Genomic DNA, 72089 nt, shown 5'->3' on the forward strand with positions numbered 1-72089 from the left:
ATTATACATTACTATTTATGTATCTTGTTTAAATTAATAAATATTGTATTTCTACTAGATACATTAAAAAAGTAATTGTCCATAAGATGTTAGATTTGAGATCGATACATAACTGTGTGGTAATCGCTATGTATCAAATATATTTAGTACAAATTCGGATTTATGTATCTAGCCCAAAAAATTAGTGCATCATACATTATTATTTATATATATTATTTTATTTGAGAAATTCTGTATTTTATAAAAGATACATTATATCTGTAATTGTTTCCAATAGCATTTTTTGTGTGTGATACATGACACAGTGGTGAGTTGATATGTATATGATACATATAATAAAATTTGAAAACTGTTGATTTTGATATATATTATGTATCGTATACATATCAATTAAGTTGATACACAATGTTTAGCTATAGAACATTAAGGTTTATGTATCAAGTGTAATTATAAGGTAATGTGCACAGACACATAACCTTCTAATTTGAATAAATCTGAACAAAATTAAAGACTGCAGATACATAACAACAATTGATACATGTTAGATTATATAATTTGTAATAATTATGTATCAGATAAATAACTCACCTAACCACCTCAAAAAGCGTGCCATCCATTCCAACACCACACAAGAGCTATAATGAAGCTACAGAAAAGAATAAAATAGTAAGAATCACGCAAAAATACAAAAATGACCTTGGAGGTCATTGCACTTTATTAATGCAACCTTTTCAACATAGTATACTTCCAACTTAAGATTACTACTATCTTGGTTTATAAATCATAATCAACAAATGAGTTCTAGAAAAAATTAAAACTTGAACTATCAAAATTTCTCAATTTATCTATAAGAAGAGAAAAGGGAGCAATCGTCATTAGTATTCCATTTGTATAAGTACTCCCACCATCTCAATTTATATGCATAGTTCAAATTTTGAGAGTCAAACATACGATTTTGAAGAATAATTTACAGATATAGATACTTTTAGAATTATGTACTATTAAAATATTTTAAGGGCATACGAATATCACAATTAAGAATTTTCTTATTTTACTCTCAAAACACAAAAAATATTACATAAATTGGAAATGAATGGTAGCAAACAATACAAGTACACACAAAATACACATCCAATAATCTTTCACATATAGTAATATTAAGGCATAATGTCACGACCCAAAAATAGGCGTGATGGCACATGTCCTATTCTACTAAGGCAGGTTAGCCTAAAATCCAAATTTAAGAAAAAGTAAAAGTAAAGTAGAATAAAAGGGCTAATATTTCATAAAACATAGTAAATAAAATAACATAACTTCCCAACACCTAGTGTCAAGTGTACAAGCCTCTAAGAATTACATCAAATTCAAAAAAAAATACATATCTGAATGTTGTGTCTAAAACAGAACAAAAACATAATAAAGAGTAAGTTGTGTCTGCAAAAGTGACAAGCACCTCATGAAATCCAAAGTGAGCCTCTCATGAAGATGGGAAGGGGTAGTCAAGACTGTCACGACCCGATCTCTCAGGTCATGATGATACCTAATATAATCCACCGGTAGATAAACCTAATTCTTAGCCTAGAACCAGAGGCAATGAGCTATCAAATGGAAGATAACCAAAAAGAGGCAAGAGATAATGGCAATAAGAAAAAAGACAAAACCAACATGAATATATATACAAAGAACCATTCCCAAGACTTGGCATTAGAGGTATTCACGGGTCGGTTTGGGTCGGTTATTGGTCAAAACCAAAATCAAACAAATTTAATCAGTTTTAAAATTATTAAAAGCAAACCAAATCAAATTAAACATACATCCATCGGTTTGGTTATTTCGATTTGGTTTGGTTTGGTTATTAACCATACACAAAAATAAAATTAAAGAAACAATTCATCAAAAGAGAAAAAATAAATTATTTTCGTGCCATTTTTATCTTATAATTTTTATACCAGAACTTTAATTATGTTTAACTTTCTGCTTATATTGTTAGCTAATTCAATATATTAAACAACATAAATTATTGATTTAGGTATAATCTAATGATATGGTTGTATAAATAAAAGACGGATCATATCTTACTATTTTAAATTATTGTGTTGCATTTCTTTACATAAAAAAGTATTCATAAAAAATAATATATTATGTATATATAATTGTTGTCTCTTCGGTTCGGTTATTTGTTCGGTTCTTTTGAACGAAACCAAAACCAAATCACATATTATCGATTTTTAAAAATGTAAAACCAAACCAAATAAAAAATCAATTTATTTGATCGATTTGATTTGATTTTTTGGTTTGGATTGGTTTTTATCCAAACCATGAATACCCCTACCTGGTATTACTTAGTAATCGAGCATCTAATCAAAAGGAGAGTAGAAGGCTTTTACAAATACAATTTTAGATATAGATAGTCTTTGAAAATAAAGTAAAGACTAGTCCTAGCCTAAAATAGATGGAAATTGGCACCTCCGAATGCCAAGAGATCACCCAATCTCTGAATCCATAAGATGCTCTATACGAAAAGCCAAATCACTGGCGATAACCCATACTATGATCCTGTAGGGTGCATAAGTGTAGTATGAGTATCAAACAAGTGATATTTAGTAGTCATAGGTCAACTGAGCTCCACAAATAAAGCAAGTCTAAACAACATATAAATAAGGTAAGTACAACATAAGTAACTACACATGAGATATAACATGATAAAATAGGTAGTGAAAATGAAAGAACATGATACACAGATTAAAGGAAATGAGTCAAAGAACGTATCCAAAAGTGCAAGTCCAACAACCTATTCGCAACAAGAAGTACTACAGGAGTCAACTAAACAAGTGCACAATGCTGACGATAACAACCTAAAGACTAATCCAAATCAACCTAACAAAGAGTACCAAAAACAAGTCCAAAATAAGCCACACAATTAACCAACTACCAATGCACCAAAAGATAAACACAATTATAATCAAACAATAACCAACTGAACCCCCATACTCCTAAAAGGTACAAATAACAAATATAACCCACTGTCCCCATAAAACTAGGGTGCCAAACGACAAACAACTATACTAGTGATGGGCGATACATATGAATGCATGTTTGTAGTAAAAATATATGGTACCATCAGTGGCTCTCAGTAACCATCAATAACCAAGTGTATAAACCCACCTCGGCCCTCAGTCTATCAAGTAGGACCCATGTAGCTCCCTTATTTGATACAATGGTACTCATGGTTAGAGGGGCCCGTAGGGGAAATGGGTAGTTCGTATACACCACCTTGGCACAAACCATGTCTTAGACATATAACATCCCCGTTGTAGTACCAGAGGGATGAGTAGCCTAGACGGTGTATAAAAAGGATATGACGTGCCGACTAGTCAAGTAAACGATTAGTGCATCCCAGATGCATCTAATGTTTTAGATAGAAAAGGAGCACATCCTTGACGCCTCAAATATCTCAAAAATTAGTGCATTTAAGTGATACAGGTGGTACGACTACTGTTAAAACCAACTAAAAATAGTAAACGTGTGAGAATGTGCCTTCTCAAAAACAATATTGAAGATCTAATGAATGAACCAAGATCATACCATAAAACATGTGAAACTGGTCAATCAATTTAAAGCATGCCATCACCAACATCCAAACAAGGTACACGTAACCAGAAATGTAATACCAATCCTACCACGCTACCAAGGTGGAGAAAACTAACCTGGGATCCAATTTTTCCTTAAACATGACCTTGGGCCCTACAATACAATAGTCAATAAGGCATCACTAGCCTACCTCTTACCATAAGACGAAGGAAACAAAAAGCAGCTTAGAATAAGGTAGGGGTAGAAAACTCAAAGGACGATGCCTTGACCCAAACATACCACTACAACTCACAATCGAGCACAACTAAGTCAAAACTACAGATACGATGAGCCACTGATGTCACAGTCACTAGAACAATGAACATCATCTGAAACAAGCCATACTGGAAGTCACACCTAGGTACAAGGGAAATAAGACACATATAAATGCATCTAAGGCTCAAACCTAGCCTAAGAGATCGTGTATCGATCCTAATATGAATAATATCACTAAACCATACAAAAGCAAGGTCCATAGCCTAAGCTAAGAATTTTACGAGACTAATCTAGTCTAAGGCTCAATCAGAATCAAGAAAGTAGAATAGAAGGAATCAAACCTAATACTTGGACATTACCATCCTATATCATATGTAATTCATACTTGAACAATATCTAATAAAGATCTATCAAAATAAGAGACTGTAGGGCAAGCAACCCTTAGCCTAGTAAGGGCTGGTTGTCTGAGGACGAGACAGAGTTCGAAAAGGCCAAATCTTAGTTCTTAGTACAATGGATTCCATACATTTTTCCTGTTCTCTTTTAAAATAAGCATCTGGAAATGAGGACCCCTAAAGAAAAATAGGGGGCCCATATTAAAATCTACTTGTGTGAGTCCTTGTAGTCAGGAAGAACCATAAAATTGGAGGGTTAAATTATAACATCGGTGGAAAGGTCGAGAGGGCATGAAAAATTGCTTGATGAATCATTCGCTAAGTAGGTTAGGGGGTCGTTAGACCATAGCTTGCTGCTGAGAAATATTGCTAGGCTAGCACAACTTGCTTTGCTCTTCAAGCTCCACCCCCTTACTCAACCTCTAGTTCCAGTGGAAGACTCAGTAAGGTACGGTATAAATTTCCTTTTTGGTTTAACTGCAGTACGATACCTGAACTCAAAGATATGATTAGATCCATTTCCATAAATACCTAATCGATAACGAACTTGAATGGCTCCATGAGATGAGCCTAGTGCATTGGACTGATGGATAAGAGAAATTAGCTGGCCTAAAAAGAGCTTGGGCACTCACAATCAGCTGCCTAATGGACCCCATATGCAGTTGAAGGCGAAGTTCATTCATCCCCCTGGCGTCTGGGTTTCGGTGGTAGGAAGAACCCCCATAATGGGAATAGCCCTCTCTATCCAAAAAATAGAGATAGCTTGGTTGTGGTTGTATTGGCTGCAAGCAAAATGGCCCCATGGCTTATTTTATCTCGATATTTGAAAGATGTTCTATTCACATACTCATTTTCACACATAGGTACAGAGAGCTGAGGGCACCCCCGAAGAGTGGAGGATCTTTTTGTACCTCGAAAAGGGGGGGGTCCTCCTTATGATGCTACGGACGACTGTCCGTTTTCTAGGATTTTAGTTTTTAGAATCTTCTTTCTCTCTGATCCTTCATGTATTCTTTATCCTATTTCGAATCCTTTCTTCTATGTCTGATGGAGCTATTCCCAGATAGTTTGAGAGTTGAGTGAGGACCTTATTTGATATGTTTTGTCCTGGCATGATCCCACTGGTCAGTTGATGGGATAGTAGATGGTGTTTGAAATAACCATTGTTTGCTATTCAATCAAAATCTCATAAGAGAAGAGAGATTTTAATGTGGTTCGGTGTATAATCTACTCTATTCTATCTATGACACATCAGATCAACTGAGAGAAATCCTGAGTAACGGGAGTTTGCTTTACCCAGCTCCTTTTTTGATAACAAGGCAGAAATCCCTGACCTGACACTTGTTAGTTTCGAATGAAGAATGAGTCTGTGGTGTGGCATTCGATTGTTGAAAATGAAAGAGACTTGTCCTCACTAATGAACATGATGGAGAGTGAAATAGTAGTAAATACTCCTCCATTCTTAATTAGAGGCCTCGGTGTAGCTACATATTTGGTCTTCCTCTTTACTTTGACCTATGTTTCAAAGCTAGAAAAAAGTTTAAGCCTTCGATATCTCTCTTGAACAGTGGCTGGTCAATCCTTTTAAGCTACATAATAAGAGCGGTAAGTCTTTATGGAGTCAACCTATCTTTTCTGGGCTTGAATATTAAGCTCAATATGTGGTGAGTTAATACCGCAGTGAGGAATAATGGTTCCTCTATTTGTTTGGTCTAATAAAAAATTTATTCATCATTGCAAGAACTCTGACAGAAACATACTCAAGGAATGCAAAGCTAACCCTTTAGGCATTTTCTGTTGCTCCGATCTCCCCTACGCCTAGGATGTTCGAATAAAAGAGAAAAAGATTGACCTTCTTTTCCATGGAAACCTTTCTTCGACAAACTTAGCATCCTCTTTGAAATCGGTGCTCTAGAAGCTTTAGACCAAATATACGAAAGACCTCTATGCTGATCTTGCTCATGTTCTCATGCTTCACACAAACCCTAGCTAGGAAGCTAGATGGTAGAGGGCTGCGTGCGACCAAAAGTGGCCCCCTATTTTGTTATCCAATATTGACTGGGGATGAGCCCCATATTCCATAGATCCTTGGTTTGACCTCCCTTTTGTAGTCCTTGCTTTTAAGAAAGTGGAGCGAGGCCAATGTCCCTTTTTTTCTAGTCGTGAATAGTGAGTGGTACCTCCAATCAATTCGACTAAAGGTACGGCGCTAATAGAAGTTGCTTACAATAGTTCTCGAGGTTCTAGAAAATAATAAACAGGAGCATGGGCAGTTGGCGGAGACCATCCATTATCGGTCCATATTGGGCCTCTACAATAAGCAAGTGAATGTGGCCAATGTGTGGCGGCTCTTTGCAATAAGGGCTTTTTTCAGGACAAATGACATGCATTCTTCTTCCTCTCCGACTTTACGATATTATCCTTTCTAGTTTGATCTCTCGAATTAAGGTTTTGAACAAGAAAAGTATACAATACGAGCGACGTACTATGCCTACTCCCCTTTTCTCTTTCAAGTGGGTTGAACTCTTTCTAAGGGAAAGGGCCAACTGTGTACCACGTTCATGGAAAGGTAGCTTACATACCTTTCCAAGCCTGATTCTTTAGCCCTCGTACATTTATCATAAATCGTTGAAAACTCAAAAGTCTGTCCACTTTGAGTGATCTTTCCTTCCCCCTTCTTTCTTCATAGACTAAGAGGTGCTCTTTCGCATAATCCCTTTGTTAAAGTTTCTAACAGTGGTTTGACAATAGAGAACAAAACATCTCTGAGAAACGAAAAAGAAATACCAAAAGATCACAAAAAGAACAATAAAGGCTCCCCCTCAGGACTACCAGTAGCTGCCGTTGTTAAATTTCATACAAGTTAGGTTGTGGTTATCGGCCAATCACACTATCCTTACCTTTCAACCAACCCTTTCGATTCCGTTTCTGTAGTAGTATAGTTTCTTCGTTTGTACCTTCTTGGCTTAGGCTTCCAACTAAATAAATGGCCTTTATACCCAGCCATTCTTCATACAGATGTGCAAGGGCTTCACATCAAATGAGTTAAATAAGAATTCAAAATAGACATGACTAATGCAATAAGTAGAAAAATAGCGCACCATGTAGATGGCTATTTTCTTTTCGAAAGCATGAACACATAGTCATGATTTCAGTCACCTTGATATGGATACAGTAGCTTTCTCCATGGTCGGACAGTGAGGCAAAGAAAGAAAATTCCAAAATTCTAACTTCCCTCTTTTCTTTATTTATTGATTTTTTCTCACTCTAGTTTATACTTGTTTCTACCAGGTGAAGTCGAAGAGAAATTCATAAATAAGTTTAAGAATCTGAAACAAGGTTTTTATAAAATTTCTATGAGAAAGTACATGAAGAAGTTCAACCTTTTGTCTCTACGATGTAGAGTGAAAGAGGAAGAATTTTCCATGTTGCACTATGTTACTTACGGATGTATGCATGCGGTCGGGGAACACTTTGGGCTTTGAGATTCCTTATGATGGTGGGCACCACCACCTCACCTGCTTTAGTCTCAAATAAGGCACAAATCGAGGTGAATAGACTGGAACTCCATTCAATTAGCTGGGCATAAGCTTTGCTCATTTTCTCTTATCTTCCGGGCTTAGCTCTTTTTCGGTGCAGATGAGTAAAGAAGAGAGGCATTCTGGGATGACTACTACGACTACATGCCCATCTAGTGCAGTGTCTTGGAAGGGCCTCATCAAGTAATATGGGAGCCAATACAAAGCTAACAAGCTTTCTTAAACTTTTCAGGATTGGTCATTGTGTGACACTACCTCCCGTGGAACGGACTTTCGAAGCATAAAATAATCCCTACCTATACATTCCATGGCAATAGATAAAAAGGCACTTTTCTTGTTGTTGTTTACCTCAGGCAAGACGTCTCGCAGAGTGACTCACAATGAGGACGTTGAGACTATTCGAAAAATAATGCACTGTACTCAATTGGAGAATCTCCGTTTGAGCTTTCTTTCCTTCGTTAACCCCCATAGTTGAATAAGAAAGTTCCATCTTCATCTCTATTGCAATGTTTTTTGGTGGGTCGCTTTCTTTTGAAAAGAGAGGTTTTGCCCTTTTTGGCTCTTCTCCTCTATGCTTCAATTGCCGAGTATGATTTGATATAGTTTCAAAGTTTTAAGCTAGAGCCTCGAATCACGGAACAAATATTTTGTTTTCAAATTAGCTTTGAATAATGGTCAGGAATTGTCTTACTAAAACGGAAAAGAAGAGTCTCTAAAAAATAGAGTTTTCAATTGGCTCGACTTCCATCAAAGATTGAAGATGATTTTCGAGAAGTGAAGGTTTTGCCTCACAGAAAGAGTGGGAAATTAGGAGAAAAAAATGAAGAATTTACGCAATTTAGAGAAAGTGAGTCTATTCTTTTATGGCACTTGCAACCCGCTGAAATGGAAGGCTTTGCACTGTATCCAACTGGAGAATCTCCTTTTGAGCTTTCTTTCCTTTGCTAACCCCCCATAGTTGAATAAGAATGTTCCGTCTCCATCTCTATTGCAATGTTTTTTGGCGGGTCACTTTCTTTTGAAAAGAGAGGTTTCGCCCTATTTGGCTCTTCTACTCCATGCTTCAATTTCCGAGTATGATTTGGTATAGTTTCAAAGTTTTAAGCTGGAGCCTTGCGTCACGGACTGAATGTTTTGTTATCAAATAAGCTTTGAAGAATGGCCGAGAATTGTCTTCCTAAAAAGAAAAGAAGAGTCTTCAAAATATAGAATTTTCAATTGGCTCGGCTTCCATTGATGATTGAAGATGATTTTCGACAAGCGCACACTCATAGGCTATTAGCAGGATAAGAAGAGAAAGACATTGAATGAGTTTAAAGAGAATTTATCTAAGCTAAGCCCGATTAATCCTGCTATCTTTAGGAGTGGCACAGTTCAACTAGTAGAAGGAAGGTGGCATAGTTAATCAACTGAAATCCCCATTCATTCCATCATTTCCGTCACTATAGACTTATTTTTAGGAGTCTGTCTACTTAGACTTAGACTGATGAACTCTGTCGTGGGTGGAAATGTCATACTTTTTGCAATCCTTGTTTTGAGCCTGATTTTCCTCGTTTGTAGAAATTATTTTCGTTTGAATCAAAAATATGGTTTTCGACTTAGCAGAAGGCCATCCTAACTATAAGGTCCTCCCTTTATCGGATGAGGGTCCTATCCTCTTCTTCCAACCCAACTAAGGTCTCACAAATGTACACTTCCCTTATGCATCCAACCACTTCACTACTGTGAATAGGTTATATAGAAGGGTAGGTTGGTTATATACTCTTATACTGGGGAGGGATTGACCTTTATAACGCATATTCAGTCTACCCCTTCTTCATTATTGGACCTTGTTTCTTAATATTGTTCTGCGAGAGAAATGACATTAAAACACTGAGGTAACAGAAATGAAGGTAACTCAACAGGAGGAATAAACTTAGACTTCAACCACAAATGGGGTCCTTTAGGCAGCCGATTGCCCATTTGCTTAGGAGGCCCTCCCTACTTCAATGGAAAGGAGGGAATCGAGAAAAGTAAGGATAACGAGCTCTTCGCCCGCCAAGAAGGAGGCAGGAGCAGCGGGCAAGTGCTTGGTATGTGAAAACTGAATCAGATCAGTTTGGTGTTTAGTTGACCCTCTTGGCTATAGCAAAGCGCTTACCAAGCGCGAAGGATTATTTCGGCTCGGAAGAGAAACTCTCAATCAATGACGTGTTCGTTACCAAGGTAGATCTTTTGTAAGTTTGGGGGACCAAAGACAGTTCTCCGTACATCGGACACATAGCTTACCGAATCAGTTGTGACACGGATGAGAAGGCATGCATCAACCACTTACCTTCACTGATTTAAAATCCTATTCCCTTCTGTCTATCTTCTCGCCACTAGAAAAGATGGTCCGAAAGCTTCCTCTCTCCAACAAGCAAGACGAGATCAATGGATCTCAAATCATCCATTTTTGAGCTTCAAGCCTTGCAAGCTTTTGAAGTCTTGCATTCCTTTCTGTCTCATTTACCCAAAAGAGTTTTCCTTCCCCCATCGCACCTCCCTCCCTTCGCTCGACCACATGATGAACATGTTTTAAGCTAAATACATGCCGAGCACTTAAGCAGAGCTTGTTTTCACTCTTTTCTTAGAAAACTCACTCGCTTTGCACATATATCGGGGCTTTGGCAAGCCAGTACCCACTACCTATTTTAGACACCCATTTTCTCAATTTCTGGTCCGCCATCTCTTTCCCAATTTAGGATACACATCGATGAGCTTAAGTAAGCCAAAAGAAGCAAGGGACTGAGCGATGAAGTAAGGTTTGGAATGCTTCAATTCCAAAGTGGAAGATGCTTCCTGCTTCCTTATTTATACTTATCACGACCCTACCTAGGGCCTAGTCATAACACGATGATTGGGATGCAAGGGACCCCAACCGTAACCCATCTTAGCATATATCGCATACATAAGGTAAATAATAACATAAAGATGAGAGGAAGTAATCATTAAGTGGGAAATAGGACTAAGGGAAGTCAACTCTATAAATGTCCCATACGGACTACACCAATGAATATCATCTAAATATGCCTCTAGTCTAGTCTTTGATGGGGGTTGAGGATAAGCTCCTAGCTCACCCTAACAATAGAAGAAAGTGTAAACAATAGTAACATGAATAAAAGTATTGTCATTGGTAGAATGAGGTCTCACCAACTTCTTTGAAATCTAAAGCAAATCTCTAGCCTCGAGTGGGGTGATCCTGAGTGTCATCCGTCCCTACATTATGTGACAATGTAGGCAAAATATACGTTAGTAAGTTTGAATGTACTAAGTATGTGAGGTATGCATGAAAAACTAAAGAACATAATCAATATGCCATAGCGTGCATGACCAATCATAAAGAACATGAGTATAGTTTAAAAGCAACTTAAAACATATGGAACTCATGGTCAATGCATATCATAAGAACTTCAACTTCCAGCTCATAACTTGACATCTTATAGCTTTAACTTGAAGTTGCGTGGGATAGGACCTTTAAGCGACAACTAAGACCATACGAGCTATTACATGAAATCCGATGACTCCTGCATCAAGACAGGCCGATGACTCCTCTATCAAAACAGGGGAGGCTACTATGCTAGGGCATATTCCAAAAGGTAACTCAACTCAACTCAACTGGGCCATATGGATCCATTATCTAGGCCATGAAGGCAACCTACATGGGAAACGTAGTTTGTGAATTAGGTTTCTACTCGTATTCCCTTAGATAACCAAATACGTTATCCGACCGAACCCCACGTAGAAGTCATCTTGGTACTTAGTCAATATCCCAACAAAAACTCATTTAAACATAATCATAACATAGCAGGGAAAGATAGTAATTGCCTATCAATCCATCTTTAAAACATATTAGGAATAACTAATCTACTTAGTAATTCATAAAAATCTATAACGTCGGTGAGAATTGTCATTATCACCATCTTTAAACATCTTTTGACCTTAACTATGATCATCATCATAACTTTAACTTTAGAATCATAAATCTCAACTTTAACTCATATAAAACTTTTATTGAAAATTATTTAACTCATGATGAACTCATAAACTTATCTTAAATTTATAATCATAAATTGAAAATATAGATTTATGCATGGGCATATATAATTCAACTTGAAATCATGCAATTCATACGAGAACATGCATATAAAGACCATTGATAACATTTAAAAATGAAATCAAATCAGCCCAATGCAATTCATCAAAACTAGGATTTATAATCAATTGAAAATTGAATGAAAACTTGAGGAATATTTAGGACTTCATGAGTGGAAAGAGCCCATGAATCACTCCCCACATACCTTGCTTGAATTCACTAAGAATTGAAGAAGAAACCTTGTAGAAATCTGGAAACCCTAGCTTTTTGCATGAAGAAGAAACCTTGAGAGATTTTATTTTTGCCTTAAGAATTTTGAGAGAATGAATTAAATAGGAGGGAAATTTGAAGAACTGAATATTTATAAACTTTGAATTGTCCATAAGAGTATCTAGGTTCATTGAACCAAACTTTGGAAAAAAAAATAATTGCCCTTCATTTAATCCCGAATTTCAAATCTATGAGACCATTCCTACAGTTCGTCTAAAAAATGACGAGTCGTCAAAACAACTCATCCTGCAGGTCTGAGAAAAAAGCCTAAAAATTGAGTCTCTGGAGTTTGCAAACAACAGTTTCTATGAACCTAATCTTCATCACGGCTCTTCAACTTTGTCCACTTGCAGGTCCTAAAACCTGCAAAAATTAAAGTCTCTGAAGTTTTATGACGGGTGGTTTTTACGACCTGTCATAGGTTATATGACCTGTCTTGTAAGTCATATACTTGGCCCTCAAGAATTCCTTGAACGAGGCCTCAGAAGTCATCCTACGAAAACTTTCAATGGGTCGTCTACTGGAGAACGAACCATAATAGTGAGTCATAGGACCTCCCTTTAAGGTTGGTCCTAACTACCCATAACGACTCCCTCAATGACTCATTTCTATGGGTCATGTAAACTTTCACGACTCATAGAGACAGTTGTGAACTTGGGTCCAGTTCAATATTTGAGATTTTTTTCTCCTTGGTTCCAACCTTCTGACTTACGGGGTATTACAACGCTCATCAAGCTAACTTTTCTCTTTGGGAGGTGAAAGAGCGGTTGAGGCGAACCTTTTGAAATGACAGCGTGTCCATAGCCTTGACTTGAGTCTCCACCACATCTATTTCCTGCCCGCTTGTAACGGTTGGTTAGTCGCACCTCTGTCTTACATTGGGTTAATTGGAGCTTAGGAGGGTAATTGCATCCGCTAATAGAGCTTCCTACGATCGCACTTGGTGAAGCCCTATTCACTACCATTTCTTCAGCCTTGACAGATTCTACAAAGCCATGCTTTTCTTGTAGTCGGCCCGTAATGCCTTCTTTAATTTACTTGTCTCCTTTCATAAATTTATGCATGGTCTTTGAAAGGTGAAGAAAATCGAATCCAATTTATTTGGATCAATAGGGAGAGTAGATTGTGATGGTGTTTTAAGATGATAGCATTAAAGAAAATTACGACACTATACTCCTATATGAAAGGGATTCTAAAGCGAGCGAGTTCCCTATTCTGTGTCTCGTCCATCTTATCCCTTGCCCAACTAAAAAAAAGGGTTTTCCGGTAAAATGGGGGGTAGATAATTAGGATTGAGATATTCATTTCACTAACGCACACCTTTCAGTGCTTGTTCACTCATATATTCTGATCGTTCAGGAATTCTCAAGAAATAGTCTACTTCAAGGCTGCAGAGGAGGGCTACACTCTGCAAGTGGTGTTTTTCTCTTTATTTCTATCTCCTATTGACTATTGACATAGCAAAGTCTCTTGATACCATACTGTTGCAGCATCAGCAGAAGTAACCATTGATTAGTTGATGGAGTCAAGCAATCGAGGTAAGGGTTGAAAGCACAGTTCTTAGAAAGTAGTAATGCCAGTCGTAAGCCAGGGATGGAACTGCTAAAGATGAAAAAAATGCAAGGAACGAAGTTGTGATTGCTTTCAGGGGAAATTCTTGAACAAATATAGTACAAAGAGGAAGCGAAAGGCTAGCACTTCTTCTGGGACCGGAATATGGAGACCAAAAAGCCCTGTCAGGAGGTGTTACGCACAAATCACTCAATCTTTTAGAAACTGGGTTTGCTGGGGCGGGTTCACTTATTGGTTTCCCTTCTTTTCTATTTGCTACAGTAAATGAGACTAGGAGTTGGATTTCATTTATGTCTTTCATTTCTTGATCGATCAACAATTCACTTCCTTAGGAAGGAACTGAGAGGGTTTAGACTGGGGTGATTTCCCGAGTAGTCCTATGTATTCGATCTAGAGCTCTCACTTTCCCCCAAGGAGCCAAAAGAAGACACCGATCATCCAGCTCAAAGCTAGATTCAAACACCACCTTTCTCTAATTCTCTTTCCGTGGTGACTCATCAGATTCTAGGGTGAAATGTTTAGCGAAGAAAATTCTTATATTATAGACTCGGAAAGAGAAATTGTCATCCTAGTCAATCCAATTGGGATGCCCTGGACCTGACATATCACGGGGTGTGGAAAACACTTTAAGTTAGTTTACTTCTTGACCAAAGGTGGCCTATCTCAACCTCCAAGTAGGAATATATTCTATGAGTTGTAGTCCTACCGAGCATTCACTGCCAGTCACTCCTAAATCTACCTGGTATGGAATGCTAAATCGATTTCTCTTGGCTTGATTAGAAAGTCCTCTCAGAAGCCGCTTAAATGTCTTTTGATCCTGCTTAGGACCGGGTGCGTCATATGGGGTGATAAAAAACAACCATACGCTATTGACAGTGTCCCTGTCCCTTAATCATTAGGCTACCCTCGGATTCTTTCGTCCAGATATGTTTGAGGTGGGGGGGGGGGGGGGAAGGATAGAGCCCAACTTATTATATACGGATATGGATATTACTTTTCATCCTAATCTTGATATAGTTCCAACAGAGCATTCAATGTGTATTCCTGAATAATCTCATTTTTAATTATTCAACCATTTCATTTTACCAAGTTCAATGTTAGCCAGATTGGTCAACATTTCTCTGACTCCTTGCTTCCAGTATATGCTTGCTGTCATGCTGGAAAAAGTAGGGGTTTCAGTTGATTTTATCTACTATTGGATTAAAATCAATGACTTTCACCATATGAAAGTTCATTACACACTTTGTTCATCCAAGATGGGAAGAGCTAGGTTCAAGATAGAGAGGGAGATCCCTTCCATTTCTTTGATACAGCTAATCCTTGTTTGGTCATAAGGATAATAGTTCTTCTTAAGTCAGGGGCGGCTGGACCGGGGGTAAGGTATTCGAACCCCCGGTATTTCTAAAATTACTTCGGTTTTCAAGACCGACTCTTTCAACTGCTCAGATATCAATCCCCTTCGAAGTTTACTTGTTCAATCTAAGCTAAGGCATGTGAGACTAATCAGTAAAGTCAACCATACTCTTTTTATGTTAGAGGTGCCCAAAGCTAGAAACAGCGAGTCCAGACTAGCCTCCTGGACTGAATCCCCCATTCACTTGAAAATTATTAAACTAATAAGACTAACTGAAAAAGAGGTACTACTCTTCTTTCTCCTTTACTGATATTGACTGACCCGTTTGAGCGAAATTACATCCACCCTTTCACGGTTAAAAAAGTGGTTAAATATCTCCAAAAAATCCATATCATCCATCCAAAAACTAAGCTTACATACGAAATTGACATTCCTGACTCAATGACGCAGTCAAAATTTCCTACCAAGGCCATCTCGCAAAAAGTGGGTCACACACCCAAAGCTCTGTTTTAAGCCAAATTTCACAAGGTGGCTCAGAATGAGAGTGGAAGCCTCAAGACCGGCATGAAAGGTCATTCTAGACCAAACTCAAAGTTTTAGAGCTAACCACGCTTTTGATATTTTCATTCAAGAACATTTACCAATAATGTTGACCGAGGTCAAACATAGGCCAATGCTTCAAAGCTCAAATATCTACTAGTTCAAACTCGGACCGAAAGACTCAAGACCCAAGCCGACCATGCCACTAGCCTAAAATGACCATTTCGGAGCTAATAAAACTGTAAGAATACCATTATGAGCGGTTTTCCCAGACTTTTGATCGAAGTGAGCCATTTAAACTCTAAAACACAAAAAGCGACATAAAACCCAAAAAAATGACCCAATGATCAAACTATCAATCCCAGCATGTCATGAATGATTTTGGGTCACTACATGAAAGCTTTAAATGCTGAAAATATCATAAAATAGAGGAAATAACCTAGAGGGTTATTAGAAAGACGTCCCAGACTCGTAACCTACACAAGTGTAGAAAGCAAGGGAGTGAGTACAAAAAATACGGTACCCAACAAGCAGCTATCTTACCCTAAGTAAATTTATACTGAACACAAGTACTTTATCACACACCATTTGAACCTCCACAAACTATAACGTGCACAAAATAAGGAAGCCCAACCTAACAGTTTTCAATCACAACAACAGAGCACATATAGAACATCACAACTTGCACCTCAACACATACATGTAGATCACCACAAATCTCATAATTCAACAACCTCAACAATGTATCATCACTTATGAATAGAAATAACAAGAATGAAGTGCTATCCTAATGCTACATACCTGCTGAATCTCAGTTCGGGACCTATGGGGGAATTATCAATCCATGTAATTACCATGTTGTATGGCATGTTCTGTAGAGACCCACATGGGAGGATGCTACTTCTTAAAAAAACTTTATATAATACTTGCAAAAGTAATAAGAAGCTTAACGTAAGACATACTAATCATGATCTAGTAGTGAAATTAGACCCATTCAAAAGAGTTAAGGTATAAAATTTTGCCATTTAAAAATTGGAAAAGGGTCAAATATACTCTTGTACTATTGGAAATAGTTTAAATATATCCCTCATTATATTTTCGGTCTAAATATACTCCTCATGTTATACTTTTGGTTCAAATATACCCCTCTCATTATACTTTGGTACAAATTCACCCTTAATTTTAATAGAAGAACACTTCAAAAATTTAAAATTAAATAACTCATTCCCAATTTTAAATTTAACCCTAAATCTTCATTTGCTTTTTCTTTCTCAAAACTTATTTATATTTTAAAAAATAAAAATGTGAGATGTGTCACTTCAGTAAAAAAAATTAAGTTTAACGGGATTTTACATTTTCGATTATCATGACTGTTTGATTACTAGGATGATTATATTATAATTTACGTATGTTGTTTGATTAATATTTTGAATAACATTTGATAAATTTTGACACGCTAGCAGTGTATTCCTTGACTAAAGGAATTCTGCATCAATATTTATATCTCATTAATATAGCTACATTAATAAGAGATGTGAGTAAATTTTTAAAAATTTGACAGTATTTTCTGTCTTATCATTTTATAAGAAAAAAAGGCTCAAATTAGTACTTATAAATTTCATGTATTAGTAATTAAAATTATGCCACACATTCTATATTGTCATTTCTAAGGAAAAAACACTCAAATTAGTACTTGAAAATTTTATTTATTTCTAAAAAAGTAGATATTTAAAATTGGGGACTTGAACCACGAACAAAGACGAATCGGTCATAATTAGGATCAACGACCAATCGAGCATCACAGATAGTACCCCCAATTCGAGTACCATAAATAAATCACTCCAGTCTGAACCATATCCAACCAGAATCGACGAATAGACTTTTGAAACTAAGAACCAAGTGATATGGGACCAATAGAAGATTAGAAAATTATGGAGGTAAGGTTTAAGCTCAGATTATCAGACTCAAGTATGCTATATTAGTCTACAGGGAGCTAAGTTGTCCGAAATGACATTAGAAAAGTTTCAAGGCCCGATGACACCAAAATTATGTAAGTCTATGATAGTCACTAGTATAAGCCTAGACTAAGGCCAAACATGCTTCCAAAGACATAAACCAAAGGCACAAGCAGACCACAAGGTATGGATGATCAACAATAACAAGAGACATGCTTTAGTAGCCCGAATTTCTCGAAAATAGACCCTACAACATGAATTCAGGAAATTTATCATGCTCGACACCTAAACACCCTCAAACTCATACAAATCAGTATACAAATGCCTAAACATGCTCAATCTAAGGATGGGGAAAACCGTAGCCTATTTGTAGGTCAACCGCATGTGTTTCAACTCACAGAATCGAAGCTTTTTCCTTCTGAACTGCCTTCAAATGATGCCACGCTACCAATAATGAAATCACAATGTCAATACGGACGTTATGACTTTAAAATTATCAAATTCGGAGATGGGATAATTTTAGAGTAAAAAATTGGGAATTGTGGGACCCGATCCGTAACTCACGGAATTGACGCCTAAAATAGGACCTAAGTGCTACCTAGGATTGTATTCCAAAAAGAAACACAAGTCACCCATCAGAATCAGCTACAACCAAGCATGCAACACAAACCCACCTAATCACTAAGGTCGCAGGAAAAAAGAGCAATTTACCTCAAACGAAGCCTTAAATCCTAGTTCTGAGCACATCACTGGATTCCCCTCGAAACACCACGCAAAATAGTCTTTGTAATCACTAAAATTGCCTCCAAATTGAAAGATAAATCGCCCTTCAAAGTTGAAGAACATAACTGAAATTGGGACTAAAAATGAGCCTCAGGTGTCGCAAAAGTGAACACTCGCTGGTCGCTAAAGAGACTACCTCAAAGAGGTGGGAATTGCTTAAGTGACCAGTCACTTTAGCGACAGGTCTGTTGCTTAAGCGACACCCTCCCAAGAGGGCTTGGTCGCTTTAGCAAACTCTTGACCACTTTAGCGGCACTCGCTTTAGAGACGACATTAGACTCAGCTGGTGCCAAAATAAACTTTGACATGTCCAATTCTCTAATGGGGTGCTCGGAATTCATTCGGAACCCTATGCATGCTAATGAGATATGTTACCCCACTAAATTCAACGTCCAGACTCAATGACATATTCAAAATTCAATACGAGGTTATTTTAATAAAAAGTGGGTTTCACACCCAAGTGTCATTTTGAGCTTAATTCCACAATGAGCCTCGGGATTAGAGCGGAAGCTTCGAGAAGAGAATAAAGATTTATTCTAGACCAAACTCGACGTTTTGGAACTAATTATGCTATCAGAATTTTCATCCGAGCCTGTTTTCAAAGAATATTGACCAAATCAATCATAAGCCAAATTTCAAAGGCAAAAGCGCCAAATGACTTCAAACTCGTACCGATTACCTCAATACTCGAACCGACCATGCTACTATCCTAATTTGGCCATTTCAGAGCTGATAACTGTCAATATTTTGTTCTGAGATCATTTTCTTGAAGTTATGATCGAAGTCAACTTTTCAAATTTTAAAAGCTTCAAAATAGGAAAACTGTCCTAAAACCTAAATAAACGACCAGACAATCGAACAATCAGTGCCAGCAAGTCATATATGACTTGGGTTGCTACAGGAGCTCTCTAACGACAAACTGAATGCTTTATTTCTAAAATAACCTGGAGGATCATTACAAAATCATAATTTGAAGAAGTTGAATTTCCTATTTGGTCTTTCAATAAGTAATCAACTGCGGTCATAGTCAGACTTAACATTGATTGAAACAGCTGTTGTTTTGTGAATATTTCATGAGAAAATACTAATTTGAAATATGCTCCCAAATTCAATGACTAAACGCCTACTTGGAGTGGATTTGTTTAAAATCATTGGTCCAACATGAGTTGACAACATCTCAATTTCAAATTAATAATGATCAACACTATATAAATTCTAGTGTTCATCAAACTTTATTAGATATTTATATAATTGGTTTAAATTAAAATATCAGCATATATTAATTGATTATCAATTTTTTCAAATCAATAGATTTAATTTTAAATTAGTCACTACTTGACGAATCTTCTATTCTTCAATATTTAATTTTAAATTAGTCACTACTTGACGAATCTTCTATTCATCAATGTGATTCATTATAATGAAATTTTACTTTTTAACATGTTAATGTACAAATTGATTTTTTGCCTTACACAAAAATATCTATTTTTTATTAGACTTCATAAGAAAAGACTAGTCTACATGGGTTTAAAGGGAGTCTAGGTTTTATTTTACCTGGGCCAAAGACTGTCCCCTCTTATCTTCTGAGAAAAGCCACTTCCTTTTTTGCCGACTTTTTCGCAACTTCTTATCATGATTTTGGTTTTTATCACCTGTTATCTTCTGTATTCTCCACAGACATGGTTTTTTCCTTATATCCGAGTAATACTTGCCTTTTTATTTATTATATAGTGATGATGCGCTTATGTTTGCTCTCTATTACCTATTGAATCAAAGCTAAACTTTCGAACTCTCCTTCAAACTACTAGCAATCGTTCTAGCGTACTTTGGACTATCTTCCATTAAGAATGAACTAGGTGAGAAGATAATAGTAGATATTTTGATATATCTATTGCTTCTTCACCTATTAATGAATCATAACTTTTTAAATTGAAGATGAATTATATTTTCATAAATCATACATGGTAGTAGTATTTAATTTCAAAATAAGCAATTGGTAGAAAATAAGTGGTATAATATAATTACAAAATTAGAAAATAGGAAGCAAAAGGTGAAAGAGGACTCATGAGTTGAAAAAGTGAAGAAGGTTTAATGAATATGGTGTGAGTTGGAAGTAGAACAAATTGTGACGAGGCTAAAAAATATTGTGACTTTTGCACAACCTAATTTTTCCTCTTTCAGAACTAGAAGAATTGATTTCTTGGTAAAATTGCATATAGTGATTTTATCTTCTTTACCTCTTTAGATATTTGTTTGTTTAGTTAAAATAATAAAATTCCAATTTTAAAAAAAATAATACTAAAATACTTAGTAAATACCTGTATGGACATCAAAGGAAATTATTAATAAGGGGAAGAATAAATTACTAATAAGGAGAAACTTTAATGTTGAAGTCCAATCAAACTCATCCTACTACTTTTGCAGCCATTGTTGAAGCACCCCTTGAAATTTTTCAGTTTAAAAAAGTGATCCTGAAAATGGTAGAAGAAAGTAAAATTACTCAATATATAGTGAATTCATGAATACAGTCTTCTCCCATGCAAACCCTAAGTGTGTAAATCCTAGCTAACATGGTCATTCGCCATGGATGGTGGTTGCCCTTGCCCTTGTTTGTCACGCCCTAGGCTAGGCCCTTGGGTGACACAACAATTAGAATCCCAAAGAACTCCAACCAAGCCTCTTAGCATATCTTTCATTAGAATACATAAGGTAATCACTACAACAAATTCAATTATTAAGGACAAATAATTTCATCACTTATAAATCATATTTCTTCACAAAAGATCTTGTGTGACGAAAATAATTCATCAATTAGTCGTCCCTAAACGTGGGTCACTAAAAGTATACAAAGATGATTTAGTGCTTCATCGCTAAAAGGGTTATATCAACTACAAAAAGAAAAATCGTCCCCAAATGCATAAACATTTGTGACGAATTTATTTGTAATAAATATATAATTTTTTGTAATTAATAGTATGATTTTCTCAATAAAAAAGTTTTCATCACCGAAAAAACTATATCCTCACTAATTATTTTGCTCAATCAGTGATGACACCAATTGTCTCTAAAGTTATATATATATATATATATATATATATATATATATATATATATATATCGTGGTTGACCAATATAATTTTTTCACTAATGACTGCCTTTTATATACAAAATAATTTTTCGTCATTAAATGTATAAATTAGGGACAAATTTATTACTATAAAAAAGTTTAACAATTTTGTAGTTAAATATATTATCTTATCACTAATTATTTTTTACCGACGACATAAATTGTCTCTATAAATTATCATGATTAGTGAATGTCACGACCCAATTTCTCAGGTCATGATGGCGCTTACTATGACCCACCAGTAGGCAAGCTAACCCATATCCCAAAACTGTGAGTAATGGGATGTCAGGGCAGAAAACCAATAATACAACTAAAATCAATAATGAAGTAACGAGAATACAACTAAACGATAGAAGCACAACGAAATCTATACAAATAAAAAGATTCCTTCAAAAACCTGGAAGTCACATGTACAGAGCTACTACAAAAAGGAGTTCAAGCCCCAAAAGTGGCCACAAAAACAAAGCTGTCTCAAAAAGCAAAAGACATGCAAAATATATGTACAGAGGCAGACGAATAAATCCAGAACGCTATGTTCTCACCCTCGCCTCCGATCAAGACAGCAGCTGGCTCGAATTAACAACGATAGCTAGTACTTGGACCTGCATCGCAAAAATAAATGCAGAGTGTAGTATGAGTACAAAAACAACAGGTAACCAGTAGGCATCATAGGCCAACTAAGTAAGATAAGCAAAAGTAAACTGAACTGCAAGAAACTAATCATAACCAAAGATAGAACAAGAAGTAAAGGTAGGTATGTACACGAGCGTACAGAACACACAAAGAGAGAGAAACTAGCTAAATCCGATGAGCTTCCATAAATCCGACAGGTACGCTCGTACACAAGTCTTAAGACACCACCTGAACGGACTCCCATAAGCCCGATAGGAGCAAGGATATTTGAATTAAAGTGAGAGAATCTGATGAAGTTCCAACAGTACCACAACTTTTTGCAGACTTGAACCGAACCATTCTGTAAGCTTGAAACTTTAACTAATAGCTGAACATAGTTAAGGACTTGAACCTAGATAAGAGTATCAGGGACTTAAACCGAGGTTTGATAATAACCACGGACTTGAACCAAGGTGATAGATGATCGTGCACTCGAAACACATGTAAAATAGATTAAGTACTCGAACCCTGGTAATAGGTAATCGTAGACTTGAACCACATGAAAGAAAGACCATGAACTTGAGTCGGGTAATAGTAGCTAAGGACTCGAACCAAAGTAAGTAAGGAGCGATGGACTTGAACCAAGGATTATAAGGTGGTGGACTTGAACCACTGCTAAGTAAGCCAGGTACCCGCTCGGTGGAGTGAATTAGGGACTTAAAGCACGAACAAAGGTGAGTCGGTCAGAATTAGGATCAACGGCCAACCAAGTGTCATGGGGAGTACCCCTAATCTGAGTGCCATCAATAAATCACTCCAACCACATCAAATCAGAATCAACGAATAGACTTCCAAAACTAAGAACCAAGTGATACGGGACCGATAGAGAATAGGATATTATCGAGATAAGGTTTCAAAGCTGTGTTACTTCTTAGCTAAAGCTCAAACTATCATACTCAAGTCTGCTATATCAGTCTACATGGAGCTAAGCTGTCTGAAACTAAGTCGGAGAAGTTCTAAGGCCTAATGACACCAAAATCGCATAAGTCTAAGGCAACACTAGGCTAAGCCTAGACTAAGGCCAAACATATTTCTAATGACACAACCAAAGGCACACCACACACCACAAAGTATGGATGATCAACAATAACGTGAGACATGCTTCAACGTTCAAAAATTCCTCGAAAATAACACCTAGGATATGAATTCTAGAAGTTTAGCATGCTCGACATTCAAATCCCTCCAAGCTTATATAATTCAGTATACAATGCCTAAACATGCTCAATCTAAAGAGGGGAAAACAGTAGCCTACCTGTAGGCTGACCGCGCGCGCTCCAACTCAAGGAACTAGAGCTTTTCCCTTCCGAACGGCCTCCAAACACTGCCATGCTATCAACAATAGAATCACAACGTAAGTACGGTCATTTTGATACTAAAATTATCGAATTTAGAGATGGGTCAATTTTGGAGGTAAAATCGAGAATTGTAGGACTCGCTCCGTAACTCACGAAATTGACTCTGAAAATAGGTTATAATTACTACCCCCAGCTCATGTTCCAAAAAAGAACACAATTCACACACAACATCAACTACAATCCAAACATGCATCAAAATTTTTACTTATCTCAAAAACACCAAACTGGCAAGGAAAAAAGGAAATTTACCTCAAGAGAAGCCTCAAATCCTAGTTCTGATCACACCACTGGAATCCCCTCGAGAAATTACATAAAATTGCCCTTTGCATCGCCCAAATCGCCTCTATATTAGTGGAGAATTCGTGTCTCAGAGTTGGACACTTTAACTGAAAATGGGAGTTGAAATCTCAGGTGTCACTAAAGCTATGCCCGCCTCCTTGAGGGGGTCGCTTAAGCGACTAGCGGGTGTTTGCCTTTGTGACACCAGGTCGCTTAAGCGACCAGTTGCTTTAGCGACATGTCTTTTTCTTAAGCGACACCCGCCCAAGAGGGCATGGTGACTTTAGCGACCTCTTGGCCGCTTTAGCGGCACTCGCTTTAGAGACCAGTAGTCGATTTAGAGACGATAACAGACCCGGCTAGTGCAAAAATGATCTTGGCATGTCCAATTCTCCAACGGGATCCTCGGGATTCGTTCGAATCCCCATGCCTGCAAATGAGATATGCTACCCTACCAAATTCGACGTTCTGGACTCAATGGCGTATTTAGAATTTCCATACGGGGTCATTCTAATAAAAAGTGGGTCCTATACCCAAGTGTCATTTTGAACCTAGTTCCACAACCTCGAGATTTGATCGGAAACCCTGGAAAATAAACGAAGGGTCATTCTAGACCAAAATCGATATTTCAAAGCTAACTGCGCTGCCAAAATTTCCATCCGAGCGTGTTTTTCAAGAATGTTGCCCGAAGTTAACCATAGGCTAAATTTCTAAGGCAAAAGTGCCAAATGGCTCCAAACTCGTACCGATTGCCTCGATACTCATGCCGACCATGCTACTAGCCTAATTTGGCCATTCCGGAGCTGATGAAACCATCAAAATTCTCTTCTGAGGTCGTTTTCCTGAAGTTATGACCGAAGTCATCTTTTCAAGTTACAATAGCTCCAAAATAGGGAAACAGGCCTAAATCCCAAATGAAAAAATAGGAGACCGAACAACCGATGCCCGCAAGTCATAAATGACTTGGAGTCGCTACAGAAACATTCTAAATGAGGAAATGAATGCTTTATTTCTAAAATGACATGGAGGGTCATTACAGTGACAATTATAATTGTCACAAAATAAAAAAATATTGTATGCAATAAAAAGGAGGGTATGACGAAACTAATTTATTTCATGATGAAAAAAATTGTCTTGAAAAGTTTAATATAGTCGTTGCTAAAGGTTTCGTTTGATGATAAATTTTTTTGTCACTAATTATAAACATTTGATGACATTTAATTATTTCATATTGGTATTATTTTTAAAATTAGAGTTGCATAAATGAAAGATTCAATAATAAAATATGCTAGGTAATAATAAAATTCACCATGATCATATAATTAAAAACTAAAATTATATAAGGTAGTATCTCATTACAAGCTCTTTAAATAAAAGTAAAATGTCCAATAACAACAAAATCTAACTAAAATATACTAAATATTATTCCTAAACTAAGAGAGATAAGTGGAAGTTTCTTCCAACGTATCAATAGTGTGGTGACGCTTAGCTTGTAATTAGTCTTGATTCAATTCTCACTTTTTATACCTGGCAAAAGAGAAAAAGGAAAATTAAAATTTAATTTCAAGTGTTCATACCAGGGTCAAAAAGTAGAATCTGTAACAAAGTTTATATCTTTCATATATTGTATTCCAATTTAATAAGCAATACAAAAACAAATCATACATAATATGGTCATAGAGATCAAGGAATAACAAAGGTGTTTTTATCAATAAGAGCTCAAACTAACAAATTCATCAAATCAATTCAAGTTGCTTCTAATTCTATTTTTTAAAACCTCAGAGAATGATAAAGTAAATCTAGAATTCCTACAAAAAAATTCTTTCCTTTGTAAGTAGTGGTAGTGGTAGTGGCATGACAATATTCTAGACTTATTACTTATAGGAGTAAAATTAAAGCATTGTAGTTTAAGATAAATACATCACTTATAGAATAAATAATGCAATTAACACGACTAAAAGTTCAAAGAAATGAAGAGACTGATAAAAACTACTTTGAAGTATCATGCATTGTAGAAGCAGGGAATGGCACAGAGACGAGAAATTGTGTTACCTATACCCACTTTTTTGTTGGGAAAAAGCCCCCAACTAATTTTCCTCCCTTCCGAACCGCCTTCAATCAGAAAATTATAACAAAAACATTAAAGAGAATAAAAACAACACAAGATTTAACGTGGAAATCCAATGCGATTTTACCCAACCATCACTAGTCCTGGTCATAGGCATCCACTACTACTACGACAGTTATTCGTGAACACCTCAATGATAAACTGTCTGTGAAAAAGCAACTTCCACCTCTCAACCTATGAATATAGAATACTTCATATAACACATATGTCACACCAAGCCTAATACGACCCATCCTCTTGCCACAATAAGTTTATACATACTCCCATCTCTTTATAACTAACACATCTTAATTCAAGGGTTCCTTCATAGGTCCTTCCTCCATGGTTCATTTACCCCTAACATTATTATTACATGAAAATACAGCTATAATTAGGTGCTCTCATGGGACTGTCCACACACACATACTTGACACTCAAATACGTGCATAAGACAATTCTAGGAAACAAACCATCACCTACACTACCAAACCCTTAAGGTTTATCTTCAATACCCACTTGCTTTATATCTCTATACACAACACTATGTCCATTATAAAATAACCGTCTATATGCAACAATATCATCACAAATACATTTCTCCAATCATTACAACCCTTTTTACCCAGGTCACATTCGAATTAGACCCTAACACAATCGAATTTCTCCCTGTGACCCATGACCACTACCTAGTTATACAATTTCTCATTAAATTTCCTTCCATACTACACAATAGGTATAGATTTACTATTTAGAAAAAGGAAGGCTGGCCTACCTAGGTGCCAAAAAACTGTGGAGTGACAATACTACTGAAATCCTTGGTTCCATATGTTCTACGGGCAAGGCAGGATTGGATTTCACCGGTTGAAAGTCTTCTGGTGCTAAGATTCCTTCCTCTCTTCTTTCCAAGTTAGGAGCAACTTTTGGAGGATTTTTGCAGCAATTCTCACCTTTAACTAACACTTGGAAAAAGTGGGAAAAATAAAAAATTTGCGACTTAAGTTCTCATCCACGTCCTCCTGCTCTGGTGGCCACATTCCTGCTCTGGCGGGACCACCCCGCTCTAGCAGGATGGTGGGACCAGTCAAGCAAAATTCTTGCGTTTCTTCCAATCATATCTAACAACCGTTCGGATTGTTACACCGTAAAGAAAATTTGTGAGATGAGTTGTAACTGGAAAATGATTATAGCAGAGAAAAATTGGGAGAAAAAGTGTTGCTAAAGAATGAGAGGGAAAGAAGACCCGCCCACAGAATTTGAGAAAAGTAGAGATTTTGGGAAATAAGACGTGCAAACCGTAGTATAGGGCTTATAAAAACTAGTTAGCACGGGTAACATTATTTTTTAAAAATAATTGGTTATAACTTATACTTTTTATAATATGTGGAATAATATTTATATTTGAATTGAATGTACTTCTATTTTAAGTATGAGTAATAAATAAACTGTTATTTTTCAAATTTGAAACATAACTACAAACACTGATTTTCAATAAAGTAAGATTTATTTTTAGAAAATATGAATCATAATTTTTATAAGGAATAGAAAATTTAGAAGTGAAAAGAAATGAGTGACCACACAAACATTCTCTTTTTTTTTCATAACAAAAATGACACGCGGTTGCTACACCAAAATTTCCTTTGTCCATTGAATTTTTGGATAAATCTTTCCATTGAAAAATAATAGAAAACTGTCAAAGACTCCCTCCGTTCACTTTTATTTATTTACTATATTAAAAATATATTTTTATTTTTATCTCTCACTTTTAGCATATCAAAAGGTTTTATCCTCATATTTTACCCTCAATATTGATTTCTTATTTTAAATCATTTCTCAAGACCTAAAGTTATATAATTAATATGAATAATTTGATAAAATACTCATATTAATTATTAATTTAAAAAATGTGCAAAATTTAAAGTGGAAATAAAAAATTAATTTTAGTGACTACAAAATATAGGCGAAACCCATAAAATATTTCCATGGCTCCATGCAATGTATCGATATTGTATTACAATATATATATATATATATATATATATATATATATATATATATATATATACACACACACACACACTATTATATAATATTTATATATTGCAACAATCTTTTTTTTTTTTGAATTCCGATCAGATCAAATCTCCTCTAAAAAATCTCAAATTTTTAATACGAGAAAGGGTAAAAAAAAGCATTTAAACTATGTGAAATGAACAAAATTGCCCTTAGTTGATAGTTTGTTCCAAAAATATCATTGCCTTCAATAGGTAAGACGGGATCATTAGAATACGAAACTGCCTAAAAAAAAGGAAAGTGTATCAACAAGAGCAATCACAACTTATTCATAAAGATTTGGTACAAATATGCTCTTATTGTTACTTAATCGGTCAAAACTATCTTTTTCTAAACAAATATATTATTTGTTTTTTTTTAAACACATTTTTTTCTAATGAAAATATTTTTAGTTAGAAAATATTTATCCTATTTCAATTCTTACTTCTTCATTAAATTCCGTTTAGATAATGTTAAAGATTTCTAATAAAATAGAATATTTTTTTTATTTTTTATGAATTGAAGTAGGATAATATTTTTGAATTAAAAAATCACAATTAGGAAAAGAATGTGTTTAAAAATAAAATAAAATAATATATTTATTTGGAAAATGACATTTTTGACCCATTAATTAACAATAAGGACATTTTTGGACCAAACTATTGAAGGTACAGGCATTTTGGACCAAATTATCAACTGAAAACATTTTTATTCATTTCATATAATTTAAGGGCATTTTGTCCCTTTTCCATTTTTAATATGATCTCTTGTCAATGTTTTGAGTCTTTAAATTTATTATTCGCTAAAAAATATTCAAATTTGCGACAAATAAAATTTAAAAATTTGTGCTTCAAAACTCTTCAATGACAAATTGTTTTATTTTTCTTTGTCGAGAGATAATTTTAGGTTTGAAAATAATATTAGGAACAAATTCAATTTAATAAATAAAAATTGAGTGTTATAAATAAATTGTATTAGTGGATTGTCCAAATTCTTATACGTGAAGTACTTACATTCATATACATATTTCTAGCTTCTATGAACTATTTTGGATAAGAATGTAACTATTAATTAGGGAATTTAACATAATAATTTTTAAATTTATAAATAGGGTTATCATTCACCATTATAAGGAACACTTGAAAATATTTGAATAAGATGATCTCTATATTCCACTCTCGATATCTTTGGTCTATATTACTCATATTTTACAACATTGAGGCATTTTTAAACCATCTTTGCACTGAAACAATTATAATTCATAAAGACGTCTCACTAGTCATAATTGCAGAAAATGTAGGAAAAAAAATATATTTGTGCAAAAAAGAGTTGTTATTACAAGCACAGTAGTAGAATCTTATCAAAATCTTGAAATGAGGTAAAAAAATAATATTTTTCTTCAAACACAGAATTAATATTTTTCCTTGACATTCAGTCCATAAACTTTTCTTAGATTTTTTTCTTCCTCAATTTTGAACTTTTTTTATTTTTCATTCTAGAAAAGGAACTATAAGTTTATTCCTTCAAACAAGGAAGCAAAATTTTCCCATGATATTCATTCCATAAATTTCCCCTAGCTTTTTATCTTTCCATATTCTCTCATTTGAATAATAAAAGGAGAGTTTTCGCATATAGCCACTCAAAAATATCTTATTTATGCTCCATAGCTATAGTTTGCAAATTACAATTCGTAGCTATAGTCATAGCAGCATTTGTATAATTCGCTCAACATTTGTATAATTTGCTATACAATTTGTAGTTTTTGTATAACGTTTGTATAGTTCACTATACAATTCATGAACAACGTTTGTATATTTCGCTATACAATTTGTAGTGTTTGTATATTTCGCTATACAATTCGATTCGTGCACAATGCTTGTATAAATCGCGCGAATTATACAAAATTCAAACTGAAATTACAGCTAGATATTTGTCGCAAGCCATAATTAATTCAAACTATATCTATGTTAGCTAATTAACTAGTATATATTTGCTTATCCACGTAATTTCCCCATAATAAAAAGACATCTTAATTTTTCTTCGGATAAAGCGATAATATTTTTCATGAGATTCTTTTCATAAATCTCTCCTAGATTATTGTCTTTCTCTATTCTTTCTTTTGAATAAAAATAAAATGTATGCTAAAAATATCATACTAATCAATATTTAGCATGATATTTCTCCTACATTTTTGCTTTTCCATATTCACTCCTTTAAAAATTCGGAAATGCTATCATATATACCCTTATTCTCTATATTATTTTATCAAAACTCTATTACTTAATTGAATCATTCCATTAAGTAGATCAATTTGTATCTACCTTATTTTATACACAAATCATATATTAAAACATGTTTGTATAAAATTTGGGGATAATGCATATGTACCCCCTAGATTATGACTGAAATTCCAGCGATACACCTTAACGTAACTAGGGTCCTATAATACCCCCTGAGCTCATTTTTTTGATTTTCGTGCACCTTTTTGCTGATATGGCACCTTCAACCAAGTAAGTTGATTGTGTTTGTACACATTTGCCGCCACGTCAGTAATTATTTTTTTTTAAAAAATGAAGTTTTAAAATCTTTTAAAATCTTTTTATTTTCTTTATCTTGTATTTAAATTAAGTTAATACACACCATTTTTATTTTTATAAACATTCTTGTATTTAAATTTGTTTAACTTTCATTCATTGTCTTTTCTCTTTTATTTTTCTATTGATTTTATTTACTCTTTTTATTTTTTTTTGTCTTTCCTTTTTGATATGATTTCAAATTTTATTTCATATTCTTGTATTTAAAATTATTTAATTTCGAATGGATATCAAAATAATTGAAAAAAATCAAATAAAATATATAAAAAATTAAAACGTTAAAATTAAAGAAAACTTTTTTTTAAGAATCCACATAATTTTTAAAAATAATTAAAATTGAAAAGATAAGAAATTAAAGTGAAAAGATAAGAAATTGATGAAAGGAAAAAAATAAAAAAAATTAAATTAAGCAAGAAATTAAAACAAATAATTTACAAAGAAAGAAATGATAATAATTAAATATATATGTAAGTTTTAATATCAATAATTATATGTACTAACTAATTATAAAGTTACCAATTAAAAAAGGACACATGTCCAATTTTTTCGCCATCACTTGCCTTCAAGAGAGTGTGCACAGTCTATGTACCACGTCTGGTTTTATGGTATATTTATTCCATTTTAAAATAGTTCAGGTGGATAATAGGACTCTAATAAAGTTAAGGTGTCGCTGTGATTTCGGTCATATCTTTCATAAATCATACATGAAAATTCATAGGCTTCATGATCATAAATCATAAATCATACTTGAAATTTATAGCATAATGCATGGGTCATTATAAAATACCTTAAAAACATGTAATTCAATTGAAATCATGCATGAATAGACTATTTTCAATGAATAAGAACATAATTGAGTTGAGCTATATGCAATTTGATCAAACCCTAGAATTTAGAGAATTTGATTTGATAAAAGAAAAGAGAAATTCTCGAGACTCCATGGATGGAAAGGATCCCTGGATGAATTCTCACATACTTTGATGAAGATCAAACTAGAATCTTGAAGGAGAAGCTTGTACCTTAGAACCCTGGCTTGATGGAGAAGAAGAACCTTTTGGGAGAGAAGTCCTTTATGTCTTAGAGTGATTTTGAGAAAATAAGAGTGAATGGTAGGAATTTGAAGGATATAGGTAGTTATAGGCTTATAATACCCTAAAAGCGTCAAGGTACATTGATAAAAGAATGAGAAAAAATAAAAATGCCCTTTGTTAAGTCTGGCCGGAGGGACCTATGGACAAGGACCTACGGGTCATAGGTGTGTTGATGGGTCATAGGAACGGGTCCGTAGAACACTTCAATACTTAGTCAAGAAATCCAAAACTCAGGAATCCATCTTACGGGTAGAGTCTAAGGCCCATCCTTCTTGTTTGTAAGAAGAGTTCTGAAACATTAAAATTCCCTAATTTTAGGAACCTTTCTACGGGTCTGTCCTACGGCCTGTCAATGGGTCTACAGGTCATAGGGACCCTTTTTCATAGAAATCTCCAAAGTCCTAAGTACCCGAGCCTGTGAACCTCTCTGAGTCCTTTCTATGGATCGTAGGAACTCCTAGTAAGTTAGGTTCAAACCTTGTGAAATTTTCCTTCTTCAAGACCCTGTCTACAGGTCATTTCCATGGCTCGTCAATACGTCTACATCCTGTCAATGGGCTCGTCTCAGAAGACTCAATTTTTTCAAGCTGTCCAGGCTTCCTAAGATTGCCTTCCTATGACTCCTAGGACTTCCCCACTGTCCATAGGTTGACTCGTAAGAACCCGCACTAGCAATTTTCTGCAATATTTCTCCTTGCTTTTGCTTTTTAAATTCCGAGGTCTTACATTGCTACTTCATCACCAGGTCAGTTCCCACCTTTGAACTCCTTGAATTTAGACCCTATTACAAATCTAAATACAATTCAATACCCTTCCACTAATTGTGATAACCCAATTAAGCATGCAAACTTGAATGCAACAATTCATGTTAAGACTAAGATCAGGCGTATCCCAGTGAAATGTATAACATTCATGAGTAGCGAAAAATTAATTAAGTTGAAATAAGCAAAAGTTACTTGCATGGATAAGATAGGGAATCTATAATTAGCAGTGATTAAAAAATTCTCTTATGGCTATGTGTTGTCGCATATTTACGTCACTTTTGATGCTCAAAATTATGAATTAGTGTGCGTTGGAAGCATATTTCTGTAGATATGATATGTATTTTGTTTATGTTGCAAGGAAATTAAGTCACTCACGAGTTTGGATATTGTGGGCCTGAGATGCTGTTTGCTGAAGAAAAAGGACTATGAGCTACACCACGGACCATAGTGCCTTGCACGGGCCATGGTGGATGTCATATTGCTGACTTTGTGAAAAGGCTAATGCTGAAATTTTATCCAAGTGTAACTCCACGGAACCCTTCATGGGTTGTGGAGCCCATTACAGACCGTGGTGACTGATCATAAAAGCTAATGGAAGAAATTGGAGAATTGGCAAAGGCTATCACCAAGGATTCCAGTAAGGATCTTATTCAACACCACGAGGCATGATGATTGCCCGTGAAGATATGAAGGCCACACAACATGGAGCCAAGTTAAACACCATGGAGGAGAACCACATACCGTAAAGTTCAGTACGGTCTGTGGTGAGTGAGAGTGAACTGTGCCGACTTAAGTTTTTCTAGTTCATTTAGAATTAGGTTTTGTATTTCTATAAATACCTAAATTTATTTTATTTTTAGGTTACAAAGTTTATTATATGTTTTTGATTGTTATTGTGAACACATTGAAGATACATTCTACTACTTTTTGAGATTGATTCTTGAAATATAATTCTGGTTTTCATTCTTGATTCATGGTTTGTGTGTGTGATTCAAGGTTTATTTCTTTGTTCGCATGGATATTGATTCATTAATTCTACACAGTATTATTCTTTTACTTACAATTATGAGTACTAAGCCCACAACTAGGGTTGTGGAAACCATGATAAAATAATGAAGAAGGTAAACATGTAAAGTGATTAGCGTGATTTGTCTTGCATGTATTGTGATTTTGTTTGTTTATAATTCTTTCTTGATGAGTGCACGCATTGGAAACCTGCCCGTATTCATTATTTTCCCAAGAGGAAGGAAGTGATTAGGAAAAGATTATCACAATAGAAATTCGGAGGAACAAAACTTCGTCTAAGTTACTTGAGCTCGGGAGGGGATAGTACTCTAAGGTCTAGAGCAAGGGTTAGTAGAGCACACATTTTGAGACCGGGATGAGATGAATGATATGCATCTAAGAAGTACCGAGAGGATAATTAGATGTTACATAAATCGCTAGAGTTTATATGCAACTCATTAAAACATTACCATTAACACGATTAGTCTGCTCAATTAAAAGTCATGGGGAATACAATCCTAGATAAATTCTCACATTGTTCACAACCTAACTACTATTTACTTTGTTGGTGCATTGTTAATTTTTACTAAATCAATCAACAAAATCCCTATTTTACTTTATGCACTTTTGTCTTCGGGAAGTAGGTACTAAAATTGTAAAGTAATTGCTAATAGACTTGTTTCAACCTATTCCCTGTGGGATCGACCATGACTCTTAGTTGGGTAAATATATTGCTACTGATCATCTATATTTCTTTAGAGAGGTATACTTGAAACTTATAAAAAATGGAGCTATTGCTGGGGAATACGACTTTGAAATGTTCTATTAGTTGCTAATTTAGTTTGTAGTTCTATTTCCTAATTTTAGTTTTTGTTTCTTGTTTGTATTTTTGAAGGAAACAAATAGTGTATGACAAACACTCGAAGTAAGGGTGAATTACTACTTCCCTACGATCTTGAACTATAAAGGTCAATTCGAAAGATGAATGCGCAAGAGCCTGAGGTGCTAAGGCTGAGAGAGCTAGCTGAAAATCAAATCAGGGATGATGTGGACAACATGGATGAACTCAATGGAGCATTGCGTGGTAGAGATCAGAGACCTATGAAATTTGCCCTGGTTGATGATGATGTTGATATGGATAGTGCAGGAGTGACTAGAGCTATAGTCCTCCCACCACTACCTTAGGGCGCGGAGTTCACTATCATTAGTTGTAACACCCCCTAAAAATGTTGTATATGATGTTTCAATTCTCGATGAAAATAATAAAACTTCTATATTTTATATATAACTTTTCATACGTTGGTCCAAATTAGGTGATTCAAATTTCTACATAACTCCAACATTATTACCTACAACTTTTATGAAGACAATATTTTAAGTTTTAGAGGTTAAGTAGGTCAAATAAATTAATTGTTGTAAGACATGGTATTGTGATGAAATAGAGTGTTTGTAGAAGAAAAATCATATGTCACTGCAAGATGATCCAAATCAGTTGATTCTTGAAAGACATGAAAGTAGACTTCTAGAGAAACAATTCATATGAAGACACCAAATCCTAATAAGGAAGTTATCTTATTCAAACGCAGCTCCGAAAAAGGGTATTCCATTAAAAGAAGGTTCATCTCACCAACCATGGAAAGATCTAGATCCATTTGACATCTCCCATGACATCAATAGTCCTCTATTTGAAATCACTCATGAAATCACAATCCTCTATTAAATTTTTAGATTTTTCTTTATAATTATTTTAGTTATTGTTAGGTCTCTCTTTCACACCTATAAATACCCACCTTATTTCATTATTTTGTTCATCAAGCTTTATCAAGCAACTCTTCTCTCTATACACTTTTTTACTCATTCTCAAAATATAGTTTTAGTTATTAGTAGTGTATACATACTATTTCGGTAATTCATATACTCCGGGTAGTACACAAAATACTCCGACGAGGAGAAAAGGCTAGGATTCAAGAGTGTTCAGTAAGTCGTTCGATTCTAAGTAAAGCTTCGGATTCTATGTATGTAAGGCTTTAATGAGAGTATTCCTTCCACTCTCATGCCTAAAGTATTTTGATTATATGATAAATTATGTTTATTTTTTTTTAAACTTTACTCTAAGTTATGTGGGTATTTATCTATGAGTTCTTCCACCCATGTAGTCCAAAACTCTTTCAACTAAATCTCTTGATTTCAAGTAATATTTTCTTATGGGTAATTCTTATTTTTACTTAATAGCATGAATAATAGTTAAACAAATGATTATTGCCTATTTTGATGCAACATGATTTCATATGTATGTATTGATGGTTTGTAAGTAATTTATCTATTTATCTCTTTAAAGGTTCTTGAAATTCATGGTGGGTTGTTTAAAGTATGATTTTTAATTAATGAATTTCAATATATTTATGCATATTCATTTACATACATATTTCCAAGTTGAAGTGATTTGAACCCACCTAGTTTTACTATGTTTTCAATGAAGTTTGACATAAAAGCTTTGATTCCAAATGAATGTTCATGAAAGCAATGACTATGATAAAAAGAGAGTCTTATAAAATAAAAGAATGATGAAATTCTATGAATGATCGATTCTTTATGCTATAAGGATAATTTTTGCATATTTGAATCACCAAATATTTTAATGAGCTATTCTACCGAATATGATGTTTTAAATTCTGAAGGTATATGCTATGACTATTTTGAAGTATTAAACTATTCTGTGAGATTGACTTAGAATTGAATGGGTTGTTGAGGTTGGATTTGGTAAGGGAATCCTAGTAGTAACCCCTTGTCTCATTAACTATGTGCCAACATAGGAGCCCTTGTAGGCTTAGACTTATGGATCAATGAAAGCCCTTAAAGTTAAAGTTAAAGAGTGAATATAAAGTTGACAGAGTTCTACCCTACGTAAGTAGACCCCCCGGTCAACGTAGGGTTTATGTTGGATTCCATATAATAGCTCGCATGGTCTTAAATATCGATTATGGTCATCTTCCCACAAATAAATGTTCTAAATAATATCTATATGATTGATTATGCATGCATTACATTATATTTCATATTACATAAATGTTTTAATGTTTTCTCAATATTCATGCATGTCTACATACTTAGTATATTCAAAGTACTAACGCATACTCTTTTGCCTACATGATATCACCATGTAGGGATTAGTTCTCCTCCTCTTTCTTCTCCACGTGGCTAGTTGAGATTTGGTTTGAAGACTACTTTTGGTGAGTTCCCATGTTCCGGGAACAATACTCCTTTATCTTTCTAGCTTATGATATGTTGAGATCTTTAGACACTTACTATGTGATTTCTTTCTATTATGATTGAGGGTGAGCTAGAGACTTGTCTTAGCCCGGTTAAATCTAAAAGTTAGAGGTGTTGTTGGACATATGTAAGTTGAAGATTTACTATTATGATTTTCTCTTGTTTATTTATTGTCATTACCTATGAAAGGCTAAAAGAATGCTAAGAGGCTTGTTTGAGTTACTTTCAGGTTCCTCATTCGCCATGTCACGTCTAGGCTCTAGGCTTAGATCGTGACAAACTTGGTACCAGAACCTGTTGTTTTAAATAGTCCTTGGAGTCCAACATACCACTTCAAATAACATCTTATTCATGGTTGTGAAGCGCCCCATAACTATGAATAGGAGACTATAAGACGTTTAGGAAAGTTTTCACTTTTTTTCAAATTCATGTAGTGTCTTAGAGTGTCATAAGATTTCCTCTAACTAACGTCCCATTTCATTTTATCTAGATAATAACTCGTGGAAGAGCACCTCCAAGAGCAAGGGTTGACGATGATGACCATGCTCCTCTGGTTCCCAATGCCCTACATCATGAGGAAGGGGTAACCCTTACCGAGTTTCACAATATTATTATGTTGTTGGCTTAGGTTGTAGCCAACCAAGGGCATCAGGTGTTCCTCCTCCCAAAATGCAAAATCCAGCCTCTAGGATTTGGGATTTCCAAAGGATGAATCCGCCTGAGTTCGATGGTTCTAAACTAGATGAGGACCCTATGGAGTTCATTGATGAGATATACTAGATTGTGGCTATCATGGGTGTGCCACCAAATGAGAAGGCCGAGCTAGTAGCCTACCAACTCAAAGGTGTGGCTCGAGTATGGTACGAACAATAGGTTATTGAGAGGGATGAAGAAATGGGGCCTATATGATGGGAAGAGTTCAAATGTGCCTTTCTAGACCGCTTCTTTCCATTGGAGCGAAGGGAGGCCAAAATCCAAGAGTTTATCAACCTCCGTCAAGGGAGTATGAGAGTGAGGGAGTAAGCTCTAAAATTCACTAAGTTGTCAAAGTATGCTCCCTTCATGGTCTCCGACCCAAGAGCTAGGATGAGCAACTTTATTTCCAGTATCTCAAGCTTGGTGTCCAAGGAGAGCAAAATGGACATGTTGGTCAAGGAGATGGAGATCTCTTGGATAATAACTTACATAGAACAAATTGAAGAAGAGAAGTTGAGAGAGATATCAAGGGGGTTCAAAAAGGCTAGAGTGGATAGTAGAGGGTTTAACCCTCAAAGGTCTGGTTATGGTAATAATGGCAAAGGACAAGGTGGGAAATGGTTTGTGGGAACAGGTTCCACCAATACTCCTCCTCTAAGGTTCAACAAGGACAAGGGGTCTAACCCAATGGTTCCAAGAGAGAATTTTGGTGCTCAAACTTAGCCGGCTTCAATGCATGCTCCAAGTGTGGCAAGATGGGCCACCATACTGGGGATTGTAGAGGTGGTGGTGGTAGGCCTCAAGGCCAAATTTATCATGGTCAACAATCCCAAGAAGGTGGTTAATGCACCAACTGCTTTTATGCCTTGCATGGGAGACAAGATGTTGAGGACGCACCCAATATCATTATCGGTATGTTAAAGTTCTTTGCTTTTTATGTGTATGCATTATTAGATTTGAGTGTAAATATATCATTTATTACTCCATTCCTTGCTAATAGGTTTGATGTGTCACTCGAAATATTATTAGAGCCTTATTTGGTGTCTACCCCCATTGATGAGTCAGTTGTGGCTAGAAAGGTATATAAGGGTTGTCCCATGTCTATCTTGCATAAAGTTATTCCTTGTGATCTCATTGAGCTTGACATTATAGATTTCGATGTCATTCTTGGGATGGATTGGTTACATGCATCTTATGCTTCCATAGATTGTAGGAATTGTCAAGACAAGTTCTAATTTCCAAATAAGTCCATTATTGAATGGAAGGGTTGTGATTCGATAGTGAAGGGTAAGTTCATTTCCTGTATTAAGGCCTGAAAATTGATTGCTAAGGATTGTATTTACCACATTGTGTGGGTTAGGGATATCGATTCCAAAAGTCCTCCCCTTGAGTCAGTTTCCTTAATTAATGAGTTCCCCAATGACCTTCCTAGTGTCCCTCCCAAAAGATAAGTTGATTTTGGTATCGATCTCCTCCCCGATACCCAACCTATCTCTATTCCTCCTTACTGGATGGCCCTGGCAGAATTGAAAGAGTTGAAGGAATAATTAAAGGATTGTTAGAAAATGGGTTCATAAGGCCAAGTATTTTTCCACTATGGGGTACTTCTGTGTTATTTATGCGAAAAAAGGATGGGTCGCTTTAAATGTGCATATACCACCATCAATTAAATCAGATGACCAGAACAAGTACCCAATCCCTAGAATAGATGACTTATTTGATCAATTACAAGGGGAAAGTCACTTCTCCAAATCGACCTTCGGTCCGTCTATCACCAACTAAGGGTGAGGGAGTGTGACATTCCCAAAACAACTTTCTGAATAAGGTATGGTCACTTCATATTTGTGGTGATGATTTTTGGGTTGACGAATGTGTCGGTGGTGTTCATGGACTTGATGAATAAGGTGTTCAAACCTTACCTTGATACTTTTGTGATGATTTTCATTGATGATACTTTGATTTACTCTCGAGGTGAGGAAAACATAAGAATCACTTAAGAGTTATGCTTCAAACATTGAGGGATAGACAATTGTTTGCAAAAGTTAGTAAGCGTGAATTTTGGTTGAAGAAGGTGGCATTTCTTGGTCACGTATTGTCTGGTGATGGAATTAAGGTTGGTCCTAAGAAAATGGAGGCAGTGAAGAATTGGCCTAGACTATTGTCTCCTTTAGACATTAGGAGTTTCTTAGGTCTATCCAGGTACTATAAAAGGTTCGTCGAAGGGTTTTACTCCGTCTTATATCCTATGATGACATTGACCCTAAATAAAGACAAATTCATATAGATAGATGAGTGTGAGAAGAGTTTCTAGACCTCGAAAGATCGACTTACCTCCGCTCCTATTTTGACTCTACCGGAAGGATTAGAAGGGTTTGTGGTTTATTGTGATGCTTCAAAGATTGGTTTAGGTTGTGTCTTAATGCAAAATGGAAAGGTCATAGCCTATGCTTCTAGGAAATTAAAGGTACATGAGCGTAACTACCCCACTCATGACCTTGAATTGGCGGCCGTTGTTTTTGCTTTGAAGATTTGGAGGCATTACCTCTATGGGGTACATGTAGATGTGTATACCAATCATAAAAGTCTTCAATATGTGTTCACCCAAAATGACATTAATCTAAGGCAAAGGAGGTGTATAGAACTCCTTAAAGACTATAACATGAGTGTGCACTATTATCCGTGTAAAGCCAATATTATTGACGATGCACTTAGTAGAGCGTCTATGAGGAGTATGGTCCATATGGACGAAGGGAAGAGGGAGTTGGTGAAATATGTTCACCGGTTAGCTAGATTAAGGGTGAAGTTGTGTGGTACCGATGATGGTGGTATGGTTGTTCAAAATAGATCCGAATCCTCTTTAGTGATAGATGTTAAATCAAAGTAAGATCCTGACCCGACATTTATTGAGTTAAAGAAGTTGGTAAAGAAAAAGAAGATAAAGGTATTTTACCAAGGGGGAGATGGGGTGCTATACTACTGAGGTCGGCTATGTGTTCCGGATGTTGATGGTCTAAGGAGTTTGATCTTAATGAAGGCTAATAATTCTACATACTCCATTCATCCCAGTTCGACGAAAATGTACTGAGACTTAAAAAAGAGTTCTATTGGTGGGGTGGCATGAAGAAGGACATACCAAGGTTCGTGTTCGAATATTCGAATTGCCAACAAATGAAGGTCGAACATCAAAGGCCGGGTGGCCTAGCCCAAGACATTGAAATCCTTACTTGGAAGTGTGAAGATGTGAATATGGATTTTGTAGTGGGCTTGCCTCATACCAGGAAGTATAATGATTCGATTTGGGTAATTTTTGATAGAATGACTAAGTCGGCTCACTTCCTACCGGTTAAGAATTTCTATAGTTCTGAAGACTATGCCAAGTAGTATATTCGGGAGTTGGTAAGATTGCATGGTGTGCTGTTATCTATTTTTTTGGATCATGGTACCCAATTCACTTATCACTTTTGGAGATCGTTTCAAAAGGTCCTCGGTACTAAGGTAAAGTTGAACACCACATTCCATCCTCAAACGGATAGGCAAGACGAAAGGACGATTCAAACACTAGAGGATATGTTAAGGTCTTGTGTGTTGGAGTTTAAAGGAAATTGGGATGATCATATACCGTTCATTGAGTTTGCCTATAATAATAGTTACCACTCAAGTATTGAGATGACGCCGTTTGAGGCTTTGTATGGCAGACGATGTAGATCTCCGGTTGGTTGGTTCAAAACAGGTGAGATGACCTTGTTGGGCCCCGATTTTGTACTTGATGCTTTAGAGAAGTTGAAGATCATTAGAGAAAGGTTGAAGATGGCTCAAAGTCATCAAAAGTCCTATTCCAACACTAGAAGAAGGGATCTTGAGTTTAATTTAGACGATTGGGTGTATCTGAAGGTTTCACCCATGAAGGGTGAGGTTCGATTTGGTAAGAAAGGAAAATTGAGCCTTAGGTATGTAGGGCCTTATAGAATCGTGAGACGTGTTGTCAATGTTGTATATGAGTTGGAGTTGCCATTGAAAATTGACATGGTTCATTCGGTGTTCCATGTGTCTATGTTGAGAAAATGTGTGGGTGATCCTAGTTACATTGTACCTTTGGGAGTAGTGAATATTGAAGAAAACTTGACCTATGAAGAAGTTCCGTTTGAAATTTTGGACTGCCAAGTTAAGAGATTGAGAAACAAAGAAGTTGCATCTATTAAAGTCTTTTGGAGGAATCAACAAGTTGAAAGTGCTACATAGGAAGTGGAAGCGGATATGATTAAGCGATACCCTCATCTTTTTCCCTCTACCCAAACCTAAGGTATTAAGTTGTCCTTGCTCAATTACTTGAAATCCTTGCATTTCAACTTTTCTTGTCATATGCTTGCAGAATTATGAAATATGTTTCGAAAGATGTTTTAAATTGCACTATTGCATTAATGATGGGGCTGTTGGTTTACACTCTACTCTACTCAAGATAAGTCTTTCCTCATTCGAGGACGAATGTTCCCAAAGGGGAGATAATGTAACACCCCCTAAAAACGTTGTATATGATGTTCCAATTCTCAATGAAAATGATACAACTTCTGTATTTTAGGCATAATCTTTAATAGGATGGTCTAAATTAGGTGATTCAAATTTATGAATAACCCAACATCATTACCTATAATTTTGTGACGACAATATTTTAAGTTTTGGAGGTTAAGTAGGTCAAATAAATTAATTATTTCAAGACATGGTGTTGTGACGAAATAGAGTATTTATAGAAGAAAAGTCATATCTCACTACAGGATGATCCAAATCAGTTGATTCTTGGATGATATGAAAGTAGACTTCTATAGAAACAATTCATATGAAGACACCAAATCCTAATAAAGAAGTATCTTATTCAAATGCAGCTCCAAAAAAGGGTATTCCGTTAAAAGAAGGTTCATCTCACAAACCATAAAAAGATCTAAATCCATTTGACATTACCCATTACATCAATAATCCTCCATTTGACATCACTCATGACATCACAATCCTCCATTAATTTTTTAGATTATTTTTTATAATTATTTTAATTATCGTTAGGTCCCTCCTTCACACCTATAAATACCCACCTTATTTCATCATTTTGTTCATCAAGCTTAGTCAAGCAACTCTTCTATCTATACACTTCTTTACTCATTCTCAAAATATAGTTTTAGTTCTTAGTAGTGTAAAAATACTATTTTGGTGATTCATATACTTCGCATAGTAAACAAAATGCTCCGGCGAGGAGAAAAGGCTAGGATTCAAGAGTGTACATTAAGTCCTTCGATTCTGAGTAAAGCTTCGGATTCCATGTATGTAATTCTTTAATGAGAGTATTCCTTCCACTCTCATGCCTAAAGTATTTTTATTATATGATAAATTATATTTATTTCTTTAAGATTTAGTCTAAGTTATGTTGATGTGTATCTATGGGTTATTCCACCCATGTGGTCCAAAACTCTTTTCACTAAATCTCTTGATTTCAAGTAATATTTTCTTATGGGTAATTCTTATTTTTACTTAATAACATGAATCATGGTTAATGATTATTGGTCTATTTTGATGCAACATGATTTCATATGTATGAATTGATGATTTGCAAGTAATTTATCTATTTATCTCTTTAAAGTTTTTTGAAATTCATGGTGGGTTGTTTAAAGCATGATTTTTAATTAACGAATTTCAAAGTATTTATGCATATTCATTTACATACATGTTTGCAATTGAAGTGATTTGAACCCACCTAGTTCTACTATGTTTTCAGTGAAGTTTGACTTAAAAGCTTTGACTTCAAATGAATGTTTATGAAAGCAATGTCTATGATAAAAAAAGGAGTCTTATAAAATAAAAGAATGATGAAATACGATGAATGATGGATTCTTTATGCTATTAAGATAATTCTTGCATATTTGAATCACCAAATGTTTTAATGAGCTATTCTACCGAATATGATGTTTTGAATTCTCAAGCTATATGCTATGACTACTTTGAAGTATTAAACTATTCCGTGGGATTGACTTAGCACCGAATGGGTAATTGAGGTGGGATTTGGTATGGGAATCCTAGTAACAACCCCTTGTCTCACTAACTATGTTCCAACATAGGAGCCCTTGTAGGCTTAGGCTAATGGATCCATGAAAGCCCTTAAAGTTAAAGTTAAAGAATAAATGTAAAGTTGACGGAGTTCTACCCTAGGCAAGTAGACTCCCCGTCCAACGTAGGGATTTATGTTGGATTCCATGTAATAGTTCGCATGGTCTTAAATGTCGGTTATGGTCATTTTCTCATAAATAAATATTTTAAAGGATATCTATATGCTTGATTATGCATGCATTGCATTATGTTTTATATTAAATAAATATTTTAATATTTTCTCAATGTTCATGCATGCTTACATACTTAGTACATTCAAAGTACTAACGCATACTCTTTTGCCTACATGATATCACCATGGGACTAGTGCTCCTCCTCTTTGTTCTCTACGTGGCTAATTGAGATTTCATTTGAAGAACTAGTTTTGGTGAGTTCCCATGTTTTGGGAACAATATTTCTTTATCTTTTTAGCTTATGATATGTTGAGATCTTTAAACACTTACTATGATATTTCTTTCTATTATGATTGAGGGTGAGTAAGGGACTTGTCTTAGCCCCGTTAAATCTAAAAGTTAGAGGTATTGTTGGACATATGTAAGTTGAAGATTTACTATTATGGTTTTCGCTTGTTTATTTATTTTTATTACCTATGAAAGTCTAAAAGAATGCTAAGAGGCTTGTTTGAGGTACTTTCGGGTTTCTCATTCGCCATATCATATTGAGGCCCTAGGCTTGGGTCATGATGCTAGTATCATACTTCAAATGTTGAATCTAAAAGGAATATTTAGAGAAGCAGCAAGTGACGATGCTAACCAACACGTGATGAACTTTATCGCCATATACAAGTCATCTGAAATCCCTGTGTTAGCCAATTAGCCGTACGACTTTATCTGTTTCCATTGTCTTTTTCTAGGGAGGTATTGAAGTGGTTGAATGAGCTTCCACATGATTCTAATACCACCTGGATGGAGTTGAGGGAAGCATTTCTAGAGAGGTTTTTCCATCCATCTAAGAAGCTGCAAATAAAGGATAAGATTGGTTCTTATAAGCAGCTACCTACAAAAGCAGTGCATATGACTTGGGAGAGAATCAGGCTAAAGTTAAAGTAGTTTCCAAATCACAACCTAACTGATGAACACTTGAAGGAGGTATTCTACAGGCCTTGCAATTTTGTGACCAAACCAGTCATAGATGCGGTTTGTGGTGGTTCATTCATGGATAAGACATTTCAGGAAGCCACAATAATTTTGGATCAACTTGCAAATAATAACAGAGCCTGGTACACTAGAGACACTGATATGGGAGGTTTTGGCTTTTCATTTGAGATATCAGTGGAGAAAAGGCAAAAGGAAGAGGAGCGTGATAAAGATATGGCCCATATGGGGACGCAGATGGATCTATTGACCAAGTACTTGTTAGGTGGAGGGATGGAAAAGGTAAAAGTTATGGATAATGGAAGTCGATATGATAAACCAGAGTTTGATTATGTGGAGGAAGCCAAGTTTCTGAAAGATAGGAGGTTTCCCGACAAACAACTCCAGAAACCAAGGTCGGAACTTTCAGCGGTATAACTACTTTGACCGGACCGGGAATCATGATCAAGGAAATTGGGAAAACAAGGACAACTTCAAAAATGACATAAGTGGGGTTTATGTGCCACTCTACCTCTATCAAGCAGTTGGAGCATCAGATGGGACAGTTGTCAGTAACTTTAAATCAAAGAAAGACTAGTACTTTACCTAGCGACACATTGCAGAACCCAAGGAAAGATGGGCAATGCATGAAGTGAGAACAAAGAGTGGTAAGGTACTTTTTGACACTATTATTGCAGGTATTGAATAGAAAAAGGATGCAGCTCATGAGATTCATGGGCATGAAAGGCATCAGGCAGATAAGGCAGTTATATTTTATAACGATGATGAGGCCAAGGATCTGGTATTGGAGTAGAAATAGATTGATGATACTAATGGTACCAAGGAAGTTGAGGCTGAGGTACCTCATCTATTGCCACCTGTTCGCAAGCCACCGCTTCCATTTCCTAATAGATTGAAGAAAAAGACTGAGGATGGAATTTTTTTGAAGTTTATTTCTATGCTCAAGGAGATATCGGTCAATATTCCATTGGTGGAGGCATTAGAGCAAATTCCAGGTTATGCTAAGTTCATGAAGGATTTGGTTACAAAGAAGAGAACAGTGTATTTTGAGCCATCCGATAATCTATATCATTGCAGCTCCATTGTTACAAGTTCCTTGGTCGAAAATAAGGATGATTCGAGCGCTTTCACCATACCTTATACTATTGTTGCTTTTGATTTTGCAAGGTCCCTATGTGATTTGGGGGCCAGTATAAACCTCATGCCATTAGCTATCTACAGATAGTCGGGCTTGGAAGCCCCCAAACTGACTTCTATGCTGCTGCTAATGACGGATAGATCTGTGAAACAACTAGTAGGAATTTTATGTGATGTATTGGTACGAGTTGGCCAGTTCATGTTCCTAGCTGATTTCGTAATAATGGATTGTCAGGTTGATTTTAAGGTCCCTATCATCTTGGGAAGACCATTTTGGCAACTGATAAGGCATTGATGGATGTAGAACTTGGAGACTATGCAACCTTACTAATTTCCGATATACAACTTAGCATAATCCTCGACACTATAAGAAGTCTTGACAGGTAGGAAGTGAGACAACTTAGTCATCCTATCAACATTCACCCAAATTGAATGACGATGTTTTCGAGTATGAGGCAAACCCATTACAAAATCCATGTTTACATCTTCCCACTTCCAAGTAGGGATTTCAATGTCTTGTGCTTGGACACACGACCTTTGATGTTCATACTTAATGTATTGGAAATTCGGACATTCGTCAATGAACCTTGTTATGTCCCTTTTTATTCCACTCCACCAATAGAGCTCTTTTAAGTCTCCATACATTATGTTGAATCGAGGTGAATAGATTATTAAGGATTATGAGCCTCCTTCAAGATCAAACCCCTTAGGAAATCCACATCTAGAACACATAACCGATCTTGGTAGTGTAGTACCCCATCTCCTTCTTGTGAAAAGATCTCTACTTTCTTTTCTTTCACCAACTTCTTTAACTCTACTAATGTCAGTTCGAGGTCTTGTTTTGAATTCACATCCACCAACAACGATGATTCGGACCCATTATGAACAACCATACCACCATTATCAGAACCACTCAACTTTACTCCTAATCTAGCCAATCGGTGAACATACTTTACCAACTCGCTCTTCCCTTCACTAACATGGGCTACACTCCCCATAGACACTCTACTAATTGCATCAACAACCACATTGGCTTTACCCGAATGAAAATGCACACTCATGTCATAGTCCTTGAGGAGTTCAAGCCACCTCTTTTGCCTTAGATTAAGGTCTTTTAAGTGAATACATATTGGAGACTCTTGTGATCGGTGAACACATCCACTTGTACCTTGTACCCCATAGAGATAGTGCCGCCAAATCTTTAAAGCAAATACAATGACCGCTAACTCAAGATCATGTGTAGGGCAGTTACTTGTGTGTACCTTCAATTGGCTAGAAGCATATGCTATAAACTTGCCGTTTTGCATCAAGACACAATCCAAACCAATATTTGAAGCATCACAATACCATAAACCCTTTTAATCCTTTCGGTAGAGTCAAAATAGGAGCAGAGGTAAGTTGATCTTTCAATGTTTGGAAACTCTTTTTACACTCATCCGTCCATATGAACTTTGCTCTATTTTGAGTCAACTTCATCATAGGAGATGAGATGGAAGAGAATCCTTTAATGAACCTTCTATAATACCCAGCTAGACCCAAAAAGCTCCTAATGTTGGAAGGAGACAATGGTCTAGGTCAATTCCTTACCACCTCTATTTTCTTAGGATCAACCTTGATACCATCGCCAGACACTATGTGACCAAGAAACACCACTTCCTTCAACCAAAATTAACATTTGCTAAATTTTGCAAATGATTGCCTATTCCTCAAGGTTTGAAGTACGATTATCAAGTGACTCTTTTGTTCTTCCTCACCCCGAGAGTAAATCAATATGTCATAAATGAAGATCACTACAAAAGTATCAAGGTAGGGTTTGAACACCCTATTCATTAGATTCACAAACACCACTAACACATTCGTCAACCCATAAGACATCACTACAAACTCAAAATGACCATACCTTGTTTGAAATGCCTTCTTGGAAATGTCACACTGTCTTACCCTCAATTGATGATAGCCAGACCGAAGATCGATATTGGAAAAATGACTTGCCCCTTTTAATTGATCAAACAAATCATCTATCCTAGGGATTAGGTACTTGTTCTTAATGGTCACCATGTTCAATTGACGGTAGTCTATGCACATTCAGAATGACCCATCCTTCTTTCTCACAAAAAATATGGGAGCACCCTAAGGTGAAATACTTTTCCTTATGAACCCTTTCTCTAACAAGTTCCTTAATTGTTCCTTTAACTCTTTTAATTCTATCGGGGCTATTTGGTATGGAGGAATGGAGATAGGTTGGGTATCAGAGAGGAGATCGATACCGAAATCAACTTCCCTTTTGGGAGAGATACCAAGGAGGTAATTATAAAACACATCAAAAAACTTATTAACTACGAGAACCAACTCAAGAGAAGAACTTTTGGAGTCGACATCCTTAAACAATGTTCTAGATGAAACCCTTAGCAATCAAGTTTTGGTCCTTAAGACAAGAAATGATCCTACCCTTTACTACTGAATCATGACCCTTCTATTCTAGAATAGACTCATTTAGGAATTGAAACTTCACTCGACTAGTTCTACAATTTATGGAAGCATAAGATGAATGCAACCAATCCATCCCAAGTATAACATTAAAATATACCATGACAAGCTCTATGAGATTAGAAGGAACAATTTTATGCAAGATAGACATGGGACAACCCTTATAGACCTTTCTAGAAATGACCATCTCACCAATGGAGGTAGATACCAAATAGGGATCTAATAGCATTTAGGGTGACACATGAAACCTATTATCAAGTAATGGAGTAACAAACGATAAATTTACACCCGGATCTAATAATGCATATACTTCAAAAGTGGTTTCTCAACCTCTTGTCTCCCATGTAAGGCATAAAAGCGGTTGGTGCTTTGGCCACTTCCTTGAGCTTGTTGATCATGAGCAATTTGTCCTTGAGGACTACCACCACCACCTATACAATCCCTTGCATGATGACCCAGTTTACCACACTTGAAGCATGCATTGGAGCCAGCTAAATTCCACTTTGTGATTCCTTCCACACTTTTTGTAAGCGAAAAAAGTTTGAGAACCAACATTCTCTTGGATCCATTGGGTTAACACTCTTTTTCTTTTTGATTCTTGGAGGAGGAGTATTAGTGGAAACTTTCCCCATGAATCGTTGCCCACCTTGGCCCTTTCTACTACCACTATAACTGGACCTTTGAGGTTTGAATCCTCTACCATCAACTCTAGCATTCTTGAACCCTCTTGGCCTCTCCCTCAACTTCTCTTCTTCAATTTGTTCCGCATATGTCATGAGTCTGGAGATGTCCATCTCTTTGACCTACATGGACTTTTTGCACTCCTTAGACACCAAACTAGAAATACCAGAGATAAACTTTCTTATTCTTAACCTTGGGTCGGAGACCAGGAAAGGTGCATACTTAGATAATTTGGTGAATTTGAGGGCATACTCTCTCACACTCATACTCCCTTGGTAAATATTGATGAATACTTAAATCATTGCCTTCCTTAGCTCTAAAGGAAATATACAGTCTAGGAAGTCACTTTTGAGCTTTTCCTATCCTATGGGCTCCATATCTTCACCCCTCTTCACAACCCATTGCTTCTACCAAACCCTTGCCACACCCTTGATTTGATAGGCCACTAGATCATCTTTCTTATTTGGAGGCACACCCATAATAGACATAATTTGATACACCTCCTCAATAAGGAGAAACATCTCAAATTATGTGTCTCATTGTTGTGTTGCCAGTAGGTGTAATTCAAGTATATGAGGCATAGTGGTGAGTTTCAGAGATTACCCATTTCAGAGTAGAAGTAGGAGTGTATAACCATGGACTTCGTTGTGGGTTTGCTTGAGACTTCCAGAGTTGTTGACAATATTTGGGTCATTGTAGATCAATTGACCCAGTTAGCATACTTCTTTTCTGTTCATACTTTCTTCAGTGCCGAGAGGTTGGCTTGTGTCTATATTTAGGAGGTGGTTTGCCTTTATGGTGTGCCTATATCTATCATTTCAGGCTGGTGTTATAGTTCACTTCAAACTATTGGAGGGTATTTCTAGGGAGTTGGGCACCGGTGTTTCCCTTGGTGGAGTTTGCGTAAACAATAGCTACTACATTAGCATTCAAATGTCCCTATTCGAGGCCTTATATTGTAGTTATTATCGCTCTTCAGTTGGTTGGTTTAAGTCTAAGGATCCTAGGCAGCGTGGTATAGACTTACTTCAAGAGGTCTTGGATTAGGTGCGGGGGATTTAGGATACACGCAGGATGGCTCAAAGTAGACATTAGAGTTATATGGATCATAAGCATTGACTATTGAGGTTTGCAGTTAGTCACCAAGTATTTCTCTAAGTATCACCCATGATGGGAGTGATGAGATTTAGGAGTCGGGGCAAGATCAACCTCAGGTATTTGGGCCATTTGAGGTTTTAAGGATAGTTGGAGAGGTTGCCTATGACTTATCCCTACCTCCATCACTATCAGCTATCCACCCAGTCTTTCATATTTTGATGCTGCGCTGGTATGTTCCATACAAGTCTCATATGATCTAATATGATTCATTTGAGATGGATGATCATCTGACCTTTGTAGAGGATCCAGTTATTCTAGTCGCTGCTATTGAGACAGACGCGATAAACACTTGTTTCAAATCTTCAAACATCGATATCTCCTCCGTTTCAAGGTAAAAATTGGTGATTCGAAGTGTTGTACTTTTAGAATTGTCATGGTTGTGTGATTTAGCATTTGAAAAGTGTAGAAGACCCATCATTTGAGATAAAAACACATTATTGGAACACTAGTTTGGGGTAGTATTTATAGCTTTTTACGGAGTTATTCTGGAATTTTAGAGTGGGTCCCATATTTCTATTTTTGACTCCAAAATTGGTTTGTCTCCGATTTCAGTAATTCTAATTTCAAAACAACCATATTAACATTTTTTACCTATATTTGATAGTGTGTCAGCATTTGGAGGCCGTTAGAAAGGGGAAAGCGCTGATCTAGTGATTTTGGAGCGCGTGTGATCATCCTGTAGGTACTACGACTTCTCTCTCTTTAGATTGAGGTTGAAATGTGATTTCTTGTCTATTAGTTGGAGTTTGGGGTGGGTAGTGAATGAATTATGCTTAGACATTTAGAAATCATGCTTTAGGCTTATTTTTGGATTTTATCGGGTATGTGTGAGCATGCTGCTGACCTTGTTGATCATCCATGCCTTGTGTTGTATTTGTATACTTGTTTTATTGTATATATAGAGCATGTTTGTCCATAGCCTAGGTTTGACTAGAGCTTTCCTCAGAAATGCATCATTCAGACCCGATAGGCCTTAGTCTTACCCTGATGCCATTTCGACGGGGTTAGATCCTTGTAGACTGGTGTAGCAGACTTCAGTATAATAGTTTGAGCCATAGCTAGGCAGTGCGTGTCATTACTCGACCTAGGGCATAGTCCTAAAATGATGATTAGAATCCTGAGGAACTCCAACCAAGCCTCTTACCATATCATTCCTGAGCATACATAAGGAAATTAAACAATAAGCTAAATCAAGCTATGAAAGCCAAACTCTCATGTAGAACATAAGTCTCAAAATGGAAAAAAGACAATATATACTCATCCTATCTAATGTGCCTCTAATACTAGATGGAGCATGAGACAATCTCCCAGCTTACCTAATAGACTACATAGAGTAATGAAGTATAACTGTCAAATAAGAAATAAATATCATCTCTACGAACTCTGAGGACTCACCAATAAGAAGCTAATAGTAGACTCTAGCTACGAGCGGGAGGAGGATGAACGTGATCATAGGTCCCTATATTATGATACAATATAGGAAACAAGTATGCGTTAGTACATGGAATGTACTAAGTATGTGAAAATATGCATGAACAAAATTATAAGACACAATCAATATGAATCATGAGATGCAAGACGAACATCTTTAAAACATGTCTAAAATTATAAAATTTGTAAAATATTTATCTCATTGGTCAATGCATCAAAATAATATCATAATTATCATAAGAACTCATACCTCAACTAAAACTGTGTAGAATAAGAGCTTTAGCCGACATATAAGACCAAGTGAGCCAATACATGGAATCCGATGATTCTTGCATTGGGATAGGGGAGGCTACCCTACCAGGGCATACTCCATAAGTAACTCTTTTAACTAGGCTATATGGATCCACTAGCTTCGCCATAGTGGGATATATAAACCAATGTGCACAACATAGCATAGGACTAAAGGTTTCTACTGGGATTCCCTTGGGTAACTAACTACGTTGACAGAACAAACTCTACCTTAAATTCCTCTCGATGCTTAGTCAATATCCCAATAGAACTAATAAAGTATGATCATAGATATCATAAGGAAAGATAGTAACTACCTATTAATCCATCTTTACAAAACATCATAGAATAGCTTATCTAGCATCATCGTAGTAAAATCATAGGATTAGCTCATCTATCATATAATTCATGCAATGTGGGTGTAGGCCTTCCATCATTACATATATTTGATCATAAATATCTTTAGGGCTTTAAATTTCCCTATCTTTAACTTTGCATGAAACAACATAGAATCATTATTCATAAACTTTTTTGCAGAAAGCATATTTAATACATAGCGTAAAGCTTTCATAAAATATAACCTGAAATCATAATCATATCTCATAAATTATAATTGAAACTAGCATATAACATTGGTCATTGAAATTTAACTTGAAATCATGCAATATGGTATGAATTATGCATAATTAGACTAATAACATTGAAATAATTCATAATTGAGAAGACCCAATGAAAATCATGAAATTGGGGCTTTTAATTGAAGAAATTGCAATACGAATTGAGGAGAAATCTTTGGGATTCCATGGGTGGAAGGTACCCACGGATGAAGTCCCACATACCTTAACCTTGACTAGCCATAGATTGTAGAGTGAAATATTGACCTTGAATAACCCTTTTGAATTTGCTTGAGAGAAGAAAAACCTGAGAGAAGACTTGGGAGAAAAGACTTTGGGGTTTCGGGAGTTATGGAGAGAATAAGAGAGTTAGAATATTTTAGGGTAATTAATAAGCATGAACTTAGTCCCAAAAACTGTCCACACCCATTAATGACATATTGGGAAAACACTAGAATAACGCTCATTAACGCTTAATTCAGGACCCATAACGGCCATCACCACGGTTCGTGAAGGGAACCATGGTCCATGGTCCCATCCATGAAGAAGGACTTGGAAATTCTTAAAATTAGTTTGGAAAGGCTTCCCACCATGAGACCCACCATGACCCCTGAATGACACCATGGTTTGTGATGGTCCTCCGTGGTGGTTGCCTTGAACTTCAAAGTTTTTGGAGTTTGCAGCAAAGTTTCAGAAGTTCCTCCAAGGAGACCTTCATGGTACATGGAGGCTACTATGGTCATGAACTTGAGGCGTGAAGAGGATTCTGATAGGGGCCTTCAGAGGAGTCCATCATGGAAACCATAATGATTGGTGGACTGCACCATGGGTCATAGTGGCCTCTTATGGTCCTTTCTCAAGATACCACTTGGCTGGGCAGGGACCACCATAGCCTTTCACGACCTATGGTCCTCTTTACAGCCCATATTGGGTCTCATAAAGACCACCTGGTGCCCAAAAACTAAGTTTTCTAGAATTTCATCTTTTGTTCCTCATTTTCCAACTTTCCAACTTCCGAGGTCTTACAATATCTCCCCCTTGGAAATATTCATCCTTGAATAGGAGTCAAGCTAGCATGAATTGAATAGGAAAGGAACATAACAGCCCAACATGAATGCAAAACATCATGATAATGTATAAAACATGAAATCTTTAATCTCAAGCTAAATCATTACTTAAAAACTCATTTTATGAACATGAATGAATGCATATGAAACTATAAGAACAACTAAAATATATGATTTGGGCTGGTTGGATCATGAAGGAACCAAACACCTCTACTAGGTACAAATGGAAAGAGATGAGGGTATCGGGATATCATATCATCTTGTAACATCCCTCAAAATGCTCACAAGTTCCTTAAGAATGCTTGGGAATAGACTGGTCAGGTAATACATTATCCTTAATCTTTTTGGAAAATCTGAGTTCGGAATATCGATCAGGGGGTCAAAACCTACAGGAAAATAGTCTCGGTAGATTTTTAGGACCCATAGATCAAAAGATAGATTTCTCAAAAAACTGCACAAAATAGAATGGTCCGTACCAAGTCCGCATCGCTGATCTGACAAAAGTTTTTTGGTCGAGGTGGATTTTTAGGAAGGGCATTTTAGAATTTTTCCAAATTGTTAGCTAATGAACCTAGATAATTTTAGGACCTAATTCAACTCTATAAATTAACCTAAACCCGTAATTCTATTCATTCTTCTACAATTCAACTACTCAAATATTTCTCTCTCTACAAAAGACTTTCAAGGGCTCCATTGAAGACTTCAAGTAAATTCACTCAATCTCTCCATCAAAACTCTCAAGTTCTTCCAAATTAATTGGTGTTCTCACTTAAGGTATATGGGTATTGATTCATGGATCCCTTCATCCATGAAGCCCAATCAATTTCTCAAGGTTTTCTATTAAATTAAAGTATGATATTTTATGGGTTTTATGATCTCTATTCCTATTGCATGAATTTTAATTTAAAGTATGATCTTGAGTCTATTTTGATATAAATTGATAGTTATTGCATTAAATTGAAGAGTTTTTCCATGAATTCTCCTATTTTGATCTCTAGGGTTAATGATGAAAATTATAAGTATATTCAATTATACTTCCTAATGATACTATCTATATGAATTATGTATGGATTGATATAAAATTTATGATCATGCATGTTTTCAAGTTAAAATTTCATAGTTTTCAAGTCAATTGATCATGCATTCATGTCTTACCCTAATTTCAAGTACAAGCTATGGCCATGAATTTTCAAAGTATGAATTATGATTATGTATTTTAATAATGATATATTTATGTATGTATGATTTTTAATGTGGAAGGACAATACCGCATTGCACTTATGTTATGAAAATGAGCTACTCTATAATTTCAAACCTATGATAATGACTATGATATATAAAATTATAATTTCTATGCTATGTATGTATTCTGTGGAATTTGACTTAGCATCAAATATGTACTTGAGGCGGGGACTCGAAATATGGGGTCCTTATATAAAGTCTTTTATCGCATAACTACGTGCCACCATAGGTACAAAGGGATTATAGACGAATACCCAAATCTCTAAGAGGTGAGTACCTGAAATATCAAGGCTTAGAGGTGAGTACCTGAGTTTAAGAACTAGGGGTGAGTACCCAGTTCACATAACCGCTTAGTGGATCCACTTAGGCATGTAGGAGTCTACCTTGACAAGTAGTCTCCCCCTTTCCTCCGATATAGGGGTAACATTAGAATTCCATGTTATAGCTCACATGGTCTTATTGTCGGTTATGGTTCCTATCCCCCATATGTATTGTCCCTTTCATGTTCTAAATGACTAATCCTATCTTTTACTTTATATCATACTTTTATGGTTTATTATGAATTGATCCTTCTTAAAGACTACTTATGATTTTTACTACTTCTCCTATCATGCTGTTTAAAATGGTCATTTGTACAAACATGGGTTTCTATGCATTGCATTGCCTACATACTTAGTACATTCCAATGTACTAATGCATACTTTTTGCCTACATTATCTCATAATGTAGGGGTTGAGGTTGAAAATCATATTCGTCTACGTAGCTAGTAAGTTTTTCTATCCGGTGGTATTTGTGGTGAGTCCTCATTTATCGAGAACTAGTCATCAAGTTGGTTACTTTTTTCAAAGAATTTTGTTATGTTTCATTTTGAGGGTGAGCTAGGGACATGTCTTAGACCCCGCCCATACTCATGTGTAGAGGCATCTAGTTGGAAAATTGTTTTGAGTCTATGTTGACATTTGACATTCTTCATTTACAATCATGCTTTAGACTCTATTATGATATTTCCACTTTTACTTTACCTTATGTATGCTTATGATATGTACAAGAGACTTGGTTGGAGCCCTTCGGGGTTTCAATCGCCGTGTTACGAGTAGGCCCTAGGTTGGGTTGTGACACGGCTACAGCCTCCCATGTAGCACCCTCAACCTCTTGGTTCCTCTATAAAACTTTAACTGAAGCTATTTCGTTGTTTCTCAGCTTTCTAACTTGTCGGTCCAAGATCTTAATCGAAACCTCTTTATAAGAAAAATTCTCCTTAATGTCAATGTTTTTTAATGGCACAATGGAGCTAGGATCACCAACAAACTTCCTCAATGATGACACATGGAACATCAGATGAATTGATGCCAAATCAGAAGGCAAATCCAACTCATAAGCTACTTTACCAATTCACCTCAAATTCTAATATGGACCAACATAATGGGGACTTAGCTTCCCTTTCTTACCAAAATGCATCACACCCTTCATGGGTGAAATTTTCAAGTAGACCCAATCATTAACCTCAAATTCAAGTTCCCTTCTTCTCACAACCACATAGGACTTTTGTTGGCTTTAGGCTATTTTCAATCTTTCTTTAATGAGTCTAGCATTATCCATAGCCTCAAATACCAACTCAGGTCCTATCAAAGCAACTTTACTTACCTCGAACCAACCGATAGGGGATCTACACCGCCTATGGTACAAAGCTTTAAATAGAGCCATCTCGATGCTAGAGTGATAACTGTTATTATAAGCAAACTCTATTATTTGTAAGTGATCATCCCAATTTCTTTTAAAATCAATGATTCATGCTATCAACATATCCTCTAATGTTTGAATAGTGCGCTCGTCCTGACCATCTGTTTGTGGGTGAAAAACGATACTAAACTTCACTTGGATACCAACATCCTTTTGGAAAGATTTTCAAAACTAAGATGTAAACTGAGTACCTCGATCTGAAATGATGATAATGGAGCACCATGAAGCTTCACCATCTCTTAAATATACAATCTAGCATATTCCTCAGCTGAATATGAAGTCTTAACTGGGAGAAAATGAGCCAACTTAGTCATTCAGTCAAAAATTACCCAAATAGAATCACGTTGCCTACGAGTATGAGGCAAACCAATAACAAAGTCCATATTCAAGGGTTCCCACTTCCAAGTAGGAATCTCAATATCTTGAGCAAAACCTCTCAGTTTTTGATGCTCAACTTTAGCTTGTTGACAATTAAGACACTTAGCCATAAATTTCGCAATATCATTTTTCATGCCATTCCATCAATGCACTTCACTCGAATCTCGATACATCTTTGTGGAACTAGGATAAATAGAATACCGCGAACCATGAGCTTTGGACTATATCATATTTTTCAAGCTATCTATATTCGGAACACACAATCGACCTTGATATCTCAAAACACCATCTCCTCTTTGGGAGAAAGCCTCAATGTCTTTGTTGGCAATTGCCTTCTTCAATTCAGTCAAAGAGCAATCACTATCTTGTTTTTCCTTCACATCCACCACAAGAGATGATTCAGAACCATTTTGCACAATAACACCACCATCTTCAAAATCAACCAATCATACATCCAAATGAGATAATCTATGAACATACCAAACTAGATATTTTATCTCATCATCAACATTAGAAACACTGTTCATGGAAAATATACTAAGAGTGTCGGCAACCACATTTGCTTTACCTAGATGGTATAGCACACTAATATCATAGTCTTTGAATAGTTCAAGCTATCTCTTTTATCAAAGGTTCAAATACTTTTTTGTGAACACATATTGCAAACTCTTCTGATTGATAAAAATATTCACATGGACACCATCAAGTAGTGTCTCCACAATTTCAAAGCAAATACCACCACCGCCAACTCCAAATCTTGAGTTGGGTAATTCTTCTCATGTGCCTTGAGTTGCCTTGAAGAATAAGCTATAACCTTACCATTTTACATTAGAATACAACTAAGACCAACTTGTGAAGCATCACAATACATAAAAAATCCATCAAAACCTTTCAGCAAAGTCAACACCGGAGCGGAGGTAAGCCTATCCTTCAACTCTTGAAAGCTTTTCTCATATGACTAGGACCATTAGAACTTCACCTTCTTTTGGGTTAAAGTCATCAAGGGCGATGCAATGGAAGAGAAATCTTCCAAAAACTATCTATAATAACCGGCTAAGCCCAAGAAACTTCAAACATCAGAAGGATTCAATGGTCTAGGCCAATTCTTGACTGCCTCAATCTTCTTTGGATCAACTATAATTCCTTCTCCAAAAACAATATGACCAAGGAAAGCAACTGACCATAATCAAAATTCATATTTTCTAAAATTTGCATAAAACTGAAGGTCCTTGAGAATTCTCCACACAATCCTCAAATGATCGACATGCTCTACCTCTTTCCGAGATGGATTAAAATATCATCAATGATGACGATCACAAATATATCCAAGTATTGCTTAAACACCCTATTCATTAAATCTATAAAAGCTACAGGGGCATTTGTTAGTCCAAAAGATAACCAAAAATTAAAGTGACCATACCGAGTTCTAAAGGCCATCTTTGGAATGTCACATTACCTTACTCGAAGTTGATGATATCCCGATCAAAGATCAATCTTTGAAAAGTAGCTTGCTCTTTGAAGTTGATCGAACAAGTCATCAATCCTTGGAATGTGATACTTATTCTTAGTTATGACCTTGTTTAACTACTGATAATCAATACACATTTGAAGAGAACCATAGTCCTCTAACTCTTTCAATTATGCTAGAGCCATATAGTAAGGAGGAATAAAGATAGGTTGAGTATTAGGGAGGTGATCGATACCAAAGTTTATTTCCCTTTTGAAGGAATACTTGGGAGATCTTCAGGAAAAACTTCCAAAAACTCATTAACAACTGAAACTGACTCAAGAATGGGAGTTTCAGAGTTAGTATCTCTAAACCAAACTAGATGATAAATGAAACCTTTGAAAATTATTTTTCGAGCTTTAACATGGAATTACTACCTTTCCATTCTAGGACTGGCTCATTTGGAAACTAAAATTTAACCACATAGGTTCTACAATGTATAGATGTATAACATGCATAAAGCTAATCCATATCAAGAATAACATCAAAATCAGTCATATCAAACTCTACAAGATCAACAGAGGTGAATTTCTGAAAACTAAAACTAAACAATTTCTACAGACTCTCTTAGCCATAACTGAATCACCAACCAGAGTATAGATCAAAAAAGGCTCTAGCAAGGTCTCGAGACTAATAATGAATCTCATAAAAAGATAAAGAGTAACAAATAATAGAGTCCTAGATCTAATAATGCATACAATCAAACTCAGAGACTTTCAATATACCAGTCACAACATCAGGGGAATCCTCTAACTCTTAAAGAATTTGAGGGGCATAAAATCTATTTTGGCGTTGATCGCCACCCGAATGAATTGGCATGCTGATCCGGATGATCGATAGCCTGAGTGTGACCTTGGGGCCTAGCCCCACCCCTACATTCCCTAGCATGATGACCGAGCTTTCCACACTTGAAAAAAATATCCAAACCCGCTAAGTAGTCTCCTCTATGGTTTTTCCCACACTTCTTACATGGAGGGAAAACTTGACCACCCCAAGCTCCACTTTATGCCTTAAGATTTGGCACCTTGTCCTTCTCAAACTTTGGAGCTGGAGTGTTTGAAGAACCTTAGCCTTGGAACTTTTGGCCTTATTAGAAACTACCATTTCCACCATTGGACTTGTTGTGAGAAAACTCACCTTCATACCGACCCCTCTTGGACTCCCTTGTATTTCTCTCCTTAAGTTTTTCTCCTTCGATTTGCTCAACATAAGTCATGAGCCTAGAGATGTCCATCTTTTTGATAAGTATAGCGGTTTGATACTCTTTCATAACTAAATCTGACACTCCCAAAATAAACTTACTCATTTAGGCACGAGATTCGTCTATCAAGGATGGAGCATACTTAGATAATTTTGTAAATTTAAGGGCATACTCCCCCACACTCATGTTTCTTTTCTTAAGATTGATAAACTTCAATACTTTGCCTCCCTTAACTCAAGTGGGAAGAAGTGTTCAAGAAGCACAACTTTGAACTCTTCCCAACCTATGGGACCATATTCAACCCTTTTGTCTATCCATTATTTATACCAAACTTGAGTAGCACACTTGAGTTGATGGGCCGCCAATTCTGCCTTTTCCTTAAAACACACACCCATGATACTAACAATCTTGTACAATTCATCAATAAAGTCTTAGGGGTCCTCATAAACTTTGGACCCATAAAACTCAGGAGGTTTTATCCTCCTGAAATCTCTAACCCTTGAAGTCGGAGTAGTCACAACTTGAGGAGAATCTACCCCTCAAGTCACTTGAGTAGTCACGACCTGGGCTAGCATTTGGAAAGCAGGTCAAAACATTGCATTAGTCACTTAGTTATCCAAAGGAGCATTAGAACTTGTGGCTCCTCTTTCATAAGATTCCTTCAGACAGAATCTCTTCATGGAGGCATGATTCTATAATCGCAAAGAGAATGCGTTAGAGGAGGAAACCTTAGAGTTCAACTCTATAGCATGATTAGATCATGAAAGAAGTGAAGTGTTTCCAAAGACATATTATAGCATCCTATTCATATATGTGTCTTGCTTCACACCAATGAACAAGACTCTACTCGACATAACACGTTAGACTCTCTAAGATACTAGAACCTTATGCTCTGATTCAAAGTTTGTCATGACCCGAACTAGGTCCTAGTCTTAACACGGCGATTAGAATCCCAAAGAACTCCAACCAAACCTCTTATCATACCATTCATGAGCATACATAAGGAAATTAAACAACAAGCTAAATCAAGATATGGAAGCCAAAATCTCATATAGAACGTAAGTCTCAAAATGGGAAAGTGACAACATAGACTCATACTATCTAACATGCCTCTAATACTAGATGGGGGCATGAGACAATCTCCCAGCTCACCTAATAGACAAGATAGAGTAACGAAGTATAACTGTCAAATGAGAAATAAATGTTATGTCCTTGAACTTCGAGGACTTACCAACAAGAAGCTAATAATAGACTTTAGCCACAAGTGGGAGGAGGATGAATGTGATTTTCGGTCCCTACATTATGATACAATTCAGGCAAAAAGTATGTACTAGCATATGGAATTCACTAAGTATGTATAAATATGCATGAACAACAATCATAGGACATAATCAATTTGAATCATGAGATGCAAGACCAATATCTTTAAAATATGTCTAAAATCATAAAAATGTTAAAACATTTATCTCATTGGTCAATGCATCAAAATAATCTCATAATAATTATAAAAACTAATGCCTCAAATAAAAATGCGTGGGATAGGACCTTTAACCGAGATATAAGACCATACGAGCTAATACATGAAATTCGATGACTCTTGTATCGAGACAAGGGAACCTACCTTTCCAGGGCATATCCATAAGTAACTTTTTTAAGTAGGTTATATGGATCCACTAGCTTCGCCATAGTGTCATAGATAAACCAATGTGGGTAACATAGTTTGGGACTAAAGGTTACTACTAGGATTCACTTGGATAACTAACTGCGTTGACGGACCAAATTCTACCTCAAAGTCCTCTCAGTGCTTAGTCAATATACCAACGGAACTCATAAACTATGATCATAGACATTATAAGGAAAGATAGTAACTACCTATCGATCCATCTTTACAAAACATCATAAAATAGCTTATCTAGCATCATCATAGTAAAATCATAGGATCATCTTATCTATCATATCTCATGCAATGTTGGTGTAGGCCTTCCATCATTATATATATATATGATCATAAACATCTTTAGGGATTTAACTTTCCTTATCTTTAACTTTGTATGAAACAAAATAGAATAATTATTCATAAACTTCTTTGCATAAAGCATCTTTAATTCTTAGCGTAAAGATTTCATAAAATATAACTTAAAAATCATGATCATATCTCATAAATCATACTTGAAACTAGCATATATCACGTGTCATTGAAATTCAACTTGAAATTATATAATATGAAGTGAATTATGCATAATTAGACTAATAACATTGAAATATAACATAATTGAGAAGACCCAATGCAAATCATGAAATTATGGCTTTTAATTGAAGAAATTACAATAGAAATTGAGGAGAAATCTTTTGGATTCAATGGGTGACAGGTACCCATGGAGAAAGTCCCACATACATTAACCTTGATTAGCCCTATATTGTAGAGTTTGAAAGCTTGACCTTGAAGAATCCTTTTAAATTTGGTTGAGAGAGAAGAAAACTAGAGAGAAGACTTAGGAGAAAAGACTTTGGGGTTTTGGGAGTTATGGAGAGAATGAGAGAGTTAAAATGTTTTAGGTTATTTAATAAGATTGAACTTAGTCCAAAAAACCGTTCACATCCATTAATGACATATTGGTAAAGACTAGAATAACCCTTATTATAGCTGAATTCAGGACCCATAAGGGGCCATCATCATGGACTGTGAAGGGCACCACGATCCGTGGTCCTATTGTGAAGCTGGACTTAGAAATTTTAAAAGCAAGATTGGAAAGGCTGCCCATCACGAGACTCACCACTGCCCGTGAAGGATACCACGGTTCATGATGTTCCTCCGTGGTGGTTGCCTTAAACGTCAAATTTATTAGAGTTTGCATGGAAGTTTTAGAAGTTCCTCCACGGAGACCTTCATGGTCTATGGAGGCTAATATGGTCTTTGACCTTGAGGCGTGAAGAGTATTCTAACAGGGGACTACAAATGAGTCCACCACAGAAGCCATAATGGTGTGTGGTCCACACTACGGGTCATGATGGCCTTTTGTGGTCCTCTCTTAGGATATCACTTGCTGTGTAGGGACAACGATTGCCTTTCACGGCCCGTGGTACTCTTCACGGCCTATATTGGGTCACGTGAAGACCACCTGGTGCCCAAAAGATAAGTTTTCTAGAATTTTATCATTTGTTCCTCATTTTCCGAGTTTCCAACTTCTAGGTCTTATAGTGCGCTTTGTTTGATGACTTTCTATCCTTACCTCATTGACTCTGCAGTTTTTATGAGTAGTTTAGTGATGACGCCGGGTTCATTTCTGCTATTCAAGATTTGGTTTGGAGTTCGGCTCAGTTAGTTTAATTGATTAAGTAGGAGTTAATGACAATCCATGGAGATTGTGACTATAAACCATTGGGATCACTTCCAGTAGCTACTTCGGTACTTATGGTGGGCATCCAGATTCAAGTTCTTGAATTGTCCATAATGATATCTTTGGCGAGTATCCTGATTCAAGGTCTGGCCTCGACCACCTGGACACTTTTGGTGGTCTATGAAGATCTGGTTCTACATTCTCCGACCTTGGGTTCTGAGTTTTAGTTCTTAGTAGTTATAGATATTTTGTGTACTCATTAGGCTTATAGGTCTTGTTGAGATTTGTAATGAACCTCATGGTCATTTTCCTTGACTTTGCATACTTTTACTATTTTACCCCTTTCTATAGTTTCTTTATGGCTTTTATGATGTTTTGGGATGGGTGGTACACCTTTTGAGGAGGTCAGGTGAGTTTTGAGTGAGGTTGGCCATTTTTGAGGCCTAAGGCTTGAAAGAGTTGACTTTAGTTAATATTCAGAGATTCTGATATCAGATGAAGATTTTGTCAATTTGATCATCTCTGAAAAGGTCATATTTGTCTATTATGATAATCGGTTCATATTTTGGGATTATCATTTTTAGTTAGTGCAATTAGGCATTTTAGTTTTAAAATTTTGGCCAAAGTTTGACTTAGGTTAATATTCTTCGTAAACATGCTTGAGTTTAAATTCTGACAGCATAGTTAACTCTGTGACCCCAAGTTTGATTCTAAAAGGAACTTTGGTTAGGTTCCCAAGGATTCTGAGATGAGTTTGTTGATTTCTGGAGTGTTGGTAGCTTTTCTTTGAAAGTGTTGACTCGGGTTAACATTTTGACAAAATGATCTTCGTTGGTCATTTCATCACTTCCTTTTGAGTCTAAAATGCCATTTACAATAGGGTAGCATGGTTTGTTTGTGTTGATGGGGTCCCAAATGAGTTACGAGCCCCTTACGGGGAATATTTCATCTTTGTGAAGTTTTTGATGAGCAGTACAGCTGCTTGTGCAGCTGACATTTCCTCTCTGCGTTCGCGGGCCCTTGGCCGCTTTTGTAGAGAGTTGCCTGGCCCTTCTCCGCATTATGGGAGGAGTGCCGCTTTATGGAGGCCATTGACCTAGTGCTGCATTTTTGGAGGCCATTGACCTAGTGCTCCATGTTTGCGGGCAAGCCTCGGCGTTCGCAAAGGGCCAAATGGTCTGGCACTAATGAGCTTTTATGTTTGATTTTAGCATGCAATCCTTTTATTCTAACTTAGAAAAATAATGATTTTGAGAGCATTTCAAGACCAAATTCAGTGATTCTTGTTGGAGAGTGTTGAAAATTGGTTTAGGCTCACTCTGGGGTTGACAACTCATCTGTTTCTCTTGGTAATTCTGGTTAATTTTCCTTAAATCTTAGTTTTTGATCACTTTTGTGTGCTTATGGTAGTGGGGCTATTGTAAGTTGATCCTTGCTTGGATTGTGCCTATTTTTAGAGCACAAGTTTCTTGACCTATTTGAGACCTTGTAACAGAGTTGTTTTTCAATTTTGTGCGCGGGTCTCAATATTAAATTTTAGCTCATTTCTAATATGATTTTGTAAATTGCAATATGGGTATTATTTTTCTTGTTTTGATGTTTTCTTCTCTAATTTGATAGTTTGTCACCATTAGAGGCTCTACAGAAAGAAAAATCTTCAAAATAGAGGTTTAGGTGCGGGTTTTGGCCTTGAGGTAGGTTAGAATTTCTCCTTTAGACTTGGCTCAGTTAGTTTATGTATATTTATAAGAGTAGTATAGGTCGTTAGGAAGGACTATAGATTATGATTGTAGGTTTTTAATGTTCCTTACTATTGAAATGGCTTGAAATGGCCATGTCTGGTTGTTTGAATTATTTGGTCATCTTGGTATGGTTATTGTTGATTTTAGCTTTGTACTTTATACTTGTTGGGCTAGAGGGCTTGATCTTGGACTGACGGGAGTCCCAGGTTAGTAGCGCTACTATGTGACTGACGTTTGCCTGGTTGGTGTGATGTTTATGTATCATCGATTATGGATTGGCTTATGAATTGCATTCATGTGATTTACTCATATTAGTGGCCTTGACTTGACTTTTTGGTAATGGAAAGGGGCATAGGGAAAGTATTTTACTTTATTGAAGTAACTTATTTTTGAAGGGAACCTATAATAAATATAATATTTTCATGGTTTATGCCTAAAATTATACTTAGACGGTGGTTTTGCCTAAGATGAAATTGATTCGGCTAATTGGTTAAAATGGAGTTATTGGGTTAAAAGGGGAAAAAATCTTACATTGAGCATGACTTTTGTAATATTGAGCATATTTTTATAATGGTGTATATCGTACTTGATTACCCTTGATAAGTCTGGGGTATCATTTTGGGTGGCCCATTGACTTAGGTTTGGGCTATATCTTATCATTCTATTGTTTTTAAGTTCGAGATATCATTCCGGGTGGCCAGTGGACACATAAATGGATTTTACAACAATTTTGATGAGTCCAATATTTCACTTGGGGAAGTTTAGGGACCCCTCATAAATTTTCTTTCTACATCTGGCCAATTCATTGCATGTTCTTGCTTGTGTATGTGATTGTACTCTACACTATACTTGGGTGCCGTATTCGTTAATTTGCGTGAGTTATATATGTTCCATCTTACAAATATTGGTTACCAAACTATTAGTTAGTAGTATATCACTATCTCACTCTTTTATATTTATATATAATCTTTCTGACCTCAATTGGCCTATGATACCTACTAGGTACCCCATGTTTTGGTACTCATGCTGTACTTTTGCATCTTTTTTTGTAGATTACTTAGTTAGATCTTCTTACACTCGTGTGCTTCATATTACTTTACTTTAGACTACCGTTATTGGCCTATATTTTGTCCTATTCCTCCTTTTCATATTGCTTTAACTTTTCAAGCTCAATTGGCTTATGATGCCTATTGGGTACATGTTATTTTGGAACTCATAGTACACTTTGCATCGTTTTTCATAATGCAGGCCCGAGCACCAATAGCCACCATTGATTCAAGCTTGGAGTAGTCTGATCCGGAGACGGGGGTGAGCCCTTGGTGTTTTGTACTATTCTGGTCTCCATCTATATATATAAATGATTATTTTTTTGTTTTTGAGATAAGACTTGTTTTTGTGGTTCACTTTTGGGACTTGTACAATTTTTGTTTAGCCACTTCTTTACTAATGACTTCTAGGTTTTGGGATGGATCCATTGTATATATTTATTTTGGTTTGTCTCCCGCTTATCTATGTTATTTATGTTAGAATTACTTATTCTTATTTAGTTTCTACCCTTAAATATATTACTAGCTATTCTGGGTTATTGGATGGCTTACATACTTTTGGATTATAGTAGGTGTCATCATGACCTGAGTAATGGGGCCGTGACACCACTAATGTCTCAAGAGATTTAATCCATCATAAAATATGGAGGCCAAAGTAGATAGATTTTAGTTCAAGTGGCATAGGCAAAACACACTATTCTACCTTGTTTACTTGCCAATACAAGTTTATCTAGTAATCGTGAATCCCTTCACATTGATGTAAATACAAATAGTCTACGCATCAAGAACAAACAACTCCAACTACTCATATACTTAGCATTTAATGAAAAAACACTCTCTTTCTTTACTTCAACCCAAGCAGAAACAAAACCTAAAATTCCTAGTGCATATGTTGTGCAAGAGTATAAACAATTAAAGTATGAATTTATTGCAAGAAGAACAAAAAGATGATTCAAGCACCATGATTATACGATGAAAAGAAGCAAATCTTTATTCTAAGAAGACATTGAAACTCGAGAACAAAACATAATAGATAGGGAAGGCAAGAAAACATTTTATGCCAAAAATTTATATTTCTAAACCTCTGGATCATCAAATCCCAAATTTCAAGCATCTTCTTTACAGATAATTATAATACAATCCACCCATAGATACTAGAGAAAATAGAAAAAATGAAAAACAAACATGGATGCTGAAAATTCAATCTTTTTGCTTGCAAAGATGAGTAAATGTTGAAAATAAAATGTCAGTCTTTACCAAATTAACCGCATTATATATAGAAATGAATCTAACAAAAGAAATTTCTTAGACAACAAATCTGGTCTAGCAATCATCTCAACATATATCCACAAGTACAAATGAAAAAGAAAAGAACATGTGTATATATATATTGAGATACTATGTAGAAGTATAAAATGTATATCTCCTAGTTCTCTTTTTGAAGTGAGAAACCAAATTAGACGAAGGAGAAGTTATAGCTGAATAATAACATTGTATTTTCTTCTTGTTCTAGGGGTATTTATACTGGTTCTCGAATAAGATTTTTGTAATCCCAAATAAACTAAAATAAAAATCAAGTTACACTTTTCCCTTGATGTTTTTAACTTTTAGATCCATTTTCACTAATTTTAAATCATGTTTATTTGAAGTTGAAATTTTATTTGTATATGCAATTTGAATTTTGGAATATCCTAAGGCGCTGAATTAATAATCACATGTCAACATGTTTTTTATAATAAATATTTATATTATATGTTATTACAAATTTTTAAATACATATAATTATACAATAATTCACTAGTCCAATAAATAAAAAATAATAGTAAATACCTATTACAACATATGATCAACTTTGATAAAATTCTCCCAAAGTGTTGGACAATCTCTGCACATTGAGCATGGGTCCTTTTTTTATTTTTTGTAAAATTTAAAATTATGAGCCTTTATTTTAAAAAAAATATAAACTTATGTATCAAGTGTTATATTTAAAAAACTTTTAAATTTTAGATCAAACTTTTTTGGAGAATTTAAGATTTGAGATCATAATTTGAGATTGAAGTTGAAATTGTGTGAATATTTTATGAGCAAACACTGATTTGAAATTATGCACCCAAATCCAATGACTAAAAGCCTACTTGGAGTGGATTTGTTTGATATCATTGGTCCACCATGAATTGACTGCATCTTAATTTCAAATTAATAATGATCAACACTATGTAGATTCTAGTATTCATCTCACTTTATTAAATATTTATATAATTAGTTAAAATTAGAATATCAGTATACATTAATTCATTATCAATCTTTTCAAATTGAATAGCTTTAATTTTAAAATTGATTTTTCTCCTTACACAAAGATATCTCTTATTTATTAGACTTCATAAGAGGAGATTATTTTACCGTGATGATGCTCCAGGTTATTTCCTCTATTTTTTAATATTTTCAGCATTTAAAGCTTTTCTGTAGTGACTCCAAGTCATTTATGACTTATTGGGATTGATAGTTCGATCGTGTGGTCGTTCACTTGGGTTTTATGCCCGTTTCCCTATTTTGGAGTTCTTGGAGTTTGAATAGTTGATTTTGGTCAAAATTTCCAAAAGATGGCCTCAAAAGGAAATTTTTATTGTTCCATCAGCTCTAGAATAGTCATTTTAGTCTAGTAGCATGTTCGGCTCGAATTTCGAGGATTTCGGTATGAGTTTGAAATATTAGGCATTTTAACCTTTAAGCTTTAGCCTAGGTTTGACTTTAGTCAACATTCTTGATAAACGTGCTCGAATTGATATTCTATCAGTGCGGTTAGCTCTAGAAAGTCACGTTTGACCTAGAACAACCTTTCATGCAATTCCTAGGGACTTCGGTCTCATTTTGAGCCCCCTTGTGGATGTTTTCTTAAAATGACGCTTGGAGTGGAACCCACTTTTCATTGAGATGACCTCATATAGAAATTTTGATTTTGCCATTAAGTCCAAAATATTGAATTTAGTGGGGTAGCATAGTTTATTTGCGCGCACAGGGTTCCAAATGAATTTTGAGCACCCCGTCAGTGTATTTTCAACCCTCAAAGTTTAACTGGTACAACTCTTGCTGGTGCACCTTGGGTTTCTCACTACGATTATGAATCTAGTTCCCACAATCATGAAAAACAAAAACTTTTCCCTATGTGTTCGCAGACCTGGTCCATGCTTTTGAGGAGAGGAGGTAGCCTTCCCATCGCATTCATGGATGTGGTCCCTGCGTTTGCGCAAGAGGATGATGTTTTTACTCCGCATCCATGGGATTGGTCCCCACATTGGTGGAGGTTTGTTGCGTGGTCTTTTAATTAAGGCCATTAGCCATTTTAGCCCGACCTCCTTTACTATTTTGGTGATTTCTAGAGGTTGGGAGCTTTGTTTTGGGTGATTACACTTTTTTTTGGGTGATTTCAAGTGCTAAGTATTTATGTTGATCATAGCTATGCATTACAGTGCTCAGGGGATATTGAAGGTTCGTCATTTCAGGTGAATTCCACCCTTAAGAGACTACCCTCTCTCCTTTCTATAACTTTGATGGAGTTTTATTTACATGGGCTGTTTTCCCCTTTCAAGGCATCGAATCGTGCTCATTTTTGGAACACAAGATTAGTAAGAAAAAATAAACCTTTTCACTGAGTCGATTTCAGGATTCCAGTACGGGTCACATATTTTCTTTTTAGACCCAATTTTAGGTTCGTCTCTGAAAACTACATTTTTGGTGTTAAAACGTCTATATTGACATTGTGATCAATATTTTGTTAGTGTGGTGGAAATTAGAAGTAATTCATAGGTGAAAAAAATTCAAATTTGTGGATTTAAAATGCGTGTGATCGGCTCTGATGTAGGCTACGATCTCCCAGTTTGCCTGAGCTTTATTAGATATCATTTAGTATATATTACATATGATTTTAGGTTGGTACTTTCCAAGTATAGGGTTTGCCTCCTTCGAGTTGACTTCTTTGGTTTTAATCCTTAGACTAGAATAGGCCAGTGAAATCCTTAGTTTAGGACATGGACTTTGTTGGGGGTATTGCCTTAACAATATTATCCTTTTAGGATTGTTACTGAAGGTTCTAGTCTAGGTTTGAGCCTTAGATAACTTATCCTATATTGTACCGCCCTTATATCTTGGTGTAGCTTCTAGTAGGTCTTGTTATGGATGGTTTACCTTGAACTAGTGTTGGAGACCTCAGTGATTTGTCGTAGCTATATGTTTGTCTTAGTTGTGCTCATCAGGAGCTGAAATATTATATTTTGGGGTAAGGCATCGATCCTAGAAATATTTCTTCCCCTATCTAATTTTGAGCCATGTCTCGATGTCTATGCTTTATATTTAGCGGTAGTATTCTATTATTGGGCTTAAGGTCATGTTCGATGAGTGATTTGACCCAGGTTAGTTCCTTTTTTCTTGGTTGTATGGTAAGATTCGGTATTATATCTCTGATTGCGTGTACCTTGTGTGATACTAGTGATGAAATGCCTGCTTTGATTGAGCATTTTCACATATTTTATGGTACGATCTTGGTTTCTTCATGGATTGTTACTACTATTTTGAGAAGGCATTTCCACACTTTTAATATATTTTTAAGACTAGTTTTAAAGAGTGTTGTGCCATCAAGAGTTTTTGGAGACTAGTTTTGAGACTTATGAGGCATTGAGGACATACTCCTTTGATACTAGTAGTATCAGAGGTATTGAGGATACACTCAGTTTTTATTGACATCCGGTGTGGCATCACCTTTTTTCTACATTGACTGCACTAGGAAACCTTTAGCTTATACTTAAATCCGGCGCGACGTCACCCTTTTCTACATCAACTTGGTTACTTACTCTCCATCACCACTATAGGGATGCTGTCTATTATTTATAACACCTAATTCGTGCCCAGACAGTATATATAGACTTCCTGCATCCCCTATGGGTCTGTCTGGCCAATGTACCACTAAACTGGATGAGGGAGCTACATGGGTCCCACCTGACAGGCCGAAGGTTGAGGGCCAGGGTAGGTCTATACACTTTTTTATTCATGATCTCTAAGTACCACTGATGATGTTACTCTTTTTTACTACAAACATGCATTCATTAGGATCTCCTATCACCAATATACTTGTTTGTTGTTTGGTCCCCAATTTGATGAGGGCCAGGGGTATGTTTGTTATTATTTGTACATTGCGGGGTATGGGCATTTGATCGGTAAATGTTTGATTGCACTTGCAATTATCTTATTTTTTATTTGTAGTTAGTTTACAAGGTGCCTTAGTCCGAATTTGTTGTTGGTACTTCCTTCTAGGTTCAGTTGGATTGGTCCTTAGGTGGCTATGTGATTAGCAGTGGTAGTCAGTATTTTGTTCTTGATTAGTTGACCCCTATAGTGCCTTCTTATTGTGAATTGGCTGTTGGCTGGTGCTTTCAGGTGAGTTCCTTAAATCTGGTTCTTTTCTCTCTGTAATCTGTCTCTCTACTCTTATTCCCTGCCTTACCTTGTGTTAGCTCCAGATTAGTTACTTGGGTTATACTTACCTGATTATATAATACTTATACTTGCTTTATTTGTGGAGCTTAGTCTCCTATGCCTACTTAGTACCATTCATTTGGTAATTATACTATACTTTTGCACCTTACAGATCATAGCACGAGTTATAGTTGGTGATTTGGGCTTGGTGTGGAGCAGCTTGCATTCAAACATTGGGTGAGCTCCTGGCGTTCGGAGTTGACAATTTCTATCTATTTTGGGATGGGACTAGTCTTTACTTGCTTTCGAAGTCTGTCTGTATCTATTTTGTATTCTTATAAGCCTTTTAATCTTATTTTCTATTAGATTCTCGAATATCAACTTATGCCAGGTCTTGGGATGGTTCTTTGTAGATGTAGTATTGTTTCTCCATTTCATCCTCTTATTATTATGGATTCACTTACTTGTTTTGACTATCTTATGCTTGATAGCCTGTTTCTTTTGGCTTTGAGCTATAAGTTTGGCTTACCTACTGGTGGGTTGGAGTAGGTGCCATCATGACCTAAGAAATCGGTCTGTGATAAGTGGTATCCAAGCTATAGGTTAACCGGCATCGTTGGTATGAAGGAAATTCCTAGTAGAGTCCTGTGGATTGGTGCAGAGACGTCCGTATCCAAAGTTCGGGAGGCCATGGGGCATGTTTAGGAAATTTTGTTCTTGACTCTTTATCATGTGTCCTTGATTTGAATAACTTATAGAATTGATTCTTGAAATCCTCTCTCTTTTAGATGGATAGCATAAGGTTTCTGGTGGACCCGATTGGAGCATCAACATATAGTACTAGAGTTTCGACAAATGGTTCTTAGGCATGAGATGGGTTAATGGTTCCCTAGCAGGGTTCATCATCAATATCAGAGTATATCGTGGGATTTCTTAAGTGGGATGGGC

Source organism: Solanum dulcamara, chromosome 6 (genome assembly GCF_947179165.1).
Source record: "Solanum dulcamara chromosome 6, daSolDulc1.2, whole genome shotgun sequence".
NCBI classification, from domain to species: Eukaryota; Viridiplantae; Streptophyta; class Magnoliopsida; order Solanales; family Solanaceae; genus Solanum; species Solanum dulcamara.